Source organism: Mercurialis annua, linkage group LG8, assembly GCF_937616625.2.
Source record: "Mercurialis annua linkage group LG8, ddMerAnnu1.2, whole genome shotgun sequence".
Classification (NCBI taxonomy): domain Eukaryota; kingdom Viridiplantae; phylum Streptophyta; class Magnoliopsida; order Malpighiales; family Euphorbiaceae; genus Mercurialis; species Mercurialis annua.
Window position 1 is genome coordinate 9,724,482 of NC_065577.1, and position 72,089 is coordinate 9,796,570.

At 29.9% G+C, this 72,089-nt stretch overlaps 5 protein-coding genes and 2 long non-coding RNA genes across 8 annotated transcripts; 4 read left to right on the forward strand and 3 right to left on the reverse strand.

The window, feature by feature from the left end:
- Window positions 1-4,651: 4,651 nt before the first annotated feature.
- Window positions 4,652-10,776, reverse strand: LOC130014890 (peptidyl-prolyl cis-trans isomerase FKBP42-like). 2 transcript variants are annotated; one of them, XM_056103887.1, is made up of 6 exons: window positions 10,656-10,776; window positions 10,303-10,371; window positions 9,009-9,191; window positions 6,931-7,020; window positions 6,164-6,248; window positions 4,652-4,932 (listed from the first exon to the last, which is right to left on the reverse strand). In XM_056103887.1, exons 2-6 carry the CDS (start codon window positions 10,340-10,342, stop codon window positions 4,917-4,919), a joined length of 414 nt encoding a protein of 137 aa, XP_055959862.1. In that variant the 5' UTR covers window positions 10,343-10,371; window positions 10,656-10,776; the 3' UTR covers window positions 4,652-4,916. The 2 variants fall into 2 exon arrangements, with proteins under 2 accessions (XP_055959862.1, XP_055959861.1); XM_056103886.1 differs by having other exon boundaries at window positions 4,654-4,932; window positions 10,591-10,776.
- Window positions 10,777-11,766: 990 nt separating this feature from the next.
- On the forward strand, window positions 11,767-13,005 carry LOC130014955 (uncharacterized). Its single transcript, XM_056104113.1, has 5 exons — window positions 11,767-11,978; window positions 12,067-12,236; window positions 12,348-12,606; window positions 12,685-12,851; window positions 12,944-13,005. The coding sequence occupies exons 1-5, from the start codon at window positions 11,767-11,769 to the stop codon at window positions 13,003-13,005; spliced, it is 870 nt and encodes a 289-aa protein (XP_055960088.1).
- Window positions 13,006-23,885: 10,880 nt separating this feature from the next.
- Window positions 23,886-25,514, forward strand: LOC126660218 (uncharacterized). The gene is made up of 5 exons (XM_050353587.2): window positions 23,886-24,097; window positions 24,181-24,350; window positions 24,448-24,733; window positions 24,808-24,974; window positions 25,175-25,514. Exons 1-5 carry the CDS (start codon window positions 23,886-23,888, stop codon window positions 25,336-25,338), a joined length of 999 nt encoding a protein of 332 aa, XP_050209544.1. The 3' UTR covers window positions 25,339-25,514.
- A 6,899-nt stretch (window positions 25,515-32,413) lies between these two features.
- Window positions 32,414-34,151, forward strand: LOC126661579 (ubiquitin C-terminal hydrolase 12-like). The gene is made up of 4 exons (XM_050355433.1): window positions 32,414-32,441; window positions 32,518-32,647; window positions 33,613-33,782; window positions 33,856-34,151. The coding sequence occupies exons 1-4, from the start codon at window positions 32,414-32,416 to the stop codon at window positions 34,149-34,151; spliced, it is 624 nt and encodes a 207-aa protein (XP_050211390.1).
- Window positions 34,152-42,626: 8,475 nt separating this feature from the next.
- LOC130014988 (uncharacterized) lies at window positions 42,627-44,678 on the reverse strand. The gene is made up of 2 exons (XR_008789766.1): window positions 44,509-44,678; window positions 42,627-42,873 (listed from the first exon to the last, which is right to left on the reverse strand). It is a non-coding gene; the product is annotated as an uncharacterized LOC130014988 (long non-coding RNA).
- A 12,206-nt stretch (window positions 44,679-56,884) lies between these two features.
- On the reverse strand, window positions 56,885-61,012 carry LOC126660220 (uncharacterized). Its single transcript, XR_007635273.2, has 4 exons — window positions 60,616-61,012; window positions 60,285-60,526; window positions 59,276-59,360; window positions 56,885-58,044 (listed from the first exon to the last, which is right to left on the reverse strand). It is a non-coding gene; the product is annotated as an uncharacterized LOC126660220 (long non-coding RNA).
- A 1,999-nt stretch (window positions 61,013-63,011) lies between these two features.
- Window positions 63,012-64,875, forward strand: LOC126661377 (uncharacterized). Its single transcript, XM_050355209.2, has 6 exons — window positions 63,012-63,143; window positions 63,226-63,355; window positions 63,441-63,610; window positions 63,687-63,972; window positions 64,059-64,216; window positions 64,629-64,875. Exons 1-6 carry the CDS (start codon window positions 63,083-63,085, stop codon window positions 64,781-64,783), a joined length of 960 nt encoding a protein of 319 aa, XP_050211166.1. The 5' UTR covers window positions 63,012-63,082; the 3' UTR covers window positions 64,784-64,875.
- The last annotated feature ends 7,214 nt before the right edge of the window (window positions 64,876-72,089 follow it).

Below are 72,089 nucleotides of genomic sequence, written 5' to 3' on the forward strand. Positions count from 1 at the left end.
ATCGAGACTGTGTACACCGGTAAGTACTCTGGGATCGGCAGACTAATGTCTTACTTACGCTGGTATATGACGAGGATATGTTCCCGTCCACTCTGGGTTTATCAGTATGCTATGTCATACTTACGCTGTGATTATTTCAATACTGTTTTCCATAATCATATTATATTAGTATAAAATGTTTTGATTTAAGGGTTTTAAACTTAATAAATGTAAATAGTATTACCAACTCATCTCAGTATATTTGACCCGTTGTTTTCCCAAATTTTCCAGGTTTATGATTTGAAAGCTGGTCCACTCTAATTCTTTTGATTCTTCGGAGGTTTTTATGTTATTTGAACTAGTTACTGTTTTCAAACTCTTAAACCGCAGTAGAACTAGTTATTATATATTACATTTGATATTACACTTTGGGATTATCGATTTGATCGATTATTTATTATTGGCATGTTTTCTCTGGATTACATTATTGTTATATATAAGGCATGCTGTTTAGCATTTCAGATATTTAAGCTATTTATATTAGACCTGTAATATAAATTGCTAGACCTAGGTTGGAGTCTCGGTTACCCCCAAGCAGTTTTCTACAGGTTTAAATGTTTAATTGTTTTCCGCAAGGCTTGCTACTGGTTTTGCTACAACCATACCCACACCCTAGCGCCGGTCGCGATCCATGAAATTGGGTAGTGACAGGGCTTGAGAGTAAAAAATGGTGTTCAAGCTCGGCCATAAGAGTACGGCTCTGGGCGGACGGCCGGATACCCAAGCCTATGAACATGTCTAATTGTTGTTAACAATTTATAAAAATATTATTAAAATTAAAATAAATTTATTTTTTAAAATTTATATGTGATCGTACATAAAGTAATTTATATGCTTCTAATCATTCATACTAGACATAAAATGGGTGAAATTAAATAATTGTATTTTCGAGAAGGTTAAATGGATAAAAATTAAAAATTTTAAGGTACAGAAGGAAAATAAAATAAGTTCAGGGATCTAATAGAACAAAATAGTGTAGTTCAGGTGTTAAATAGAACAATTTATACATTTTAATTATCATTCACGCGCTTCAAATCGTTTGAAAACACGCGCTTTTGCCACGTTGGATGAAAAAGGTCAAAAAAATTGCAATTGAAAGATTAAATAGAAAAAAAAGGTTAAAAGTTCAATAGAAAAAAAAAATGTTAAGAGGTTCAATAAAATGTAAAATTAGTTTAATAGTCTTAGAGAATAAAAATGTATAGTTTAGGGGCCAATAATGTGTTAAGCCTTATTTTTATTAATATTCATTTTCTTCATATCGCTTCTGTAATTTTTTTTTTTTTAAATTTACATTTTATTTTTATATTACTAATTTTAAATTTAGATTTTTTAGTATTTTTTTTGCTGCATTACTTTATTTTGTGCATCACATATCCAATTAGGTGCATAAGATTTATGACATTAAAAGTCCAAATGCTTTTTATGAAATCAATAACAATCTACTCAAATTGTGAGATTTGAGGAAAATTATTTTAAAGGTTAATTATATAAAGTATTTATCGAATCAATATATTACTGACTAGGAACAATATGATTAATATTGGGTTTTTTATAACAAGTATCTATATTGTAGTAAAATATTTTCAAAAATACTAGTTATACTTTCAAAATTGAAAAATACAATATCCATTTTTTTTTGTAAAATTATACTTTAGTAATTATAAAAATACAATAACTATTATATAAGGAATGTAGTTAGATAAAATTAAAACTCTCCTACAAATAAGATCTTTCCAAATAAGTTAAAATCTTTTCAATTAAGATCTTTCCAAATGAAAGTAATTAATATCTTTTCAAAATAAAATTAATTAATTTTTTTTTCAAATGAAATCAATTAATTTTTTTTTTCAAAATCAAATTTAAATAAAATCAAGGATAATATTTGGTAAATGTTTATCTTGATATATAATTAAAGTTGATTAGATTCAATATTTGAAAAGATACAATTTGTTTAACCAACGACATACTAACATGTTACTAACGGTAGACTTAAAACAAATTTTATTTAAAATGCACAATTCATGTTTATTAAAAAATGATTAATGATATACTAAATATTACTTAACTATAGGTTTGTCAATGGTTTGGTCACGGTACACTAAAAATAAATTTATTAATTTTTTTAAAAGTAGATTTTATTTAAAATACACAATTCAAATTTATTAACGATTTATTCAAAATAAATTTTATTACAAGTTTGCCAACGGTTAACCCAACGTTTACTAACAGTGTACTAAAAATAATATTATTAGTATACCATTAGTAAACCATTGGTTAACCAACAAACCATTACAGATACATAAATGAAAAAAAATTACATCAGAAAATCAAGAATATCAATGGTGGACAGCTACCGGTTTACCAAAGGTTAACCGCAACACCAGTTTACTAACGATATATTAATGATATAATCAAAATAAAATTGATTACAAGTTAACCTACGGGTTACACAATTTTAATCATTGGTTAACCGACACCCAAAATAATATTACAGATAAGCATTTTTTTTAAACACCAGTAGTGAAGTGGTGCCGCTGCTGATGGTGGATGAAGGTCGCGGGAAGAACGGCGGCGTTTCCACTTCTAAGGAGCGACGAAGTTGGAAAGAAGGATGGGTTTTCATCGTGGAACCCAATCCCACCACTTCGGCCTCCACCATCCCAACCTCTACGTCCACCGCCGGATCTGTTGCTGAAGAATTTGCACAAAACATAAACCAAACCTGCAGATCTAATCCCTTCAAGACTCACAACGGTTGGAAATCCCTCAAATCAATAGCTATCCTACGATGAAGCGTTTTCCAACGGCTCTAATTCATCATTGGAAGAGCAAGTTAACAATTTATCAAAAAGGAGGAAGACGAGGATCGAGCCGTCGCTTGCTCCGTTGAGATTGTTAATGCTGAAAACAGACAAATGATCGGCGGCGGAATTTTTTCTCTTGTGCATCAAAAATTATAAATGGGAAGGTTATATTGATGGATTAAATGGTTAAAGATAGTGGAGAGTTTAACGGCAATAATCTCGCATGAATCTTAAATTACCAAATCTGAAAGATATGCAAAATTGTTGCCCCTCTTAATGAAGTTAAATTAGCAAATAAGAAAGGTTATTAATTTAAAAATAAACTTGGAAATGGTAGAGAAATTGTAATCCGTATGTTTGAGAATAAGTTGGCCCACGCAGTATATGGTCTAATTTTTTCTTAATATTGGGTGTGATGCTTCCAACAGGTAATGTACTTGTCTATAGAAAAAGAAATTGTGGCAAATTTTTAATTATAATCAATTCTTCTAACAATATACTATAATTGGTCATAATTATTCTATAAATGTGAAAAGGATAAGTAAAATACGATATTGTATTTTATAAAGAGTATTATTATATGAAAAAATAAAGCAAATAAGAGGTTAATAATTTAATAAAGGTTAATTTTTTTTATTGATATAAATACTCTTAATCAAATACTATATTTTATAAATTTGGTGATAAATTTATTTGATAATTATTGAAGTTGAAAAGTCTTGGTATCCATTAAAAAATTAATACTTTATTAATTAAATATGAATAAAAAAACACAATCATAATTAAATATAAACAATAATATATTATTAAAACAAAAAACATCTAAATATATAATTACAAGTAACAGGTCATATTAATATTGTTCACGTGCATAGCACGTTGGAAAAAATTAATACTATATATAAAAGCACGAAGGGACATTTACGTTAATGTACTTTCCACTTATATAATTTAATTATTATTATTAATTAAAAACTATTAAAATAATTATTAAAATTAGAGTACTAACTAAAATAAACTACTATGTTAAAATAAGTTAGAGTACTAACTAAAATAAACTACAAGTTTTTTTGTTTTGATAATTGGGGGAGAAGGAGCGCTTGTGTGAGGAATTGAACCCACGACCTTAGCAGTTTTCTGCTGAGCGCTTATACCATTTGAGCTATAGCTCGTTGGTTAATAAACTACAATGTTGAGACAATTGTTAGAGTACTAGTTAAAATAGACTACTTTAACTATATAATGATTACTATTTTAATTATTTTTTAATCGTATAAATTCTAAATATGAACTATTTCAATGAACAACTATTTAAATTTTTTACTTTATATCTTTTATTAAAATTCTCTATAATTGTAAAATTTGAGTACCAATTAATTTTTTAAGTATTTAGTAAGATAACCGATTCCAAATTAACTATTAATTTAAATTATATTTAATAATTTGACGAGTCACACTACGAGTCACACTACGAGTCACGTGTGAAACATATAAAGCGACATTAGTTTTTTTTTAAACTTAACATATAAACACTTATATATGGTGCATGCATATATATTCATACTTAACTACTCCAGTTTTATATTGGATCCAATAGTCAAAGTCCTAAATTATACCTCTATTTAAATTTATTTTTATAAGTTTTTAATTGCACAAATGATTATTTATACAATTTGTCTTTAATTTCAGTTTAAGAAGAGTTGTTTAGGCTTAAACTGAAAATTATATACCTAAAAGTAGGTTTAAGACTTGAGAATTGAATATATTTATACCAGTATTGTCACGACCCAAATTTATGAGCCGCGACCGGCGCTAGGGAATGGGAGTGGTAGCTCCAAATCCCGTAGCAAGCCTAAAAACCTGTGTAAATTTTTCGCAAATCAAAACATATTTCATATATTAAAATACATGTGACCCCATTTACAAATAATATCAGAGTTAAAAACGCGTTATACAAAATTCTAGTTAAAATATCTAGACTACTGCGGACTGCTAGAATTAAAAACCTTCTTTTTCTTCTTATACAAATGACTTCCAAGAATTAAAACTTCGGAAGCTTAACTCTTCAAATCATATCATACCATCCCTGAAAAATGGGAGGAGCAACGGGGTCAGTATAAAACTGAGTGAGTTCACCAAATTACACGCAATATCACATAAAGGGTTAAAACATTTGAAAACCCATTTTATATATAGAAAATACTCTTTTGAAATCATATTGCATACTCTATTTACTTTCATTCATAACTCTTTGTTTATTTCATAAACTTATAGTTTATACGTATCTGACATCTTTGATTTCTTATTATGGTATTGATATTTTTCTTTCCCGTTTTGTTGTAATAGTTTTCGATCGGATCTTAAATCTTAGGTTATATCATCATGATTCTAAATCGAATTAAATCATTGGCAAGTCTCTTGTGACTTGATCCTTATGGTTGGGTCCCGAGATAGTTCAACCGAGTTACCCATAACCATATGGTACAGTCCCGAGATAATTCAACCGAGTTACTTGTACCATTTCTCAATCCCAAACGATCGATAGGAGTCCCGAGATAATTCAACCGAGTTACTCCTTAGACACGGGTCCCGAGATAGTTCAACCGAGTTACCTTCGTGTCTGCATTCGGACTCTGCACCCTGCAGGTCTTTTGAACATAACTGTCGATTCATATAATTTCTATTAACATTTAATAGGAGTGTTTGTTCACATTGTGTCTCGATCTTGTTTCGTATTAATTCTTGATGTATCGCACTTACTTTTATTTCGTATGAGTTCCGAAGACTATCATCGAGAATGGATGAAATACAGGTCCCGGGATAATTCTACCGAGTTCAACCTTGTATCTCAGTTCTTATTATTGGGTGTACCATAGTACAATTCTCATTTTACGTTTACTAGTTGATTTTGTATTTTTCGTTCTGTTATATTGATCCTTTATGGACCATGGCATGCACATTACAATCTACAAGCATACATCTATAACACACGCACGTACGAGTATTTATTATGTTTGATAGTACATATCGGAATGTACTATATTTCCTTATTCATATTTGATTCGATACTTGTAATCTATTCGATGTTCGATTTCATATTGTATAGCTTTACCCTTCCCCGGTATTTAAATAAGTATATTCTCTTTATTTATTTATGTTATTATGAAAATAACATAATACGATAAACATGTATTTCAAAACATATATACGTAGTACATTTGCAAACATACATTTCAAATATATAAATATTCATATAGCCTTTCGTATGAAAATACGCGGCTTTATGAATATTGACGAGTAATTTAAAGTGTACTCACCATTTGCTATCCAAATCCTTCAAATAAGCTTGAAGATATCTCGATCCGTTCGCCTCGAGCCTTATCGATAGTCGCTTCTTCGAGTCTATGCAAATTCGATAACGCTACGAATTAATAAAATTTCTAAGTATAACTAATTTATCAAAAAGGTATTTTTCTAGTCTACTTCGGCTGACAAAAATCTTATCTAAAAATAGTCCGACCCCAAAACAAAATTGACATTCTTAAAGTTCGGAATGTCGCCTACAACTTTCGTTTAGGTCTCGAAATATAATTCGCACCCGAAGGTGTCGGAATCTAGCACATAAGGTTTTTACATAGGGCTGTCCTAAAACTGCAGACCTGCTCTGAATAATAAAATGTTCTGCTCAATTTGATCATCTTAGAGGCAGAATTAGAGAAAACTTAAAGCTAGACAATTGTAGTTAACATCTCAAAGTTTCCATACTAGCGAAAGGCTTAATATTTTCATTAACTAAACACATTCGAATTGACTCTAGAGGAATGCAAGTATTGACGGTTCATAGTTTGAACAATTGAACTCATTCACCGATATTGTCCGTTCACAAAGTAGTAGGAAACATAATATTGTTTTTAAATATCATAATATGCTGAATGCATGTGCAGTACAAAATGAGAATTAAAATCAGAAGCAAATATATAGATCAGTCTGAATGCAATGTTTCGGATGAAAGCAGCAGCAGAAACATAAAATATAGAGAGAAAAAGAAAAAACATAACCCAAAATAGAATGAGGACGACCATACCTTTTCCTATAACCATTTCAGTGGGCCGTTGCTCGAGCCATGTATCATCGAACTTGTGCTGGGTGCTTTCAGTCCATGCTCTGTAGTGCACTATTGAGAAAAAGCAGTATATACAGATTTTTAGTTCTATAATTCATAAAAGACTCCACATTGCATAAGATCCGACCAGAACTAGAATGCCCATACATGCAACATGCCCATTCATGCAACAGACACAAGAACACATACTGTTGAAGATAAAAATAATTCGCACACTGATTAATTAACAAAAAATTAACTGATCTGGAAGTGGACGTTAATAGTACTCAGTATAAGTCAACTGATTTTGTTAAAGACGTCTTCCAATTTCATTTACCGTCACTTGGGCCCCACTCTAAGAGTCCATAAAGTCTCTATAAGATATCAAAGTATCAAATGACTTAATTGTTGGATGATTTTAAACTTGTGTTTGAAAACTAGAGTTAGACTAGCAGAAAAGACCAACACATTAATGCTATTGTCAAATAACCAATTTATCCAAAAGTTCAACATGTTAGGTGTAAGATTCTAATAATATATTATTTCCAACAACACCCCTGCATGCAAATACTTATTAGGTTTGAAGCGTTAATAAGTACAGTCCCGAATGCGAATATTCATTAGAATCTCACCTAACAGGTTAAACTTTTGAATGAATTGATTATTCGACAATATTATCTCCAACAACCCTGCATGCGAATGCTCATCAGGCTTAAAGCATCAACAAGTACAAGCTCATTTTACCTTTTTTATTAAATAAATCAACTGAAGGTAGTCAAAGATCGAAAGCTAAACCTTTAGATTATAGAGGCTCTAATACTATATCAAATAACTAGTTCACCCTGACACTCAAACTGTCAGATGACCCTCCTCTAACAATAGTATATCTCTAATATATATCTTAGACCTTGAGAAGAACAGACTAAGAAATGGTAAGGATGCAAGAGTTACCATCCATATCAATCAAGTGAGAACTAGTCCACATACGATTGCATTTGAGAGAGAATTGAACATATGAAAAAGTCCTCACGCCTAAATGCATTTGAGAGAGTGTCGAAGATACAGATAAATCTTACACCGAATAATTAAAGAAAGGGTAAGTAACTTATAAGTGAATGTTAATGAAACCAAGTACAAGCTAATTGATTTTATGCAAGATGGGCACAGCTCTACTTTTTGACATTTGACCCACCACTCTAAGGTACATACCGATAGCAAATATATGGATTCAACCATAAAGTTAGCTGGACACAATCTGAGATAAGAAAACAGATCCGGTGGACCACACAAGCCTAGAACCAACATAACTTCACATGTTTTTGAGTAACATATAAGAGTAAGACAGAGAGGGTAAGCCACAAAGAATTCCCTTCCAATCTCACTATTTTAACACTCAGTAACTAGAATCACACTAAAACCCCTTACACAGTTTTTTCAACAACAGGATCCTACACCTAATGGTAATCATGTCCTGCAGTTATAATAGATAGGGGATGGTGATGTGATGCACACTTCTAAAAATTTGTAAATGTTGCAACATCAGGAGAACCATGCATTCATATCAAGCAACAATAGAACACACCAAACCAGGCCAACCAACATCAACATTCTAAATAAGATGGTTTTTATGCCAACGTAATGACTTTCTCGATGAATTTCATACAAAAGTTTACTCTACGTAAAAGAAATGTGAGTGTCCTCTTAAATTTATACATGCAGAAAATAGAAAGGGAGTCTCTTGACATTTTTAGAAGCTCTAGTTCGTAAGATTAGGACCGCCTCTTCATAGGTCAGTTTTTTGTTAAAAAGTGAATCTAGTTCAAGTTCTAAGAAGAGTTTGATATCATGTTTTCGAAGGTAAAATCTTAATCAGCAAGACATAACAGTGTCTCCCTTAAAACTGACATATAGATGAAAAAGTTTTCAAACAACCTAAAGCAAAGCTATGATATGATTTTACAATCTAGCATAATTGCCAAAGTCATGGACACAGAATATGAATACAAAAGGAAATAATGATATTCTTAGAAGCATCAATGACTATCTACCATGGTACTTACAGAAGCAAGTTGAATATTTTGATGGTTTCTGATCATGTCCGTCCTTGATAATTTGTTTCGTGACTTTCTCATGGAGGACTTCCACCTCAGAATCGACTTTTGGGGGACCATCACCGTTTTGAGGAGGATCACCATGAACAAAAGCAGCACTTTCAGCAACTATTTCATTTTCATCATCCTCACCTGAGAATAAGGCAGCATATGAGCCAGATTGAGTTTGACTTTGTAAACATAAAATTAGAGCTTCTATCAACTAAAAGGGGTAAAATCTATAACCCCACAATGACAAAAGACTAAGGGAAACAGCATAAACAAGTGATGCAAAAATCTCATTACACTCTCAATGGAAGTATTTATTTATATCATTCATAAGCAACCGTATTTGCAGAGACCAAAGCCGAGACATTTAATTTCCAATATAGGTAAAAAGGTAAATTTGCTAGACAGTCGACCAGCGAAACAAAATTTACAGAAAATGCAGCAAACAGATACGTCAGAGAAATATTATGTGCACAGGTGAATCAATTATTAGTTTCCTTAATTAAGGCCACTGTTTACTTTACTATTAAAACTCAACATGTCTTGAGCAACATCTCCATTTTCTGTTTCTTTGTTAGAAAGTGAGAGATTGTGATAGAAATGGAAACAGCCAGTGTAGTGAGTCGAAAGATGTTGAGCTTTTGCTTGTGAAAATGGAAATGAGCAGAAGCAAAGTCAACCGCATGCGTTTTTTTTCTGAATAATTTTATCGGATTCTAATCCTCTGTGCTCTGTCTACGTTACTGTTCATGGCATAACTAACTTTCGGTCCATGCATTTTAATTAGTTTGACATTTCATCCATACACTTTAGTCTTTATTAAAATCAGGTTCTTCTGATAAGCCGAAAGCTTAAGTTAAACCCTAATTATATTTCCACCTAGTTTCACATCTGCTAATTCAGCATCTGTATCAACTGATCACTACAATCTAGAGGTATGCTTTTCAAGAGACCCATTTTAAATTCTCTTATAAACCCTAATTTCACCTCCGAAATCAAACTTGTCTCATCTCTAAAAGTTGTGTGGCGGAAAGATCCAAAGCTAGACTTAGCCATAGAGAAATATAAGCTAGATTTTCTAATTGAGCAATTTTTTCTAGAAAACAGCGTAACGAATCCACTTCAACTAAATCTAATAACTCTATTTCGTACCAATGGCCATTGCATAATAAATTACTAATCTAAACGCGCATATGCATATAGCTAAACATTTACAAGCTCATAACTATGAATAATGATGATAAAAACAAATTACCAATCGGTTGACTTTGCTTCTGCTCTTCAGAATCCTCCATTACTCAATTAGAAATTGAAGATCACAATTCTGCACAAAAGAAGTCACAAAGGAGTTAAATTCCAAAAACAAAACTTCAATTTTCAGTATAATTAATCAATCGAAACCTGAATTTAACTAAACATGCTAAATGCAGATAAAGACATGAACAACCCAAAGTAGCACATTGATTAAGTTTTGTTTGGTTACCGAGAAAAAAAATTCAGCAAGAATTAAACAAATAGGGGAATGATTAAAGCAATTACTTACAAAGTTGATCGATTATCACTCTTTTCAAAAGCAGCCAAAAGTTAGACGCAGGAAAGTTTCCTTACTGAAAGATTCTATTTCGTTTTGAAAAGAAAAGAAAAGAAAATTTTCTCGGGAAACAAACAGTATAGAGTTCGTGTTTGTAAATATCAAAGAAGATTCCAGAACAAAACCGGCTAATATAGAAATTTTAGTTGCTGTTAGTATCATCTACATAGAAAGTAGGGATGGCAATGGGGAGGGGATTCCCCGTTCCCCGTGGGGACCCGCCCCCTAATGGGACGGGGAATCCCCACCAATTACCCCCATGGGTACGGGGATGGGGGAAAATCATTCTCCAACCACGGAGATGGGGAGGGGACGGAAAGTATAGTTCCCACCCCATGAGGATCCCCATTCCCGTCCCCATGGGGATCCGATTTATATTTATGTATATTTATATTATATTATAAGTTTTAGTATGTTATTTATAATTTTAAATAATTTAACATAATTTTTTTTATTAGTTTCTATTTAGTTATAAATATATAATATTATAAAAGGTAATAGTATTTTCTATAATGATTTTTTTTTCAAATATCTTATGAAAATAATAAAATTATTCATAAATTATATTTAATTGTACGGGGAACGGGGATCCCCATGGGGAATGGGGAATCCATGGGGATGGGGACGGGGATGATTTTATCTCCATTAATTAAATGGGGACGGGGATGGGGATTCCCCATAGACGCGGGGATGGGGATGGGAATGGCTTCCCCGTCCCCACCCCGCCCCATTGCCATCTCTAATAGAAAAAAGGAAAAAGGCACAAATATGCCCCTAATGTTTATAGTGAGGAGCAAATATGCCCCTAATGTTTATAGTGAGGAGCAAATATGCCCTTATGTCTGAAAAGGCGCAAACAAGCACCCAAGGCCTGTAAAGAATTTTTATAAATCTTAACAAAAAAAATTATTTAATTATTTTTTATTTTAATAATATATACTAATATATTATATAAATATATCTACTATTAAGTATAATTTTTTTAGTTAATTTTATTAATAGACGTAAGATGGACTTATTGTTTTAATCTAGTTATTGAGTTCAACACAAAGAGTTTTGACTTAAGATCTTTTAGACTTTTATATTACATAAACAAACACCGAATTAAATAAACAAAAATCTGTGACAATGGCAGGTCAAAGGAAGATCATAACTCAGGCAAAAACAACAATTTTCATCTTTTTTCTTCTTATTAATATTGTTTCATCAGAAATAAATTGGAAGCTAAGAAGCCTTCCACCTGCACATTACATCTTTAACATTCAAAACTTCTCTTTGCTTTCCGATGCGAAAGCCGAGTCCTTCCACTCTGCTGAATTTGAAGTTGGCGGCTATAAATGGTTTGTACTTCGTTAATTTAGCGCGATTAATCCGAAAGCTGAATATATTCGAAACAGTTCAATATGCATTTATAAATTTGTGGTGCAGGAAGTTGTCTGTGTATCCCGGAGGAAACAAGAAAAAAAATGGGGATGGATACGTATCCTTATATCTAGTACTGTCCGAATCCAACAAACTCACTTTTAATCAAGAGGTTAACGTATATTTCAAGCTCTTCGTTTATGATCATATTCGCGGCAATTACTGGATTATTCAAGGTGTGTTGTCTATTCATTTATACCATTCAACTATATTACTAGTTTAAAAGATTTGTTAATTTGCAATGCATAATTTTGTAGATACTGACGAGAAAGTAAGGTGATTTCAAGGAATTAAAAGAGAGTGGGGATTCGACAAACTTGTTTCTGTCACTGATTTTAAGAATGAATCCAATGGATACTTAACGGATGACTGTTGCATTTTTGGTGCTGAGATTTTAGTTGTAGAAAATGCTAATAAAGGTGAGTGTTTGTCCATGGTGAAGAAGCCTGCCAACAATAAGTATACATGGACAATTCACAGATTTTCAGAATTGAATTCATTATATAGTACTGATTCCGAAAAGTTTGCCATCGGTGACACTAAATGGTATGCATGCTTTGATGCTTCTTAACATATATGTTGGTTGAATCGATTATCTTTCTACTAATTTCCGACATTGTTTAGGGGGCTACGGGTTTATCCAAAAGGGGGTGAAGAAGAGGAAGGCAAAAGCTTATCCATTTACTTATTGCTAAACGATAATGCAAGTTCCGAGCCTGGAAGAAAGTTGTATGCGGAATACCTGTTACGAGTACGAAACCAATTTGAGGAAAAACATCGTGAAGAGGAAGGTAAATGTTTCAATTCTCAAGCTTTCGCTGGTTTTCAATCTTCTTTTGTTCATATCGGGTAGGGAAATGGTAAGACTCTTAACATTTTGCAGCTCATGATGAGTTCGAATCCAAGAATGGATGGGGTTATCCAGATTTAAATGTCTCTCAATGATCTTAATGACAAATCAAAGGGCTTTCTACATAATAATATTTTGATTGTCGAAGTAGAAATTCAAGCCATGACCGTGATTAAAGAGTTGTCCTGAATTAATTAAGTAATGGAGTTTTCAACTTTAATAGTTTCTATGAATTTCAGTAATCTTTGGTATAGCTAGTAATTATGGTACCATGAATTAGCATAATTATTTTCACTTGACATTCGCCCTTCCGTGTTTATGTTTCTTATTGGGGTAAATGATCGAGGATATTCAAACTATCGCTTTATTTCATTTTGATATTAATCAATGATTTCATTCTAACAAAGATTTTTTCGATATGCATAATTTTATTTTAACGAGTAGTGTGTAGGTAAAATTACAAAGTTTCAAGTAAAAAGGAGTAAATACAGGAATGCATGACATATGCTGAGTATCCGTATCAGCTGGGAAATTTGCTTGACCTAATTCAGGAAAATATGTAAAGTCGTATCAGCTAACTTAAATTACTTTTAATACAATTAAAATACTCACTTATATTATTGAATTGTTTAGCATATCTACTAGTACAAATTTTACGGTTTGAATATTCTCAAGCAACTCAACCTTCCAATTTCTCCTCTTCTATAAATTTCTCGAGCTTGACAGTTTTGGCGGTCTAATCTGCTCTTAAGGCTAAATCAGGCACTAAATATGATGATGTGCTTTTTTATCTTGAAAATTATTATCTGTGTCGTTACCCTAGAAAAGCCGCAATTCAATCAGCTGTAGGTGGATTACTAAAACTCAAATTATCAAAATGAAAAGACGTAAATTATCAAAATATTGCCAATTTATAAAAGCTAAATTACTAAAATCTTCCTGTGCTTTTATGAAATACACTAACTCACCTTCTGATTTTTATAAATCCATTATGACACCACTCATATTTAGATATATTATACTCCCTCCGTCCCGTTTAAGAAGGGACAAATGAATTTTGCACAAATATTAATAAAATAAGACAATATTTTATTTTATCATGTCTACCCTTATTAATTAGTATAGTTTCTCCTAATAATAGAATAAATGTATTGTAAATTGAGTTGTTTTTAATGCATATTGAAATAACTAAAGGGATAAAAGTGGAAGTTCAATATAAATTGGCACAGAAAACACGATATGACCTTCTTAGATGGGACAAATAAAAATGGGATATGTCCCTTCTTAAACGGGACGGAGGGAGTACTATTATACCCATTTAGTAACTTTTCCATTTGTTAATTTGATTAAAGGGTTAGATTTGACCCTTAAAATTTATTTATATCCCGTTTTTTCATGTATATTCATATTCAATAAGATTTATAAACAATCGCATTTTTATAATTTAGTATATGAAATGTCATTAGATTTTTTTTAGAAATTTTACTAAAATTTATAAATAAATTTTTATTAAAATATTACATCATATTTTAATTACTTTTATCAAATTCATTGTTATTTTAAAAAAATAAAAAAAATAATTTTAATTATTTTTGATAATTTTCGAATGAAACTGGACAAAAATTAATTTTAAGGGTCAAATCTAACTCTTTTACCGAATTGACTAATGAAAAGATTACCAGATGGCTATAATATACAATATATCTAAATATGAGGGGTGCCATAGTGAATTTGTAAAAATCAGAGGGTGAGTTAGTATATTTTACTAAAACACAGGGTTTTTTTTAGTAATTTATCCTTTATAAATTGGCAATATCTTGATAATTTACGTCCTTTTTTTTCCAATTCTTTCTAAGATTAGGTTTGAGCCGTGTTTTTTAAGGTTCTATTGGTTTAATGGATAGCTTTTTTCGGCTTTCGAGAATGTTATTATTTATTTTGATTATTATTTATATAAATTTATTTCGGAATATAATTTCCGATTATTATTTATAAAAACTTATAATTTGAAAGTTAAAGTTAATTAGATGGTATTAAAGTCCGATAAATATTAAAATTTTATTATGTTAAATGATTATTTATAAATTAAAGATTTTTATTATAATATCAAATCAAATATAAAATATTAATAAATTTATAATTAAGGAATAAGAATTTTATAAATATTTAAATAATAAAGTTCCAACAGAATCAAATATGAATAAAATAAATGAATAATAATTAAACATGACGAGTACTAGAATCTCGGGATTTGAAATAATAATAATAATAATAATAAGATAAAATAACGGAATTAGAATATAAAGAGTCTGATTAAGAAGTGTTTAACAACGGAATTAGAATATTAGACACTTATTAGTATACGAGTTTCGACTAATTTGAAAGTCTAGCTCTAGTTAATCCTTGTTTTACAAATATTAATACAACCATCTCTTACATATATAAAGTGCAAACTAATTAAATTTTATAAATTCTATGATTGTAAATTTGAAGAAATTTAGTATATCAATAATTTTAATATTTAATCATTAAACTTAAATTGTATTATATTAATTATAATACATAATTTTAAGTTAATATAAGTTGTAGAAATAAAGTAATTTTAAAAATAAACCAATAAAGATTATTTAATTTTATAATATTTAATTACTTTAAATAAATTTAATTAAAAACTTTTCATCTTTTATGAACTATTTCAAAATTGAATAAGGCTTAAAAGAGAATATTTAAAATAATACTTAATAAATTGAAATTGTTAAATTTAGAAAATTATTATAATAATATAAAAATTATTTAACTTCACCCATGTAAAGCACGAACATAGACCTAGTTGTAATAAATAAACAAATGAAAATTAATAATTTATGCAATAAATACTCAATATATAATAATTAATTAATTTAATAGAAATTTGAAAAAGAAAAGTTAGGTGACTTTTGAAATAACTGAAAATTAAGTGCTGAAAATTAAGTGCTGAATTTTAAGTGCTGAAAATAATAATTGCTGATTTTTTAAGTGCTGAATTAAATAAGTCTGTTTGATAACCGCAAGTCTACAATTACTGAATACTATTGAAATTATTATATTTACATATGAAACCTTTTCAAGATTAACTATTTTAAAAATAAATTACTAAATACAAATAATTTTTAAAATATAAATAAATAATATTAAAAAAATATTATGAATATTACACATATTGTAAATAAAAATCATAAATTTTAAGGCTATGAACAAAGCAATACTATCCAAAATTGCTTGGGATATGATTAGTTCTGATACTTTTCCTCTTAACATTCTTAAATCTCGTTTTCTCACAGTTTCGGGGGTTCCAAAAAAACTTCCAATTGGTTCTTCTTTTTGGAGTTCAATAAGGGAAGTTTATGCTTCGAATAAGGGGTTAAAGATTCTGGGGGTCACTGAACTTTCCAAAAGTTACAAAACGGTCACCAAACTTCAAAACGTAACAAAATGGTCACCGTACTCTTACTTATTGAACCTCCGATGGTCTGTAAATGAATTCCGGCCAAAAAAAGCTTATGTGGCAACCGGTTGCTGACTCACCTCCACACCTTATTTTACATGTCATTTACCTTTAATTATTTTACACCTCACCAATACACATCATTTCCCTCCCTTTCTTTCACTTATAACGATTTCTTTTCCCACGCATTCATTTTTTTGCACTTCATCGTTTCAGTTTCTCAAACCCTTTCCACCATTTCAGTTTCTCTCAAACTCAGGCGTACTGATCGTTATCTTGCAATGGCTATGGCTCAGTGGGTCGTACGATTTGACCATGAAGATGGTCCTTTATTCGGTAAGTCAATCTTGTCTGTGATATCTTTTTATGTTTTTGATTATTTTCGAAATAGTGTTGTGTATGAAGTTAAGGGTATTCTGAATTAGGGTTTTGTCTGAAATTAGGGTAATTTTAAAATTAGGGTTATGAAGATGTTAAGGTTATGTTTGAAACTAGGGTTATGTTTTGAAATTAGGGTGTTATTTTGAAATTGGGGTTGCATTTTGCAATTAGCGATGTGTTCTTACTGGTAGCATTTATGGTGTTGTGATTGCAGCTCCCCAGTCTGAATATTTTACAATTCGATATTTCAAAGTCACTATGGACACTGCCGGTGAGACAACACAAAGAGTATTAGGATACATTGACTGGTGTTGTGCAGATCACCTGTCAAGAATTGAAATTATAAGTATGGGACAAGCTTTAGGAGTAGGAGATGGTGATTTCAAGTATTTCTGGATGCTTCCTGGTGATAATCCCTTGAGGGAATTGGTGACTGACAATGATGTGCTGAGAATGGCTGAATCTGTTGGTCCTTCTAGGATTGTAATTGTTGAGGCTAGGCTCCAAACCCCGGTACCAGTTGTGAATTTGGATGGACCACAAATTGTGGATATCAGCAATAGTGATCTCTATGATTCTGATTATTCATTCAATGATGACGAGGATATAGAGGACATTGTGTCACTGGACTCTGAATCTTTCAATGGAGAAGAATCTGAAAATGCTCCACAGAATGATGCTTTTGCAGGTAGCAACTTACCTGAGTGTGTTGCCAATGAGAGTGTTGCCAATGAGGGAGTTGCAGAAGAACATGTACTGGATTGTCCTTCATCTGAATATGCACTTTCAGAGCAGTTGGTGTCATGCTCTGATAGTGACAACGAAGGTCTGTCCAGGCCAAGGTTTGCAGATTTTATGGAAGAGAATATGAGTGATCCTAAGTTGGAAGTGGGGATGATGTTCAGCAGCTTTCAACAATTTAAAGAGGCTTGCAAAAACTATGGAATTAGGAATAGATATGTCATTAATTTCAAGCCAAATAACAAGCAGAGATGCAAGGCAAAGTGCAAGAAAACATGTCCATTCTACCTGTGGGCTTCTGTCATAAGTGCAGACAATCCAACTGTGCAGATCAAAACAGGAATTCTGACCCATACATGTGCTAGGGATCACAACATCAGACATGTAAATACAAAGTGGCTGTCCAAGGAGTACCTTGAGCAATTTAGGGCAGACCCAACATGGAAGCTAGAAGGGATTATGCAGGCAGTTAGGGAAAATCAGAAATGTGAAATCTCAAAGGTTGTTGCTTACAGAGCAAAGAAGGCAGCTCTGGAATTTATCAATGGGGATGAGACAGAGCAAATTAGTTTGCTTTATGACTACAGGCTTGAGCTTATGAGGACACACCCTACATCAACAATCATGTTCAAGCAAGACAATGCTGTGTTTAGGGGAATGTATGTTTGCTTGGCACCCTTGAGAGATGGATTTAAAGATGGGTGTAGAAATGTGATTTCTGTTGATGGATGCTGGCTGAAGGGTCTTTTTGGTATACAACTCTTAACTGCTGTTGGGATAGATGCAAATGACTGCATCTATCCAGTTGCATGGGCAATTGTTGAAAGTGAAACCAAAGAAAGCTGGATGTGGTTCCTGGGATTGCTCGCAGATGATCTGGACATCAATCATAGCAGAGATTGGGCATTTATGAGCGACAGACAGAAGGTATGTCCATATAAGATTTTTAGTTTAAATGTTATTGTGCTTTGATTGCTTGTGTTATTTTTTTGGTTTGTGACTTGGCTTATTTTTTTGGTTTGTGACTTGTCTTAGTTGTTGTTTGGTGACTTGTGTTATTTTATTTTGGTTTGTGACTTGTGAAATTAGGGACTGATTCCTGCAGTTGAAGCCCTTTTTCCAAATGCTGAACACAGATTTTGTGTGAGGCACATCCTAACTAACTATAGATAGAGGTTTAAGGGAAAGGCCCTAAAAGATGATTTGTGGAGATGTGCTAGGTCTAGTTATGAGGTTAAGTTTAATGAGGAGATGAAACTGTTAGGTGAAATGTCTGTTGGTGCATCTACTTATCTAGGAAAAATTACTAATGGTAAGTGGGCTAGGTATCAGTTTGATGAAAGATTTAAGTGTGACATGCTATTAAACAATCTGTGTGAGTGTTTTAATAGTTTCATTCTAGATGCTAGGACAAAATGGTTCATAACTATGAATGAAATTATTAGGACTTTGCTAATGAAAAGAATCCAAAAGAAAAGGAGTGTGATGCTGAGATCAGTGGAGGAATTTTGTCCTAAAATTTTAAAGAAATTGGAGAAAGCTAAGCAGATTAGCTGGTACTATAGGGCAGATTGGTCTGGTGGGGACAAATACCAAGTTATAGGGAGTGATGGGCAGTTTATTGTGGACAAGAAAGAGCAAACATGCTCCTGCAGAAGATGGCAATTGACTGGTATACCTTGCCACCATGCCATTTCTGCCATGAACCTAAATAATGAGAAAAGCCCTGAAAGGTATCTTCATGACTGCTACAAGGTATCAACTTACTTAAGGATTTACAGCCATTTCCTCAATCCTACAAATGGAAAGCAAATGTGGCCTAAGAGCAATTTGCCAAGTATCATAGCTCCAGAACCAGTTAACTTGAAAAGAGGAAGGAAAGCATTATTACGAAAGAGGGAAGCTGATGAAATTCAACGTGGAGGACATGGCCCTAGAGTAGAAGGAGAGGCCTTGGAACCTGTAAGAATTACAAGAAAGGGTCGTATCATGAGGTGCACAAACTGTGGAGGAAGAGGCCATAATAAGAGAAGCTGCACAGGTCAGACTATGGCATAATCAAGAGTACCTAGAAGGCAAAATGGTGGAGTTGCAAGAGGACCAACAACTCAGACTGCTGGGGTTGCAAGAGGATCTGCAAGTCAGAATCTTGGCCCACCTTTGACAGTCCAGTGGATGCCTGATGTAAGATACAAACATGCTTATGATTTGTTATTTATTATTTGTGACTTGTGTCCATATAATGTAATGTATATTTGTGCTATTTGTAGGGTTCAAGTAGGTATCCTAATGCACAACCACCACCTGCACCTGAAGCACCTCCTGTACCTGAAGCACCTGCACCTGAAGCACCTCCTGCACCTCCTGCACCCGAAGAACAAATTCCTGATGTTATAACACAGGAAATCCCTCTATCACAGGTAGGCATATTTGACAATCAAATTTTAACACATTCCATTACATACTTGTAAAAATGATTGGTAATTTCTTGAGTTTTAGATGCAGGGCTTAACACCAGAGGAGGATCCCTTGTTAGGGAAATGGAAGAATTTGACTGAAATTGTAGATCTGGCACATGGTGTGGTTATAGGGACTGAGGCAGATCCAAATAGAATAAGCACTAAGCTAACAGCAAGGAGGTTGTTTGCAAATGATAAGCTCAAGGGAAAGGGGCCAATACCTGTATCAAATGCATTGAAGACAAAGGAGGCAGCAGCTGAGCTCAAAGGGAAGGATGTACCACCAGCAGCAACAGCACCAAAGGCAGCGAAGGCAAAGGCAGCATCTGCAGCAAAGCTCAAAGGAAAGGAGGTACAACAGAAATATGATATGGCATCACTCAGAGCTCCCCTGTCTACTTTCAAGAAGGATAGAGAGGAGAAGAAAAGGAAGATCTGGATACCAACAGGAAAATGAAGACTTTATATTGTTCTTTTGCTGCATTTACTCATACATATGTTGGTAGAGGCCACTAGTAATGTTGGGGACCATCTTGACTGTCTTGCCAGCCTTGTGTGCTGTGCTATTTTGTTGGTTGTGCTGTTTTATTGCTAGTATGAGTAAATGTAGGGCCAACTCTTTTGAATACTTTAGATTTTCTCCCTGTATGGTGCAAGTGGAGAGAACATGATGTTTATGTACACTTATTTTTATAATATTAACTTATATTTTCCTTATTTCAAGGTGTAAGTGTTTGGTGAATGTTAATACTAATTACAGTTGATCTTAAAGTAACAATACACATGACAGCACAGATAACAGAACCGTTTTCATTATATTAAATTCCATTACATCCAACATAAAGTCACCATTGTACACACAAACATACATTTTTTTCTTATTCTAAGCTAATGCAGAGCATAGTCAATTTCCATTACAACCAGATGCAGAGCTTAGTCTGCCAACAACAACACCAATTAGCATCACAAACAGCAGCTGAATCCATGACAGCTTCTTAGTCTTCTGTTCCTTGCACTTGTGCTCATAACATGTATCTTCTTTGTGCAGCAGCCCCACAATTTTATATGGCATTGGAGGATCAAACCACTGAAAGAAATCACATCCTCCTCCAATCTAACATCAAAATTGAACAAAATGAAAAACGATAAAGATTGAAAAATCACTTACAACAAAATGAAAAATCTCAGACCCTCATCAATTATACCATGATTCGACACAAAATTGAACAAAATTCAAATATACCCAATAATAATTTACCTCGTATCTGTTACAACCAAAAAATCTTCGACCTGGGTTTGCTTCAGTCCAAGACGTTCGCAGAATTGACAACTCGCCACATCTACACTTGGGAAGATAGAATCTGTCAGCCATCAGTAAGGGACTAGCGATTACAGTTGCAGATTTTGTTGAGTTGATAATGGTCGGGGTAAGGATTTTGTTGAGTTGATAATGGTCGAGGTAGGAATTACAGTTAGGGGTTTTGCTGGGTTTCTTTTGCGATTTAGGGTTAGGGATTATGGGATTGGGGATTTTTTTGTAAGTGATTTAAAGAGAGAATGGTGATGTGTATTGGTGAGGTGTAAAATAATTAAAGGTAAATGACATGTAAAATAAGGTGTGGAGGTGAGTCAGCAACCGGTTGCCACATATGCTTTTTTTGGCCGGAATTCATTTACAGACCATCGGAGGTTCAATAAGTAAGAGTACGGTGACCATTTTGTTACGTTTTGAAGTTTGGTGACCGTTTTGTAACTTTTGGAAAGTTCAGTGACCCCCAGAATCTTTAACCCTTCGAATAAGATAGCTTGTAGATGGATAATCGGTGACAATTCAAGGCTCAATTTTTGGACTGATGACTGGATTGTTCCAACAGTTGCGGAGAGAATGAATTTGTCCTATTCAGTTAAGTCTAAGAAAACTGATTTAGTTACATATTTTTTTATTAATGAAAGTTGGATTTTGCTGAGCTTTATTAGTTCAGATATTGGAAATGCAATCAGATCTATTAAATTAATACAAATGGGTCTCTTCATTCTCTGATTATGGATGCTTCTAATGAAAAATTCAGCCCTCAAGTGTTTTTTGTTTGGAATGTGGCAGTGGTTACCACAATTTGGTCGATTTGGAAACATAGAAACATGATTATTTTTGATGGTCAACTCTCTAATATTCATGGTGTGATTAGAAAAATTCTTTGTTGTTTAAAGGAATGCGACTTTCTTAGTCTTCGACATTGTAATAATTCGATCAATGACATGATAACTCTTAAACTTCTTCGTATTAAAAGTGTACCAAGAAAACCTCAAAGAGTTATTTCAGTGGTTTGGCGTTCGCCGATAGGATGGATAGAGGTGAATACTGATGGATCAGCTTTGGGTGCTCCGGGTCCTGCAGGAGGAGGTGGTATTTTCAGAAATACTAGAGGCTTCTGTCAAGGATGTTTTGCTCTACATTTAGGGTGCTCTTTCGCTTTCATGGCGGAGATAGAGGCTGCCATATATGCAGTTCTTAAAGCTTCGAGATGGGTTTTCAGTTTGTTTGGCTCGAATGTGATTCTATTTATGTGGTTAATTTATTCAAGAGAAGAGATATGCAGATTCCTTGGAAACTCAGATTACGATGGATTGCTTGTTTAAAGTACATCAATAGCATTCAATTTGTTGTTTCACATATTTTTTGAGAAGGAAATGCTGTAGCAGATGATCTTGCTCGTCACGGGGCGTTGAATAATGGTGTATTCTGGTGGAATCAGTCTCCGGACTTTTGCAATGATTCTTTTTATCACGACTTCTCGAGGAAGGAGAGGTGGAGAATTGGCTAGATTCTGGTTCCATTTGGGTTTCAGAGTGGTGTGCACATTGAAAATTTTACATTCAAGCTTCTGCTCATTGTTTTGGTGCAGTATTGTTCTTTGAGATGTGGTCTCAATTGTCATTCTCACTTATTATGGTCGTGCATCATCTCCTTGCTCCTGGCTTAATGAGTGGATTGCTTATCAAATTTCTTTTTGCCAAAATAGTCCTCAGCTTAGGAAATTCTATCTCTTAGGCTAAGTTCTCGTTTTAGTTGACATTTTTTCATTGAACTTCTTTAGTTCCTTGAGTTTTAGCTTTAGGCGTTTTAAGCTTTGTTTCCCTTTTCTGGGTTTACCCATGTGGGTTTGTAACTGAATTTTAGTTTTTATATATTTTATGGATTGGTAGCGAGAAAAATGATGCATACGTTAAGAGGGTGTCAACCTAGTTGAGATGTTCAGGTGCGTTTCCTGATTTCTCGACTCCAAATTTTTACTAAAACAAAATGTTGATAATTAGTCCTTAAAGATATAATGATGCATCCATTTAACTTGAAAATTAGTTCTTAAAATAAAATACTAGTTTTTAAACCTCTAAAAAAACGTTTAAATTTGATAATCAATGTTATGTGTTACAAACGGAAGTCCAAATAATATTGAAGAGCGAATATATTAAATAAATGACATATAGATTATAAAAATAAAAGTAAAAATAGAATATTAAATATACATAATAAAAAATATAGTAATTTGCAATTTTAAGTGTCGATTTAAGTATAATACGCTCACTATGATATAATACGCTTACTATGATTTGCAATTATATCTATTAAGTGTAACATTTTTAGTTAATTTTGCTATTAGTTTGCTTTATGATATCTTTAAATTATAAAATATACTACTATTGTAATAAATTAAAAGAGGAGAATTAATAAGTTATGCAATAAATAATCAATATATCATACTAATCAGTTAATAGTAATAATTTATAAAAGAGAAGTAAGATAGAGTTGTTGTTTTAATCTAGTGATTGAGTTCAACACAAAGAGTGTTGACTTAAGATCTTTTATATCACATAAACAAACACCGAAGTAAATAAACAAAAATCTGTAACAATGGCAGGTCAAAGGAAGATCATAATTCAGGCAAAAACAACAATTTTCATCTTCTTTCTTCTTATTAATATCGTTTCATCAGAAATAAATTGGAAGCTGAGAAGCCTTCCACCTGCACATTACATCTTTAACATTCAAAACTTCTCTTTGCTTTCCGATGCGAAAGCCGAGTCCTTCCACTCTGCTGATTTTGAAGTTGGCGGCTATAAATGGTTTGTAAGTCTTCTCGTTCTTCATGCAACACCTGAATATATTCATGACTGTTCAATATGCATTAATAAATTTGTGGGTGCAGGAAGTTGTCCTTGTATCCTGGAGGAAACAAGAAAAAAAATGGGGATGGATACGTATCTTTATATCTAGTACTATCGGAATCCAATGAACTCACTTTTAATAAAGAGGTTAACGTATATTTCAAGCTCTTCGTTTATGATCATATTCGCGACAATTACTGGATTATTCAAGGTGTGTTGTTGTGTTGTCCATTCATTTATATTATACCACTCAACTAAATTACTACTGAACATAAAAAAAATTTAATTTGCATTGCATGATTTTGTAGATACTGATGAGAAAGTAAGAAGATTTCAAGGAATTAAAAGAGAATGGGGATTTGACAAACTTGTTTCCGTCACTGATTTCAAGGATGACTCCAATGGATACTTAACGGATGACTGTTGCATTTTTGGTGCCGAGATTTCAGTTATAGAAAATGCTAATAAAGGCGAGTGCTTGTCCATGGTGAAGAAGCCTGCGAACAATAAGTATACATGGACAATTCCCAAATTTTCAGAATTTAATTCATTATATACTCATTCCGAAAAGTTTGCCATCGGTGGCACTAATTGGTATGCATGCTTTGATTCTTCTGAACATGTTTGTTGAATTGATTATCTTTCTACTAATTTCCAACAATTTTTAGGACAATAAAGATTTATCCAAAAGGGGATGAAGAAGCGGAAGGCAAAAGCTTATCCATTTACTTAGTCCTAAAGGATGATGCAACTTTTAAGCATGGAAGAAAGTTGTATGCAGAATACATGTTGCGAGTAAGAAACCAATTTGAGGGAGAACATCTTGAGTTTGAAGGTAAATGTTACATTTCTCAAGCTTTCACTTCCTTTTATGATATCAGGTAGGGAAATGGTAAGAAAAAATTGTTTACTGACCTTTCTGTAATTTGAAGAGGAAGGGAAATTGTAAGAAAAAATTATTTACTGACCTTTCTGTAATTTGAGAAACATTTAGTGATCTGCAGAGTTTAATATCCGACATTTAACATTTTGTAGGTCATTCTGAGTTCGAATCCTGGACAGGATGGGGTTATTCAGATATTATGTCCCTCAGTGATCTAAATGACACATCAAAGGGCTTTATACATAAAAATACTTTGATTGTCGAAGTAGAAATTCAAGCCATGACTGTTATTAAAGGGTTATCCTCAATTAATTAAGTAATGAAGATTTCCAACTTTTATAGTGTCTTTGAATTTCAGTAATCTTCGGTATAGCTAGTTATTATGGTACCATGAATAAGCATAATTATTCACTTGATATTCACCCTTGTTCTGTGTTTATGTTTCTTATTGGGATATTTGATCGAGGGCAATCAAACTACCGTTTTGTTACATTTCGGTATTAATTTCTGAATTCATATTAACAGAGGTTTTTCGATCGAAACGCCGAATTTTTCCATGTAAAGTTCTTTTCTTTTGTTTGTATTTTCCTAAAGGTTTATCACATTATAATTTTATTTCAACGAAAAGTGTTTAGGTTAAAATTATGCATCTATGGCAAAATTTCAGGTAAAAAAGAGTAAATACGGTTGTCACGTTTGCACTTTTCTGCCGAAAACCTCTCGTTGATCACAAAATTAAGTTTAGTAATAAAATCTAATAACTAAATTGAAACAAACCAAAATTTAATATCTAAAATAGTAAAAGAAGCGATGATACACTCATAATCAATTTTCTTATTGAGGATGATTAAATTCAAAATGTTTAGATACGGAAATAAAGTACTTAGAATTTCGTATTGATTTATTAAACAGAAAAATTAAAAGCTACTTCTACTGATTTATCAATTCCAATTCCAATTTGTAACAAGAAAGATTTAGAATGAAATTATCTTCTCACCAACATCTGAAACTCCTTTTCAATTCTATTATGACGTTGAAAACTGGTAAATTTTACCTTATTTTATATTTTTTCGTTTCAATTATACTCAATTTTTTAGTTTTTTACATTTTTTTTACTTGAAGGATAAAATCATTCAATTAACCAAGTCTAATGATAAAATTATATATTTTTCCACTCAAAAAAATACAAATAGATCCTTCATCTTTAAAAACTAACAAAAAAACCATAATCTAATTTAAACTAATTTAAATTTTAGTTAATTTAACTAAATCTAAATTAATTTAATATATACATAATTTATTTTTTAAATTAAAAAAACGTCAAACTCATCCCGACCACCTTGAAACCAAGAACCACCTTTGCGACTTCCGGCCAAAAAAAAATTTCCGACCAAAAATTAAATAAAAAAACAAAAAAGTTATTTAAAAAACAAACTATTGGGAAGGTTTTTTATTGAGAGCAAATGGTTGGATGTTAATTAGGTTAGTTAGGTTAATTAGGGTTAGGTTTTAAATAAGTAGAGTTAATTAGGGCTAGATTTTAATTAAGATTAATTAAGTGTCTCACTTTTTTTAGGGGTAAAACCAATACAGTTTAGCAAAGGTTCGGGTATTATTTTATCGATTTTTATAGAATTCACTTTTTTGATAATCAATGCCAACTTGAGGGGGTGAATTGATCCTTTGTTCAAGCAAATATATAGGTTTCATTTTCCATATAAAAGGGTGACTTTAGGGTTTCCGAGTTCACAAAACAAACACGAAATCAAATAAAGAAAAATCTCTATCAACAGAGCATGATAGTAAGCAAACAAGCCAGTGAAGATGATTCTAATGGCAGGTCAAAGGAAGATGATAATAATTTCTTTTTCCTGTTAGTTCATATATTTTTTTATTCATCTTCTTGTAATTGTTTGAACAGAAATAAGTTAGAAACTAAGAAGACTTCCACCTGCACACTACACTTTTAAGATTGAACATTTCTCTTTGCTTTCCAATGCAAGAGCTGAGAATTTCCAATCTGCTGATTTTGAAGCTGGCGGCTATAAATGGTTAGTGCTTTTTTTGTGATTAAAGGAAATTCTTTTTGTAATAATATGCGTGTGTTTATAAACTTTTGAGTGCAGGAAGTTATCTGTGTATCCGGGAGGAAACGAGAAAAAGAAAGGGGATGGGTACATATCTTTATATCTAGTGCTCTCCAAATCCAACACAATCCCTTTCAATCAAGAGGTTAACGTAAATTTCAAGCTCTTCGTTTATGATTATATTCGCGACAAGTACTTGACGTTCAAGGTATATACGATGTGTATACATCTATGTATGCTCAACTAGGCTAGTTGAATGGATTATTAATTTGCAATGCATGGTTTTGTAGATGAAAATGTAAGGCGGTTTTGTGGAATTAGAAGCGAATGGGGATTTGATAAACTAGTTTCTCTCACTGATTTCAAAGATGAATCCAATGAATACTTAATGGATGACTGCTGCATTTTTGGAGCTGAGATTTTTGTCATAGAAAATGGCAGTAAAGGTGAGTGCTTGTCCATGGTGAAGACGCCTGCAAACAATACGTTTTCATGGACAATTCATAATTTTTCAGAGTTTAAATTATCTACCAAATCCAAAGTGTTTGCCATCGGTGGCAGTAATTGGTATGCACAAATTTTATTTGAATATGATGCATAATTATATGTACTGTTAAAGTCTGAGCCAAATTATTTTTTAGGACCATACATGTTTATGGGAAAGGCCAAAACTTAGGCATATTTTTAGAGCTAGAGGATCATGCAACTTTTCAGCATGGAAAAAAGTTGTATGCGGAATTCGTGTTTCGAGTAAGGAATCAACTTTTGGAAAAGTATGACGAACTGTTCATTACTAGAGTTTTAGTCTCTTTCTTTATTTTATAAAGGAGAATATTGACAAACTCAAAATTTAGTTCAGACACTATAATGTATTTTCCTTATTAGACTAAAAGGTGCATAATTCTTTTTCTTTTTTATTATATTTAATCCAAACACGCATACACACTTATATATATATGTAATGAACTAAAAATGGATTATAATATTGTCAAGTTGATTGAACATTAACTATTATGTGCAATGAATCATTTTATATTCGTTATACAATGAATGGTTTGGAATGAAAGAGTTTAGATAAAATTAAAACTACAATCAGCATTACTGTTTCATTACATTCTTATAATCAAATTACATTTTGCAGGTCTTAATCATCAGTTTGATTCTAGTAAGAAGATATGGAGTGTTCCAGGTTCTATGTCCAACATTGATATGCATGATGATACTTTGATGGTCGAAGTAGAAATTCAAGTCATGGCAGTGATTAAAGGATTGTGAAGTTATGGAGATTCTGACTTTTATGTTGCCTTTGAATTTAATATTCCGACTAAATTACTAGATCGATACAATTTATAATAAACTTTTATTTGTATATGCAATGCAATTTCCTTATTTTGATATGCTATGTCACTATAGTCTATACATATATAAGCAGCGTTAGAACTAGGATTTTACTGAAAAGAGATAAAATCGAAAATAAAAACAAATTTATCTATCTAGCTATAGCTATCTTATATGTGGGAAGGAGAGGATAGACAAAATTACAATATTAGTCTTTAACAATTAAAAATTTACGGAATTAAGTACAGATCAAATGTTAATAAAAGTTAACTAGAAATTGATTACAATTATTTACAAATTTAATTCTATTAAGCACAAATTAAAGAAGCTTAATCTCATTAAAGAGTTTTACTTTAATAAGAGTTCAATATGAATCGGAATTGATCTTTTAAAATTTAAATGAGAAGGTTAGTACTAAATAAGTTCAACAACCTATCCACCGATGTCTTAGTCTACTAATTAATAGGATATGCATATGTAATGCATACATGTAACTAAGTAACTAAGTATATGTCGGTGTACTTTTGTATACTAGTTTCGCATTACGTGCATATGCTCGTAACGTAACTCATCAATGAATATATTAGTAAATTTTTTATAATTATATTAATTTTTTATTTATAATTAATATTAAATTAGTTACAATTTTTTATAAAAATAAATATAATATATTCGATTATTAAATTTTTTTCTATACTAAATTTATTCTTCTTTTGATTTTATAGTAACTATAATTAAATAATTAACTTAATTTTATTAATATTATCTTTAAAAATAATAAGATAGAAATTTAAATAATATTATATTGACCAAATACAGTATTTTAATTTTATAGTTCAATCAAACTAAAAGATAGGTATTCCTACTAGTTTGGAGACAATTTAGTTATTTTTTACATATTAAAAATTAAAGTGGAGATAATTTAGCTACCTATTCTAATTAGGATTTTAATTACAATAGTGATTAATTAAATAACTAATTAGTTAATGATTATAAAACCTTTATTTAGTAGTAAACTGAAAAGGATTATTTAGTAAATTTGTTTGTCTCCCCCATCCGTGCTTTTATATACCACGTGAGCGATATTTATATGACCCGTTAAAAAATCATACCTTTCTTCTTTGTATATTAAAGTGGCATATTGATCTACATCACAAAATTTTCCTTATGCATTTTCATAGCCAAGTATGTCTTCAATCTGAATCAATGACTTTTGGCATTTCAAACTAGTAGCTTTTCTATCTCCAAATCATCTCCTCTGTGTCAAGAAATTTCACCTTTGAATTGTGAAATTCTCCACATAATATTTTTGCCATAATAATCAGGATCCATATTAAATCTGAAAAACAAAATGGCTCTGATATCAATTGTTGTAATATCGATACCAATTGTTGAAGATTGATACCAATTTTTGTGACCGGTTCATGACCAGATTAATATGTGCAGCGGAATCGGTGGTTTGTGTATTTAAATATGTATTATTTTCTTACAGGGTTTTCCTGAAAAATGTGTGATAATTCTATTTTAGGGGAAGTGCTGTCGGATTTTCAATATAATTAAAAACTGATAAAAACTCTAAATTGTATTTAATAATTTTTATATTATTACAAACCGGTCAAAAATTCCTACCTTTTTAATATACACAAGTTTGTCTCCGTTAACACTTGTCTCTACTAATAGCCGCTCACGTCTCCGCTCCCCTCCACTGCCCTCCGCTTATGGCCGTCTCTTCAACCAGTGTTATTGTTTATAGTACTTATTTTAGTTTAAAAAATAATTAGATTAATATTTAAAATATATATAAATATTTTATTCAAATTGAATAAAATATTTATTAATCGTAGAAAACCCGTCTTGTGTCTTCAAAAGAAGGCTTATCCCCTTAAAAACCCCTCACCTTTTACCCCCAATTCATTTGCACCCTCACGTTGCAAAACCACCAAATATACCCAAATTACGACCTTTCACTTTCAATTGCACCCTCAAGCATTAAATTGATCTCTTTTCACTTGAAAAAATAGGTTTATTTTTGTTTTAAATAAAATATTAAGTCCTATTTTAAAATATATGCTAAAATTTAAAGTATTGATTTGAACATTTTTCAAGTGAAAAGAGGTCAATTTGATGCTTGAGGGTACAATTGAAAGTGAAAGGTCGTAATTTGGGTATATTTGGTGGTTTTACAACGTGAGGGTGCAAACGAATTGGGGGTAAAAGGTGGGGGGTTTTTAAGGGGATAAGCCTCAAAAGAATAAATGACACAAGATTGTCTATGTGGACAGTTTGCAAAAGTGATAGCTTTGTATGTTGATCACGCATAACATATATTCATACATATGGTAGAAGAATATTTGGTAACTTATTGATGTATGCAGTGTTTTAAAAACCGGTTGAACCGGAAACCGGTGGCCTCACCGGTTCGGCCACCGGTTCAGTTTTTAAAACACTGGATGTATGTTCTCTGAGAGCTTATTTAATATACGCTTCGTAACACTTTCTTTTCGATTAATTAATATTATTCAATATATTATATAATGCATTTGGAAAACTACGCTGAAAGGCTGCCAAATATTTTTCTCTGTGTTATGCATATACAGTGATTGAGTGATATGTGCCAGTTTTGTAAATGAGGTACTGTCCTACCTTTCAGTAGCCAATTTGATCGACTTGAAGATCATCAAGCATTTAAACCATATATATTATATGTTGTACTGAAATGCAGTTAGAATGAAATTGGATGTATAATGAGATAATAAGGAATGAGCTGTTAAGTATTGCGTTTGAATATCATGTTGAGGAGTTTGTAAACGTTGCTTTACAACATTTTGAATGTATTGGTGAGGGACAAATAAAATGTCCATCAAGATGTCAAAATATGAGTTTTTAAGATGTTAACCTAGTGAAATTCCATCTCTCAAAGCATGGATTTGTGTGAGGTTATTATGATTAGATTCAACATGGTGAGGAGAATAGGGTGAATAATTAATGTGTAGAAAACTTATTATGTTTTCAAGGATAGAGATGAAAGGGAGGGTTTTAGTTATGTTCACAGAATGTCGCCGGTCTATAAATCCTCATGAATGAGCCTCCGAATGAAGAAGCTCAATTTTTTTTATGATATTTGTTTAATTTTATTCAGCATTTGGTAATAATTAATGGTAAGCAATTTTAATAACTAATTAAATTAAAATGGCAAATTTTCAATATTTAAATCAAATCAGTTGTTTAGTTTTAAGTTGATTAGAGTCATATTTAATTCCTATATGAAACTGAGCCATGTGATTTTGAAAACATGCATATTTAAATTTTACTTGCTTAATTAAAACTTAAAAAAATGTGATATATATTTGGATTTTATTTAGTATTTATTAACAAATCATAATAAATGATTTTAATTAATTTTTAAAGTGGTAAGTTTTCAATATATAAATTAAATATGTTATTTGTTTCCATGTTGATTAGAATTAAATTTAATTCATATATGAGATTCATATTTTTAAAATTTTATTTAAGAAATGAGAATATATTAGGAGTTTAAAATGGTAAGTTAAAAAATTATAAAATCTTATAAACACAATATCTCTTTAATCTGTTTCGATCCTCCTGGATTTTTTTTTAAATAATTTTATTTATCCGGAAACCGGTGGCTATACGGTTCGGCCATATAGCCCGATTTTTAAAAAACTGAACTGAATAATAACCTTATTTGTAATCATGACTTGAATTCTTAACCATTTCTCAGGCTCTTCGAGACTTTCACAATCACACACATCATTTACTTTAAATTCTTGGATAAAATAAAAACAGCAATTACCAATAAAACTATCTTGAAAAACCAAAGGCCGTTACACTTGCAATTATTCATATTGGTTTCAACTTTCATATAAATATGTGACCTAAGGATTACCAAGAACACCAAATCAAATAAAGAAAAAAACACGATAGGAAGGAAACTAGCTATGGAAGATGAATCTACTGACAGATGATAATTCAGGTATATTAATTGATTTATGTACTTGTTCAGATTAGTCCGTATTCATCTTTTTTTCTTTCTTGATATTGTTGAACAGAAATACGTTGGAAACTAAGAAGTCTTCCACCTTCACACTACATTTTCAAGATCCAAGACTTCTCTTTGCTGTCCGATTCAAAAGCTGAGTGCTTCGAGTCTGCTGATTTTCAAGTTGGTGCCTATAAATGGTTAGTACCTTATTTCTTGTTCTTCATGCAAGCCTTGTGTTTAAAAGTTCAATATATATTAATTCATAAGTGCGCCACGCCACGTTTTGTGTTGTTGGTTTTGCCATTTTTATGGCTTTTATTAGATATTAAACATCCTGGGTTATTGGAGTTATCGGTAGTTACAACAGAAAGGTTACTATGTTTTATTTTGTTACAAAAAAGTCATGATATACATTTTGTTACAACGGAAGGTCATTGCAGCAAATTCAATTCAATTATGTTATAAAAAGATAACTAAATTTATCGTGAATTACAAAAAAATTGCTGAGTTATATCTTTTTTTGTATTTATGACTTGCCATGGAAGTGAAAACGGTACGTTTAAATGTGAAAACGGGGATATTATACTCTTTAGGTCACTAGATTTTTCTCAAATTACAGAAATATCACTAAACGAACTTTTCTTACAAAATAGTCACTGAACTATACATTTTGTTATAAAAATGTTTCCGTTATTACAAAAAGAACATTAAGGTTTTTGTGAATTACAAAAAAGTCATTAGGTTATACCTTTTGTTACAAAAAGGTTACTGAAGTATGTCCTTTTTTGTAATTCGGCTTGACACGTAAGCAAAAATGTTGCATTTTTATGTGAAAACGGTACGTTTTACATGGGTGAACCCTTTTGTAACAAAGGGTATAGTTCAATGACCATTTTGTAATAAAAGTTGATTTAGTGACCTTTCTGTAATTTGAGAAAAATCTTGTGACCTACAGAGTTTAATATCCGTGAAAACGGTGAGTTTTATACGGGCTCCTGCTTTAACAAAATACTAAGTTCAATGACTTTTTAATAACAAAATAAAATATAGTGATCTTTTTGTGACTATCAGTAAACCTAGTGACATAGGGTGTTTAATATTTGGTTTTTATATACATATTAATTCGTGAAAAGAATATGTATTTATAAATTTGTGAGTGCAGGAAGTTATCTGTGTACCTTGGCGGAAATAAGAAAAAGAAAGGCGATGGATACATATCTTTATATCTACTTCTGTCTGAATCCAACGAACTTATTTTCACTCAAGAGATTAACGTAAATTTCAAGCTCTTTGTTTATGACTATATTCATGACAAGTACTGGACTATTCAAGGTAATAAACAGTGACATTGTGTGTCGTTTGTAAGTTGAAGGGACTATTAATTTGTTAATGCATCATTTTGTAGATGACAAAGAAAGGCGGTTTCAAGGAGTGAAAAGAGAATGGGGATTTGACAAACTCATTTCAGTTGCTGATTTCGAAGATGAATCCAATGGATACTTATTGGACGACTGTTGCATTTTTGGCGCTGAAATTTTCATTATAGAAACTACCAGTAAAGGCGGATGCTTGTCAATGTTGAAGAAGCGTGCAAACAATAAGTATAGATGGACTATTGAAAATTTTTTGGAACTGGATCTACCGTTTGAGGATTCAAAAGTGTTTGCCCTCCGTGGCATTAATTGGTATGCACAAACTTGATTTAAATCTTTTGTTTCTTAACATGTATAATCATCCTACTAATTTATATCATCTTTTAGGTTCGTTAAGATTTATCGAAACGGGGATTCAACAAAGGAAGGCAAAAGCAGCTTATCCCTATTTTTTAGTCCACTGGATGATGCACCTTTTGCGAATGGAAGAAAGTTATATGTGGACTACACCTTACGAATAAGGAACCAGCTTGCAGGACATCATATCGAAGAGAGAGGTGAATGTTTCAGTATGCAAGCTTCACTCATTTCGAATCTCTTCCTTTCTCTCTTATCGATTCAAAATTTTGCTGGAATCCTAAATAATACGAAAGTTAGAATTAATATTTTGATCCTACACTCTAAGACTCAACATAGACAGTTATTAATGTCATTAAGTAACATTTTGCAGATCATGATGTGACCGTTTCTAAAAGCGGATGGCGATATTCAGATTTTGTGTCCCTAACTGATCTGAATGACAAATCGAAGGGCTTCATATATAATAATACTCTGATTGTTGAAGTAGAGATTCATGCCATGACCGTTATTGAAGATTTGTTCTGAAGTCATGCGATTTCCAACTTTACTTATTTTGGTGGGGTTAAATAGTATTTAGGTCATCGAACTATAGTGTTTATACTAAATGGTTACTGACTTATAAAAAGCTATAAAATAGTTACTGAATTATAGTTGTTTACAAAACAGTTGCCACACTATAAAAAGTGAGAAAATAGTAACCGGAGTATTTTTTTTTATAAATGGATTACCATCTCGATGAGGTGGACAAAAAAAATATGTATGGTAAAATAATTGTTTTGTAAAAAAAATAAAATAGTACGATAATTAAATGTTTTGTAAAAATAATTATAGTTCGGTTATCTTTTGTAATTTTATAACTCGGTAACCGTTTTATAATAATACTATAATCCGGTGACCTAAATATATTTTAACCCTATTTTGTTGCTATTTCCGAAGTCATGCCATGACAGTTGTCTTTCGAATGAATAATCTTTGTTTTGGATACTTATTTGGGTGCTCCAATATGGATACATTAGTAACGCTTCACTAATGAATCCTATGCATTTTTCTTGTTTTGATATGCTATGCTAATTGTTTTTTCATAGGCCTAATTATTAAGAAAAATTTACTTTTAATCTCTTTTGTAATTTTACCTTAACATAGGAAAATTTTCATTTTACCTTAATCCTCAATCGTACCCTTTTTTATACTAATATTACATTTCGTGCTATGCATGTGGCTCGTAACGTAAGTCGTCAATGAAAATATTAGTAAATTTATTATAATTATATCAATTTCTTTATTTTTAATTAATATTGAATTAGTTAAAAAAATTGTAAAAGTAAATATAATATATTCGGTTATTAAATTTTTTTACATACTGAATTTATTCTTCTTTTTGTTTTATAATAACCATAATTAAATAATTAGCTTAATTTTATTAATAATATCTTTAAAAATAATAAGATAAAAATTTAAATAATATTATATTGACCAAATACAGTATTTTAGTTTGGTACTTCAATCAAACTAAAAGATAGGTATTCCTACTAATTTAGAGACAATTTAGTTATTGTTTACATACTAAAAACTAAATTGGAGATAATTTAGTTACCTATTCTAATTAAAACTTGAATTACAATAGTGATTAATTAAATAACTAATTAGTTAATCACTATAAAACCTTTAATTTAGTAGTAAATTGAAAAGAATTATTCAGTAAATTTACCTGTTCTCCCCCCCCCATCCGTGCTTTTATATATAAAACTAGCGTTTCGCCACGTGTTACGCACGTGAGCGGCTTTCATATGACCCGTTATTTATATTAAATATTTTTTAAATTATTAGATATAATATTTTATTTTATAATAAATTATTGGAATTTTTTATTCAAATTAAAACTACAGTACACGTTATATTTATATGACCCGTTATATAAATTAAATATTTATTATAAACGTAATAATTAATTTTAAATAGATTATTATAAATTATTTTTTATTTTAATTAAAATTATAGCATGTACACGTGAGTGATATTTATATAATCCAATAAATATAATAAATAATAATTGAATTATTAAAATAAAGGTAGTTATAACATCTTTTAGTCATTTTTATATACTATAAATATGTTATAATTTGTATATAAAGGAACCACTTAATTCTATTACATACTAATAGCATAAATACACGTATGATACAAACCATAGCCACGGTCAGAAATCTCTCCCAATACATTATAAATTATAGAGAAAATAACAAAATCACCATAAAAACAATTGGTTTTACACTAAATATCATTTCACTAAAAAATTTTACACCAGTACCAAAAAAACCAATTTTCTTTTCATCTATGCCATCTTATGTATGTGTCAGCGCGCGTCAGCCTTGTTGGTTGACTGACGCGCGTCATAGGAGATTCTTACCCACCTAAACTTCTATTCTCAGAGTACACCTTCACTCATGCACCTTGCCCATCAATTTTATTTGTATATTTATTTACTATTTAAATTTATATTTATATTTAAAATGTCAATATTAATTTTAATTTTAAAAATCTAAACGTATTAAATTTTAATAATATAAAAATATAAAAATAATGTAATTTTAATAAATTTAATTTTATGAACTACAGATACATTATTGATACATAACGAATACGTTTAAATTATATATCATAAATATATCTATTAACTACATTTAAAATATATATCATTTATCATGTATAAATTACGTATCATTGATGTATCTGTTACGTACATTTAAAAATTTATATTTTAAAAAAATAAAAATACATCTTTAATACATATTATATATAATTCAAAAAATAAAATATATCTATCATGTATAAATTATGTAGTAAAAAGAACATAACTATCATGTATAAACTGTATATCGAAGATGTATCAAGTATATATTAGAAATGTATCAAATATGTCTAATAAAACTACAAAAAAGACGTATAAAAGAACAAGAAAAAGGGTTCGAACGGTCAAATTGTATCGAAAATGTATCATATATGTATCGCAGATGTATCAAAAAGGTATCAAAAATATATCTATTATTTATCTACGATGTATCGGAGATGTATCTATCGTGTATAAAATATGTATCGGAGATGTATCGACGATTGTCTTTTAAATATATTTTTTCATATTTTTTATCACAATTTCTTCATTTTTTTTACCTAAATTTAAAAAAAATTCAAAAAAAATTATTGTAAAAGCTATACAAAACTGTGTTGATTCGATTATAACCCATTAGTTTAATATCACATTACTCCACAAAAATTTCTATTAGAAATTCTTTCCTTTTTATTTTAATTTGGTTCAAATTTCATTTGTATTTGGTCTCCTTATCTTCTCAATTAAAAAAAAACAATAAACCCTCACTATATCTCTTTCTTATCTTCTCCAATTCATGTACTTGCTATCAGTATTCACTTTCTGTTTTCTGCAAAAAATCAAAATATTTATTTTCTACTTTATTTTCAATCAAAAAAAAATTCTCTTTACTTCAGTGAGTCCATTTTCACCAGATTCAGTCATGCCATGTCATTTTTTTCTTCTTCTTGCCAAGCCATAAAATGTCGCCAAATATAGCTTAAAACCAACACAGTCGTATAATTAATAAATAAAGATGTAAAATAAAAACCTAGTTCAAAGAGTAAAGGAAGTATTGAAGGATCTTTTTGTTTTTCATAGAGTAAGAAAATGAATGTGAAAAATACGATAGACATTGCACAATCCTTCTATCATAAAGAAACACCACCGGAACAACCTTTTAAGGATAGGCTTCACGTAATAACTCATTTGAATATGCTAATGAACACAAACAGCTATCTATCATGTGTTTTATTCTTGGACACATGTCAACTTGAGAAAGATGACAGTAAATGAAAACTAAATAGGTTTTGTGTTATTAATTGAAATAATAACGGTAATAAAGAAATAACTCTACCTAAGATGACAATTGGTGAAAAGCAATTGTGATTTATGACTTTTTTTGTTATTTTCTCTAAATTATATACTACACTAGTCGTAAACCCGCGCATTTGCGTGGAATCAAATTACAATTTAATTTGAATAATAATTTGATTACAAAGGTTATGTGAAAAAAAAATATTAGTACAGTTTTTACATTTTTTCATATAGTTTTAATATCAATATCTGATTTTTTTCTTTCATTTTTATATTCTCAAAAATTTACATAAAGTTGCGTATTCTAATGAACTATGGACCAGATAATATGATTTTTAGTACTTTATACTCCCTCCGTCCCGTTTAAGAAGTCTCATATTCTATTTTGGGATGTCCCATTTAAAAAGTCCCATTACTATTTTTAGAGTATTTTTCCATTAAATACCATATTTTACCCTTATTTTAGTCATCTTAAAAGAGTTCTATGGAAAATTTCACTATCATTAATAGGGGCAAAACATGAAAAAACATGAAAAGACAAGAATAATTAATATTTTCTTAATCTGTGTGTAAAGTCAAATGGGACTTTTAAAGTGGGACGGAGGGAGTAATATTTATCAAATTTTCTTGTACGATTTGATAATTTTATAGTTCTTAATAAAATTTATGTTTTTGTTTATTATAAAGCATGAATTCGATAACTGTATAAATACAATTTGCTACATGTTTAGTCTTTATAACACTGCTTTAAATTTTAAAAATATTATAATATCTGGAAAAAACATATTAATAAGTTACAATGATTAGAGCATATTTACTCTTAGCTTTTTTATATTTTAGTAGTATATCAGTATTAGTTATTTTTAAATATGTATATCAAAACTAATTGAGATTCAAATTCTTTTTATAATTTGAATTATGTGTTGCAACGTAAAATTTAAATTACCTACAAAAATAAAGTGGATTAGATTATATTTTATTTGCATCTATTAATAATTTATTAATAATATATTTATATTAATTTAAAATTTTATAAATCACTTTTATAGCTGTTTATTTGTAGAATTTTCAAAGATAATGTTGGATTTTTTTTATAATTTTAAATTAATAAGTTGTGTTTTATCTATCAAAATAATAATAAATACGATAACCAAACAGTATAATTGAAATAAAATTTGTCATAATGTCTATCTAAAAAAACATTTGTTTATAAAAAAGTTAATGTATAATTTGATATTTAAACTATTTTTCCAACTCAATATATAACCATCAATATATAACCAATATATGCTTTCATTAGAAAAAAAAATATTTTAATGAAAAAAATATTTAATTAATATTTTTAAATTTTACAAAAGTAAATTTTAAACAGTTTGGTTAAATTTTGTTTGAATTTTAAGTGATTGAGATAACTGAATAATTACTTATCGATAAATAAATTGAATAATTCTATATTTTTTAATAATTCTCTTCTACCAATTGAAAAATATAACCATATGGCATTCAGCAATAACTTTGGAATTAAACCCATTGAGTCATGTAAACCTGCAAATATTTGTTAAAACCTAAAAATGTGTTTTTCCCATCAATGTGGACACGCTTTCATTTTTAGACCAACACCTCATATAAACCTCATTTTTTTTTATTTTCAATGGACTCGTATAACTGTAAACTTCAAAATTTTTTATAACCTCAAACTTTTATGGATAAATTTTCTCTTTTAGAAGGTAGCCTAAAAAAATGGAGATAATATAGTTAGTATTTAGAGCAGTGGCGGAACCAGAATTTATTTTCAGCCCGGGCTAATTAATATATAAAAAGTTGATATTTTTAACGTAAATGTGCACATACATATAATTTAAAATAATTTCAATATAAAATATTTCGCTCCTCCAATTAGAATAAAAAAATAAAAAAGTTCAAATTCGTAATTTTTAGAAAAAGAGTAATACTCATGGCTTGTTAATTTTGGATGGTTTTAAACTAATAATTTTTTATTTAGTTTTTTTATTTATCTTAAATTAAGGGGGCTAGGTGAAATTTTATTGATTTTTTTTATAACTGCAAAAAATAAAAAGTAAAAGTGATTAAGTTAGTAGCTTTTAGTAAAACAATTGAAAAATAAAAATGATATAACAAACATGGAATCGAACCATGCCTTATAAGAAAGAAAATGAACTATTGAACCACTGAGCCAAGGTACTTCCTCCTACGTATCACTACATAATATGTATATATATATTTATTTCAGCCCGGGCTAAAGCACACCCAAACCTGAACGTGGTTCCGCCACTGATTTAGAGTCTATATCTTGTCGATAATGAAGAATAGTTAAAAAATTAATTTTATTTTAAAAATTTAAAAATTGAATAGTCTATATAGATTAAAAAAAACTCATTAAAATAAAAATAAATAAATAAATAGTTTAAAAAAATAGGAACTCGTTATAATGTATTATTTGATGATAACTAATGAGAAAATTTTGTTGGTTTTCTTCTATTGCATTAGAAAATAATTTTTTTTACCAATATGAATCATATGCAATAAAGAGCATGTAGATCAATCTTGTAAACACATATTAATCATGAATTTATCATATTGTCATCCAAGCGATGTATGTTAACTCACCAAATAATCAGTGTTTGGCTCAACATTTAAAAAGATTCTAATCGCTTATAAATTTTAAATCATTATCAATTCTAAAATTTTAGCACTCCTGTAACTACAAACCAAAAATAAATAAATATTAGTTAAATTATAATGATATTATGAGATATCCATTAATTATTAGTTAAACCAATTATATATATATATATATATATACATAATCTAGACAAATAGTAAAGTTTTTATGCCTTGATAAGCAATGCTCCTAATACTTAATGCTATTATTAATAAGCAATATATATCAATCGTATTTTCTAAAAAGAAAAAAAAAATTAATAAAAAAGAGAGTTTTTGATGAATAATATTAGCCTAGTACAAAATCAATAATCTACAATAGATTTGAGAAAAACACTTTCTAATGCCAACAACAAACGTTCATTCACTTAGATTTTAAAAATTAAATCAATATATATGAAAATGTAAATAATAAGCTATTAAGGAATAATAATAATAATAATAATAAGCTATTAGTAAAAAGAACACAAATTATGATGCAAGAAAAGACAAACAGGTATATAAGAAATAACAATGCTTATAATAAAAAGGTTATGACATATTTAGTAAACAACAATACATGAAATAGCCTTTTACAATCATCTTCGCCCTCGGTCCTTTCTCGATAATGTTTGATTTCTTTTAAATCACCGTTTGTTATTCAGATTTTGTGTTTTTCTTAGGTTAATGAGTTGGACTTAAATTAAAAAACTTAAGTGATTATTAAATATACATTTAAATTAATTAAAGTAAAATTGGTAGTTTAAAAAAATTGGAGACTACCAGAGTGCTCTATTTTGTGAGAATCAATGAGAGGGCTCCGTTGATCCTCTCAATTATATAATACTAGTCGTACGCCCGCGCATTTGCGCGGAATCTATATTTCATTTAATATAAATAATAATTTTGTTGAGAAATTTTAATACAAAGAATGCCAAAAAAAGTAAAATTGAATAATATGTAAATAAATAAAATAAAAAATATTTATTAATTTTAGTTATACTTCTTTTTTAAATATAGAATATCTATTATATATATTTGTTGGAATTTTGTGCATAATGCTACTTTTCGTAGTAAAATATAAATCAAATATCATGGTTCTCAGTAGTTTACAATATTCATGAAAGTGGTTTGTGCGATTTTGATTCTTTTACAATTGACTACCATAACATTTTCATTTATTTATGCGTTAATTCATCACATATGCAATAGTAATATAGTTTGTGATATCTTTGAACTATTTTTCCTGCAAACAATAATAACAGTAAATTTTAATAACAAAATATTAGATATAAATTTAAAAAAAATTAAATATTCATAGCTATTTTTCGAATGATTTTTAAAAATAATATTTGATTTTTTTCACTATTTAATTAAGGTATCTTAGTATTACGTCTCTATGATAATAAGTAATCCGGCGTAACTATTTTTTTAAAAAATAAAAACAAATCAATGCATAAACATGGTGACTATAATACATCAAATTACTAATTTTATTTAGTTCGATCTTTCACATATCCCTTTAGTAAGAATTTTATTCTTTTAAATTGTGGAATTATCCGTTGTGGAATTCTTCCGTATGAAAATTTTCTTATTTTTCAATAATGGGATTAACTAATGTAAAAGTGGTTCATCTTATTTTTTTTTTCTAATTTAGTATATTTTCATTGAAATAATGTCTAATTTTTTTCTTTCATATTCCGTTTTCCTTAAATACAAGGAAAATTTTTTCAGGATATAAAAAAAGAAACAAACTTTAGAAGACCAAGCAGGCAAAGGACATAGCAAAACAAAAGAAGTTTACAGATTAAATTAAAAATCAATGAAAAAAGAACTTCGAACACGATCACCGTAGCGCTATTTGTGAAGAAAATCACAAAATTGTGAGAGATAAATAATAAAGGAAGATAAGATTAATGGTACATAGAGATTACCTGTACCAGCACTATTTTGAATATGTCCATTTACATGTATGCTCTAGCAAGGAACTTAGATCCAATTATAATATGTACATACACACACGGGCTTTCCATTCTATCAAGTACTTCAGTGACCTTAGATGTGTATGTATAGCACATGAATGTGAACAAAACAATATTAGTATATTCATTACCTGTATCAAATTATGCTGCAAAAAGAAAAATTCTTATTAGTTTCACCAGTAGAATATAGGGTTAATTATATATAAAATCACCACCTTTACACGAAATTGCAAAAATAACACGACCTTTAAAACGTGGCAATTCAGGGCACCACCTTTCATTTCTTTTCAAAAACAACATGAACACATTTTTAATGGCGTTTTTGCTGACGTGGCATGACACGTGGCGCTCCTATTGGCTGTCCAAGTCAGCAAAATTTTATCTAAAAACGTGCCCATGTTGTTTTTAAAAAAAAATGAAAGGTGATGCCCTGAATTAACACGTTTTAAAGGTCGTGTTATTTTTGAGAATTCGTGTAAAGGTGGTGATTTTATATGTAATTAACCCTAGAATATAATAGTTATTATGATAGAGAAGAATTGCTATTCATCAAAAAGTGAATCGGTAGAGTTTATAAAGACTAAAATTAAAATTAAACAAATTGTGTTTAAATAAAACTTGTGAACTTCATAACAACTCAACTGTTAAATACTTATCTAATAAATAGATTAAGATATAAATATAAATTAAAATCTGATAACAATTTAAATTAAAATAATTATATTATAAAATAAGTAGTTTGAAAAAGGTAGAGTTATAAGCTTAAACAAATACTAATATAAGTTGAAATTGTAAATTAAAAAAATTATAAAATTTAATTAAAATAAGTAGTTTGAAAAAGGTGGGAACTAACAGAAATTCTCTATTTGGTGAGAATGAATGAGAGGGCTCATTAAACGAAATAAGGAAAAGATAAGAAACAAAGGGTGTTCTGGATAATTTTTTGAGTTTAAGCTATATTATTGTTGCATTACATATTAATTATAGAAATATGAGGATCTCATTAGCTTTTTCATTTTAGTATTGCATCGTTATCTTTGTGAGGTTACATTTTGATATAGTAAATGAGTAAATGCCTTTTCTACAGAAACTTAACAGATTAAATGAGCAAAAGAAAGAGAAAAAAGCATATGAAAATACTATACCAAATAAGAAGAGGCGGTGTTTATCAAACTGTAATGTAACTTCTGCTTTTGTTTGTCATTATGAAAATTTACTTAAGATGAAGGCTTATTCAGCCAACGGTGATGGTGAATCCAATAGCTATATGTCTTTTTATTTTCAAAATATAAAACCAAATTAACATAACTACATCTTCAAATCATTCTAAAAATTCTCTTTTTGAATATCAAAATCAAATTATCTCAATTTATAATGTAACTGAAACAAACTCTTTAATTCAAAAGACAACTGTAATTTTTGTTCTTTCAATTTGAGATTAAAAGAGATGAATTGTAAGAAAAGTTTAAAATAGTTTGATGATTTAATAAATTTCAATATTTCAAATCTTAATTATATTACATGGGCACTAAATGATTTGTAATTTGTTGAAATTTCCTTTTTATATAGTCATGTTTTTTTGTTCACTTTTGTTGTATATTTTTCATGTCTTGAAAATTCCTAATGCATTTTTTTTCTCAAACTTTCTTTGACAATAGTCTTGTACCGGAAGAAGAAATCCGACAATATATTTATGCTACGAAAAAGTTAAATAAATCTGAACTGCTAATGAGAGAACATGTGAATATATGACATATTTTCACTATATAAACCTTATTTACCTCCATGCCTATTCCTGAATTAAATCTGCTTGAACCCAATAGTATATACTTGCTTGCTTCCATTGTAGCAATAGCTCCACTTTGTCTCTCATCCCCTTCCTTTTCTCCTTCAGTAAATATGAGAAGTTCATAAGTTACTAAACTTGAAACACATTCATAAGAGAAGAACCGTGAGAATATAAAAATATGCAAAGTCCATGAATTAACTCTTAAGAGAGTTTATATAGAAATAGACTTATGTGTTTAGGATGAACACAATCTCTGTTCTATTAGATTAACTATCTATTAAATTAAAAATTAATGATAATTATCTAATAATCTATTAAATTAATAATTAATGATAACTATCTAATAATAAAAGTTAAGTAGTTTAAAAAAATTGGAGACTATGAGAATGCTCTATTTGGTGAGAATCAATGAGAGCGCTCTATTTTGTAGGAATCAATGAGAAGGCTCGGTTGGTCCTCTCAATTATATCTATATACTTATATAATTGAGAGGACCAACAGAGTTCTTTCATTGATTCTCAGCAAATAGAGTATTCTTACGAGTTCCCAATTTAATTAAACTATTTGTTTATTTATTTTATTTTATTTTTTATTAATAGATAATTTTATCAATAGATAATCTCTACGTTTAACAAATTATAGATTATTTTTATCTCAAACACTTAAACATATTTAAAAATTTAGAGATTATATTTATTTATTTCATATATAATTGAGAGGACCAACGGAACTCTCTCATTGATTCTCAGTAAATAGAGTATTCTTATGAGTTCCCCATTTAATTAAACTACTTATTTATTTATTTTATTTTATTTTTTATTAATAGATAATCTCTACGTTTAACAAATTAGAGATTATTTTTATCTCAAACACTTAAACACATTTAAAAATTTAGAGATTATACTTATCTCAAACACTTAAACCTATTATTATGTAAACTCTTATTTCTACTTATATATGGATTTTACTTGAGGTTTTCGAAAATATGTCGTATAAATAAACAATGAATTGTTGTATTGAAGAGACACATATATAGATGGATGTGTTTGAGGTTTTCGGCAATATATTTATTAGCTAAAGAGACACAAATGGATGTGTTTGAGGTTTTCTGAGGTGAACATTTTTTACTCTTTTTTTTATGAATCCAATTTTTACTTTTGATAATCGTTTATTTTAAGAGTTCCACTTTGTATTGTTTATAGAATAAAATTACTTCTAATTTTAAAGATCAATTGGTGAAATTACTTTATACTTCTTTATTTGCATTACTGTTTATTTAACATGTTATACAATCACTTCTTCATTTTATATATAACTCTGATGTCACCAAAAAATAGCAAAAGACTTCAACTTTTTTGATGGTTTGTGTAGAATTTGAACAGATATCAAAGGCAAATAGATACAAGTAGAATGTCAAAAGACTTGTAAGTTGATTTTCGAACAAACCGGAATTGAGCATTCAAGAAGGTTGATACGCCAAATATTTTCACAAATAGCCTAATAATTTAAAGGTTTAATGGCAGAAAAAACCCAAACCTTTATGATTTGTTGCAATTATATCCAAACCTTCTAATTTTTGCAATAATATTCAAATTTCATTATTTTCTTGCAATAATATCCAAATTGCACTTTTTATGCGAATTTTTTTAAAATTTTTTATCATTTTCTGGAACTTTTACTGTATCATTATACATCAAAACATAATAATAGCCTAATATCTTAATTGAAAACAACAAGTTTAACCATCAATTTGACTACTATTGCTACAAAAAATGCAATTTGGATATTATTGCAACAAAAAATGCAATTTGGATATTATTGCAAAAATTAAAAGGTTTGGATATAATTGCAACAAATCGTAAAGGTTTGGGTTTTATTTACCATTAGGCCTAATTTAAAATGTTATAAGATTTTGTTATTTTATTATTTTTCGTTGTGATAGATAGAACACAATTTATCAACATTATAAAAATCTAACATTACCTTTGAAATTGCTTCTAAAAGCAGTTATAAAATTGGTAAAGTCAAACATAATTGATTTACATAATTTTCAATTAATATAAATATGAAATTAATAAAATGTTTACAATTATTTATAGATGACATTGGTAAAGTCAAACATGTTTATATTTTTTATAGATAATTTGGATTTTTTTTATAAATTCAAGTGTAATATTAAGAAAAGCTAATATGATATGCTACTGAAATATTAATGAGCTAAAAATAAATATATTATATTCATAATTAGAATTTATCAATATTTTTTTATAGAAAAATAGCATAAATACTTTGTAATACATATTTTATAAAAGAAAAAAATAATTATTGTCATCATCTTTTTTCCTATTTTTTTTAAAAAAATTCATTAAACATCAGAAATGATAAAAATTCTATTGAACGCCAATTTTTTCAATGCAATCAATTTTTACAAAATACATAAATTTCTCCAATAAACATAAAACAAAAATCTAACATAATTTTTTTAATATTTCAAGCCAAGTTCGTGGGATGAATTGACCATTTGTTCAATGTTTTTTCTATTAATGCAAAATACAAATTGAAGTAATCGATTATGCATTAAGAACAATGTTTGTTATCTTTGAGAACAAGGCCAAAAAAACTGTTAAAATTGACTGCTAAAAAAAGTCTGACAAATAAAAAAAAGATTTTTAAATTTTAGAATATGAAAATATTTTTGACCGAAGAAGAAAATTAAGAATAGGAACAACAACAAATAATTCAGATAAACAATTTATTATTTTGCATAGTATACTTCAATTACAATTATTTATATTATATGTTTATAATATTTTATATGTTCTATAGCTTTCTTCAAAAATAAAACATAGCATTAAAAAAAAGAACAATAACAAGTTCATCAGAAACCGACAAAGAATCAAATTAAAAAGTCAAATTGAAGAGAATTTAGAAGATAAATTAAACAATAAAATAAATACCGACCAAGAAATATATAATTCATCAGATAATAAAAAAAGTTGTAAAGCAGATTAAGAATTTTCACAAAAAATAAGACTTGAAAAAAGAAACATGACAATTGGTAAGTAAAAATAATATTGATTATCATACATTAAATAATATATAAATTTGATTCCGCGCAATTATATAAGTATATAGATATATAGATATAGATGATATATTACCTAAATAAAAACATGTTTCTATATTTACAAATGATACAATTGAAATAATATGACGGTTTATCTTTGTAAGAGTCCTATACATGGTGAATTTCTGATTGAAGCATCTCTTATATTTAAATTTCTAATTCTGTGTTATTTTGTTTTAAGAGTCTTTTTTTATACTAACCTAAACGTACAACAACTCTCACTACAAGAAAAGTGAGTTTTAGCAACGGTCTATTATAACGACCATTAAAATCGTGACAATACATATACCTATTATGACGATTATTTTAATGTCGTTTCTAAATATAATTATTTTACAACGCCTAATAAAATCGTTATTAAAAGTTATACTTTTAGCAACGACTTAATTTATATCGTTTTTAAAGATAAATTTTTTACAACGACTAATCATGTCATTGTAAATTATTTGCTTTACCAACGATTTAATATTTGTCGTTTTTAAATATTATCATTTCACAACGACAAATAATTTCGTTGCTAAAAGAAAGAAGGAATAGTGAAAATCCCACATTGAAAATAAGTGAAATGAGAATGATGCATAAAACAAACCCACCCTTCACTTAAAAAATAATTTTTATTTTTGTTGTAATATATCAATCAAAAAGTAAAAAATATTAAATTTTAATAATAATTGTATTTTAAATTATAAAAATAAAAAAATTCTAAAATTATATAACATATTTAAATAATAATTAATATTATAATGTTTTGACAACGACTTTTTATAGTTACTAATAACTTTTAACAACAAATCTTATAGATTTTGTAAAACCTATAGCAACGACTATTATTTAAAAAAGTCGTTATAAAAAAACATTACATTACGCCAACACGCACAACCACATTTGTCGTTGTTAAAAACTTTTAACAACCATATTTTAGGTTTTCACAACGACAACTCACGTTTCCAAAAATCAAGTTTCTTGTAGTGTCTATAATAATTTATATTAACCTAAACATACAACAACTCTTTTTAATTTTTAATTTTTATTTTTATACCCATAATGAAGTCTATTTCCGTAATTTTGCATGGACAATTCACAAATTTTCAGAATTGAATTCATTACATACTCATTCCGAAAAGTTTGCCATCGGTGGCAGTAATTGGTATGCATGCTTTGATGCTTCTTAACATGTTGGTCGAATCGATTATCTTTCTACTAATTTCCAACAATTTTCAGGACAATACAGGTTTATCCAAAAGGGGTTGAAGGAGCGAAAGGCAAAAGCATATCCATATATTTACGACTAGAGGATGACGAGAATGGAAGATAGTTGTACGCGGAATTCATGTTACGAGTAAGAAACCAATTTGAGGGAAAACATTGTGAATTGGAAGGTAAATGTTTCAATACTCATGTTTTCACTTGTTTTCAATCTTTTCTTTTTCCACATCGGGTAGGGAAATGGTAAGACTCTTAATTAACATTTTGCAGGTCATTCTGAGTTCGAATCCAAGACTGGGTGGGGTTTTCCAAAATTTATGTCTCTCAATAATCTTAATGACAAATCAAAGGGCTTTCTCTGTAATAATACTTTGATTGTCGAAGTAGAAATTCAAGCCATGACCGTGATTAAAGGGCTGTCCTGAATTAAGTTTTATGATGTGTTTGAATTTCAATAACCTTTAGTATAGCTAGTATTCTGGTACCATAAATAAGCATAATTGTTTTCACTTTTCTTGACATTCACCCTTGTTTCGTGTTCATATTTATTTCTTATTGGAGTAATTGATTTTAGAGCATTCAAACTGTTACTTTACTGTATTTTGATGCTTAATTATGAATACTAAACTTAAATTTCATTTTAACATATGTTTTCGATCAAAATACAAAAACATTTCATGTAAAATTCATTTTTGCTTGTATTTTCTTGAAAAGTTATCATGTATATATATAATTTTATTATAACATAATTTTTTTAGGTTAAGGCATATATTTGGTGAAAATTTTAAGATAAAAAAGGATAAAATACGACTGCCACGTATGTACTTTTTCTGAAAAACCTCATGTTCAAATAAAATTAAAATAAATTAATATATAATAATGAAATTGAAATAAATTAAAATTTTGGTTTCTAATTACAAAAAAAGAAGAAGATAATTTAGATACCTTTATGATCACTTATCCTTTCTTACTGAGGGTGACTAAATACAAGATGTTCAGATGCGGAAATATGTAATTACAATTTTGTACATCTGAAAAATTTAAAACTCACTTTTAAATTATGGTAATTCTTATTGATGGTTAATCAATTCCAATTCCAAATTTCCAATTCGTATCAAGAAAGATTTATAATGAAATTCTCGTACCAACATATTCGTTCCCACCAACATCTGAAGCTCCGGGAATGCATGACATATGCCGAGCTATGATACCTGAACTTTTCATTTTTTCCTGTCATACCTATGTCAGACATGACATGAAACCGACATGACACATGATATGAATCCAACTCTTTAACTAATAGATGAACACTTCAAAAAATTAAATGTAGAATTAAGTCCCTTTCAACTTGTAAGTAATGGACATTTAACATATAAATTAATTTTGTGTTATATTAGTACACGAATTTGTGTGTTAATTACACATTGCTTATAAATTGAAGGGAAAAATTGTCACTTAAGTCATTAAATTTATATAGATATCATATCATATGGCAAAAAGACTATATCGTATATATGTCGGTTTTGATGTTATGTTATGATTCTTAAGAGCTATATTTATTGTTATAAACTTTTATTTAGTTATCTATCTATTTATATAGATATCATATCATATGGCAAAAAGACTATATAAGTGTAATTTATTAAATTTGTTTGTATGTTATTATTTTATTATCATGGAAAGTGTTTCTTCGGGTTAATAATATACTAAGTAATTTTTCTATTTCTTCGTGTAGCTTCCAGAGAGATTTCATAAAAAGAAAACGTTAATTTTTTTTTATGGATTTTTGAAAAGAAGATCAAGGAGGCTCCAAATTAATATTTATATTATTTGTATGCTTAATATATCATTTGACTTCTAAATTATATCATTTTATTCTCTGCGACCTCTAAACTAATTTCTTGTTCTATTGGACCTCTTAACTCTTTTTTTGTTCTATTTAACCCCTCATTTGAAACGTGCACACCACGCGCAATGACATGGATAAAATTGGTGACATGGCTTTGCTAACATGAGGTTAAATAGAAAACAAAAATAGTTAAGAAGTCCAATAGAACAATTAAATAGTTTAGAGGTCATAGGGAACAAAAGGGTAAAGTTTAGGGGTCAAATATTATATTAAGCCTAAATATTTTTTTTAATTTAAAATAAAAAGTAATATACTTTACCTATTATTTGAAAAAATCAGTTAAGGCTTACGTACTTTAAAAATCATGAAATTTAGCTTGTTTTTCGATTTTAACACAAATTTTTAAAATTCATAATTAATTTGAAAAGTTTGAAATTGCAAAAAATTAAAAGCTGATAAATTAAAAGCTGGTATTTTAACACTAAAAATTATAATTTTTTAAACAATTAAGTCTTTAATTAATATTATCACATTATATTACATTTATATATTTTATAATATCATTAAAAATAGACAAACTCCCTATTTCATTATTGAAATGTAAACAAATATTTACATGTATAAGAAGTTATATTATATAACTATTTGAATAAATTTCAATATCTTTGATTTCTTTATATTTTTTATTTCTAATTATCGTTAGACCTGTTCATGAGCCGGGCTTGGACGGGATCAGGACGGGTTTAGGCGGGCTTAACTTTTTTAAAGGCAAGCTCCAGCTCGCCCAAGCCCGGTTCGGGCTTTAAATATACTTCAAGCCCGGCCCTAATGCATTATTTTTACGGGCCATTGTTGGTTTAAATTCATGAGGTTGGCAATAATGGGTTTGGCCATTGTTGGTTATTCTTATTTTGGTTCATCATGGGTTCATATTTCTTGCTGTTATTGTTTCATTTTTAAGCTGAATTTTTGGCCATGTTTAATGGTTGGCGGGAATGTCCTTAATTCAATATTATATGAGCTTTGTGTTGAGTGCTGCATTTGGTTCCTTTTTCTCTTAATAATTAGGTGTTTAGAATTTCTTATTGGCTATTTGGTTCTTAATTCTTATTGGTTGTTTTTATGATTTATAAATATTATTGATTTGTTAAGATGCCGATTTGAACACGGACTTTTAATTAACTTTTTGATTTCTAAATTACTTATTATTATTATTATTATTAGGGTTAATTCCTAAAAAAATCACGAACTTTACACGAAGTTTCATTTTAATCATGAATGGTTTATTAAAGAATTTGAAACCACGACTTATAATTTGGGTCTTTCATTAATGGTTTATTGAAGAATTTAGTCAACAAAAATACACTGAAATGATAGATTTGAAACCAAAATGAAAGTTAGTGCCTTTAAATGGCAACTTTTAAAGGTCATGATTAAAATGAAACTTCGTGTAAAATTCGTGATTTTTTTAGGAATTAACCCTTATTATTATTATTATTATTTTAAATTTAAAAAATAATATTAGTACCGACTATAATATAAATTGTCTTTGTTTATCATTTATTGAAAACGATGATTATTTTATAAAATAATTTAATATAATTATTTGGGTAATTATATGTCATTTTGGTTAAATTACAATTTAGCCTTTGAACGTTTTTAAAACTTATTTGATTAAGTTTTTGGTTGTAACTTGGGTTACTTGAAGTTAAAGCTATTGGGTTCCGTTTTAAATATTTATTTATTATTTTATCAAGTTGATTCTATAATTATAAAATATGGTTTATAATTGTATATGATCATATTTATTTTATTAAAGTAAATTTTGAGAATTATAAACTCTGATCTATATTTTGTTAAAATATTTGGATCGGGTTAGACTTGAGTCACCCGACATGTGAGGTAACTTCGTAGTTATTGGTAACTCGGCTAACCCAATATTTGAGGAAATGAATTTAAGTTATTATTTACTTATTATTTAAGTAATATTTTTAAGAACGGATTTTAAAACGAAAACCCAATAGACTTGACTTATTTATTTTTGTATTGCATTACTCGATGTGGTTCGTTTTTGACTCGGGTCATTATGTAATAATTAATTGCTCTTTTTGTTGTGGCTATGCTTTGTGCGAGACTTGGTATGATGCTAGTCTTATGTAGTGTCTAGTATTCTTAGAGTTAGGGGTTGAATGGGTTTTAACTTATATATTGTTTTAGACCCGTCGACTGCTCGTGCTTCGGACTCTACGCAGGGTAAGCTGTTTGCCAGGATTCACGTGGATAAGCAAGCAGTGAGTTTGTAGTGTTATTTACCGCTTTATTAAGTACACAATTTATGTTAGTATTATAAATGCTTTTGAACTGTTTTAAGCGATTATGGATCTGGATTGAAACGAGCTACTCGATAGGCTTGTATCGAGACTGTGTACACCGGTAAGTACTCTGGGATCGGCAGACTAATGTCTTACTTACGCTGGTATATGACGAGGATATGTTCCCGTCCACTCTGGGTTTATCAGTATGCTATGTCATACTTACGCTGTGATTATTTCAATACTGTTTTCCATAATCATATTATATTAGTATAAAATGTTTTGATTTAAGGGTTTTAAACTTAATAAATGTAAATAGTATTACCAACTCATCTCAGTATATTTGACCCGTTGTTTTCCCAAATTTTCCAGGTTTATGATTTGAAAGCTGGTCCACTCTAATTCTTTTGATTCTTCGGAGGTTTTTATGTTATTTGAACTAGTTACTGTTTTCAAACTCTTAAACCGCAGTAGAACTAGTTATTATATATTACATTTGATATTACACTTTGGGATTATCGATTTGATCGATTATTTATTATTGGCATGTTTACTCTGGATTACATTATTGTTATATATAAGGCATGCTGTTTAGCATTTCAGATATTTAAGCTATTTATATTAGACCTGTAATATAAATTGCTAGACCTAGGTTGGAGTCTCGGTTACCCCCAAGCAGTTTTCTACAGGTTTAAATGTTTAATTGTTTTCCGCAAGGCTTGCTACTGGTTTTGCTACAACCATACCCACACCCTAGCGCCGGTCGCGATCCATGAAATTGGGTAGTGACAGGGCTTGAGAGTAAAAAATGGTGTTCAAGCTCGGCCATAAGAGTACGGCTCTGGGCGGACGGCCGGATACCCAAGCCTATGAACATGTCTAATTGTTGTTAACAATTTATAAAAATATTATTAAAATTAAAATAAATTTATTTTTTAAAATTTATATGTGATCGTACATAAAGTAATTTATATGCTTCTAATCATTCATACTAGACATAAAATGGGTGAAATTAAATAATTGTATTTTCGAGAAGGTTAAATGGATAAAAATTAAAAATTTTAAGGTACAGAAGGAAAATAAAATAAGTTCAGGGATCTAATAGAACAAAATAGTGTAGTTCAGGTGTTAAATAGAACAATTTATACATTTTAATTATCATTCACGCGCTTCAAATCGTTTGAAAACACGCGCTTTTGCCACGTTGGATGAAAAAGGTCAAAAAAATTGCAATTGAAAGATTAAATAGAAAAAAAAGGTTAAAAGTTCAATAGAAAAAAAAAATGTTAAGAGGTTCAATAAAATGTAAAATTAGTTTAATAGTCTTAGAGAATAAAAATGTATAGTTTAGGGGCCAATAATGTGTTAAGCCTTATTTTTATTAATATTCATTTTCTTCATATCGCTTCTGTAATTTTTTTTTTTTTAAATTTACATTTTATTTTTATATTACTAATTTTAAATTTAGATTTTTTAGTATTTTTTTTGCTGCATTACTTTATTTTGTGCATCACATATCCAATTAGGTGCATAAGATTTATGACATTAAAAGTCCAAATGCTTTTTATGAAATCAATAACAATCTACTCAAATTGTGAGATTTGAGGAAAATTATTTTAAAGGTTAATTATATAAAGTATTTATCGAATCAATATATTACTGACTAGGAACAATATGATTAATATTGGGTTTTTTATAACAAGTATCTATATTGTAGTAAAATATTTTCAAAAATACTAGTTATACTTTCAAAATTGAAAAATACAATATCCATTTTTTTTTGTAAAATTATACTTTAGTAATTATAAAAATACAATAACTATTATATAAGGAATGTAGTTAGATAAAATTAAAACTCTCCTACAAATAAGATCTTTCCAAATAAGTTAAAATCTTTTCAATTAAGATCTTTCCAAATGAAAGTAATTAATATCTTTTCAAAATAAAATTAATTAATTTTTTTTTCAAATGAAATCAATTAATTTTTTTTTTCAAAATCAAATTTAAATAAAATCAAGGATAATATTTGGTAAATGTTTATCTTGATATATAATTAAAGTTGATTAGATTCAATATTTGAAAAGATACAATTTGTTTAACCAACGACATACTAACATGTTACTAACGGTAGACTTAAAACAAATTTTATTTAAAATGCACAATTCATGTTTATTAAAAAATGATTAATGATATACTAAATATTACTTAACTATAGGTTTGTCAATGGTTTGGTCACGGTACACTAAAAATAAATTTATTAATTTTTTTAAAAGTAGATTTTATTTAAAATACACAATTCAAATTTATTAACGATTTATTCAAAATAAATTTTATTACAAGTTTGCCAACGGTTAACCCAACGTTTACTAACAGTGTACTAAAAATAATATTATTAGTATACCATTAGTAAACCATTGGTTAACCAACAAACCATTACAGATACATAAATGAAAAAAAATTACATCAGAAAATCAAGAATATCAATGGTGGACAGCTACCGGTTTACCAAAGGTTAACCGCAACACCAGTTTACTAACGATATATTAATGATATAATCAAAATAAAATTGATTACAAGTTAACCTACGGGTTACACAATTTTAATCATTGGTTAACCGACACCCAAAATAATATTACAGATAAGCATTTTTTTTAAACACCAGTAGTGAAGTGGTGCCGCTGCTGATGGTGGATGAAGGTCGCGGGAAGAACGGCGGCGTTTCCACTTCTAAGGAGCGACGAAGTTGGAAAGAAGGATGGGTTTTCATCGTGGAACCCAATCCCACCACTTCGGCCTCCACCATCCCAACCTCTACGTCCACCGCCGGATCTGTTGCTGAAGAATTTGCACAAAACATAAACCAAACCTGCAGATCTAATCCCTTCAAGACTCACAACGGTTGGAAATCCCTCAAATCAATAGCTATCCTACGATGAAGCGTTTTCCAACGGCTCTAATTCATCATTGGAAGAGCAAGTTAACAATTTATCAAAAAGGAGGAAGACGAGGATCGAGCCGTCGCTTGCTCCGTTGAGATTGTTAATGCTGAAAACAGACAAATGATCGGCGGCGGAATTTTTTCTCTTGTGCATCAAAAATTATAAATGGGAAGGTTATATTGATGGATTAAATGGTTAAAGATAGTGGAGAGTTTAACGGCAATAATCTCGCATGAATCTTAAATTACCAAATCTGAAAGATATGCAAAATTGTTGCCCCTCTTAATGAAGTTAAATTAGCAAATAAGAAAGGTTATTAATTTAAAAATAAACTTGGAAATGGTAGAGAAATTGTAATCCGTATGTTTGAGAATAAGTTGGCCCACGCAGTATATGGTCTAATTTTTTCTTAATATTGGGTGTGATGCTTCCAACAGGTAATGTACTTGTCTATAGAAAAAGAAATTGTGGCAAATTTTTAATTATAATCAATTCTTCTAACAATATACTATAATTGGTCATAATTATTCTATAAATGTGAAAAGGATAAGTAAAATACGATATTGTATTTTATAAAGAGTATTATTATATGAAAAAATAAAGCAAATAAGAGGTTAATAATTTAATAAAGGTTAATTTTTTTTATTGATATAAATACTCTTAATCAAATACTATATTTTATAAATTTGGTGATAAATTTATTTGATAATTATTGAAGTTGAAAAGTCTTGGTATCCATTAAAAAATTAATACTTTATTAATTAAATATGAATAAAAAAACACAATCATAATTAAATATAAACAATAATATATTATTAAAACAAAAAACATCTAAATATATAATTACAAGTAACAGGTCATATTAATATTGTTCACGTGCATAGCACGTTGGAAAAAATTAATACTATATATAAAAGCACGAAGGGACATTTACGTTAATGTACTTTCCACTTATATAATTTAATTATTATTATTAATTAAAAACTATTAAAATAATTATTAAAATTAGAGTACTAACTAAAATAAACTACTATGTTAAAATAAGTTAGAGTACTAACTAAAATAAACTACAAGTTTTTTTGTTTTGATAATTGGGGGAGAAGGAGCGCTTGTGTGAGGAATTGAACCCACGACCTTAGCAGTTTTCTGCTGAGCGCTTATACCATTTGAGCTATAGCTCGTTGGTTAATAAACTACAATGTTGAGACAATTGTTAGAGTACTAGTTAAAATAGACTACTTTAACTATATAATGATTACTATTTTAATTATTTTTTAATCGTATAAATTCTAAATATGAACTATTTCAATGAACAACTATTTAAATTTTTTACTTTATATCTTTTATTAAAATTCTCTATAATTGTAAAATTTGAGTACCAATTAATTTTTTAAGTATTTAGTAAGATAACCGATTCCAAATTAACTATTAATTTAAATTATATTTAATAATTTGACGAGTCACACTACGAGTCACACTACGAGTCACGTGTGAAACATATAAAGCGACATTAGTTTTTTTTTAAACTTAACATATAAACACTTATATATGGTGCATGCATATATATTCATACTTAACTACTCCAGTTTTATATTGGATCCAATAGTCAAAGTCCTAAATTATACCTCTATTTAAATTTATTTTTATAAGTTTTTAATTGCACAAATGATTATTTATACAATTTGTCTTTAATTTCAGTTTAAGAAGAGTTGTTTAGGCTTAAACTGAAAATTATATACCTAAAAGTAGGTTTAAGACTTGAGAATTGAATATATTTATACCAGTATTGTCACGACCCAAATTTATGAGCCGCGACCGGCGCTAGGGAATGGGAGTGGTAGCTCCAAATCCCGTAGCAAGCCTAAAAACCTGTGTAAATTTTTCGCAAATCAAAACATATTTCATATATTAAAATACATGTGACCCCATTTACAAATAATATCAGAGTTAAAAACGCGTTATACAAAATTCTAGTTAAAATATCTAGACTACTGCGGACTGCTAGAATTAAAAACCTTCTTTTTCTTCTTATACAAATGACTTCCAAGAATTAAAACTTCGGAAGCTTAACTCTTCAAATCATATCATACCATCCCTGAAAAATGGGAGGAGCAACGGGGTCAGTATAAAACTGAGTGAGTTCACCAAATTACACGCAATATCACATAAAGGGTTAAAACATTTGAAAACCCATTTTATATATAGAAAATACTCTTTTGAAATCATATTGCATACTCTATTTACTTTCATTCATAACTCTTTGTTTATTTCATAAACTTATAGTTTATACGTATCTGACATCTTTGATTTCTTATTATGGTATTGATATTTTTCTTTCCCGTTTTGTTGTAATAGTTTTCGATCGGATCTTAAATCTTAGGTTATATCATCATGATTCTAAATCGAATTAAATCATTGGCAAGTCTCTTGTGACTTGATCCTTATGGTTGGGTCCCGAGATAGTTCAACCGAGTTACCCATAACCATATGGTACAGTCCCGAGATAATTCAACCGAGTTACTTGTACCATTTCTCAATCCCAAACGATCGATAGGAGTCCCGAGATAATTCAACCGAGTTACTCCTTAGACACGGGTCCCGAGATAGTTCAACCGAGTTACCTTCGTGTCTGCATTCGGACTCTGCACCCTGCAGGTCTTTTGAACATAACTGTCGATTCATATAATTTCTATTAACATTTAATAGGAGTGTTTGTTCACATTGTGTCTCGATCTTGTTTCGTATTAATTCTTGATGTATCGCACTTACTTTTATTTCGTATGAGTTCCGAAGACTATCATCGAGAATGGATGAAATACAGGTCCCGGGATAATTCTACCGAGTTCAACCTTGTATCTCAGTTCTTATTATTGGGTGTACCATAGTACAATTCTCATTTTACGTTTACTAGTTGATTTTGTATTTTTCGTTCTGTTATATTGATCCTTTATGGACCATGGCATGCACATTACAATCTACAAGCATACATCTATAACACACGCACGTACGAGTATTTATTATGTTTGATAGTACATATCGGAATGTACTATATTTCCTTATTCATATTTGATTCGATACTTGTAATCTATTCGATGTTCGATTTCATATTGTATAGCTTTACCCTTCCCCGGTATTTAAATAAGTATATTCTCTTTATTTATTTATGTTATTATGAAAATAACATAATACGATAAACATGTATTTCAAAACATATATACGTAGTACATTTGCAAACATACATTTCAAATATATAAATATTCATATAGCCTTTCGTATGAAAATACGCGGCTTTATGAATATTGACGAGTAATTTAAAGTGTACTCACCATTTGCTATCCAAATCCTTCAAATAAGCTTGAAGATATCTCGATCCGTTCGCCTCGAGCCTTATCGATAGTCGCTTCTTCGAGTCTATGCAAATTCGATAACGCTACGAATTAATAAAATTTCTAAGTATAACTAATTTATCAAAAAGGTATTTTTCTAGTCTACTTCGGCTGACAAAAATCTTATCTAAAAATAGTCCGACCCCAAAACAAAATTGACATTCTTAAAGTTCGGAATGTCGCCTACAACTTTCGTTTAGGTCTCGAAATATAATTCGCACCCGAAGGTGTCGGAATCTAGCACATAAGGTTTTTACATAGGGCTGTCCTAAAACTGCAGACCTGCTCTGAATAATAAAATGTTCTGCTCAATTTGATCATCTTAGAGGCAGAATTAGAGAAAACTTAAAGCTAGACAATTGTAGTTAACATCTCAAAGTTTCCGTACCAACAAACGGAACTTGATTTGGATTTATACAGCCCGAGATATTGCCTCTGCAATATTTCTTTTTTGCAGAAGAACATTTTTACAAAACGCCAACTAGTTTACGTAACTCTTAATCGTAATTTGCGATACCTATAATCTATCAAAACCATGCTTTATCAACAACACAATCCAGCCACCTTAAATATCAATGCCATGTACAATCCATCACTTAAACATATCAATTCCACTTAGTTATGAAACCCATCTAGGCCAAACCTATTCATCCATTTTCATTTCAAAGCTTTAACAATCATTCTTGACTCAAATGCAATCTATATTCAGCCATAACAACATGATCCAATGCCAATTATCATCATTTGAATTACATTCCTTTAACCCTCATCATGGCCAAATACTTAGCTCTATTCATTCTAAAATTTAATCAACCAAAACTTACGATTTTCTAACACAACACCATCAAACGTCAATCATTATAAACAACACATGATTGCCGAACCATAAGCTATAAAATTCATCAATATTTATCAATCAAATACTCATCAAACTTAGAAACTTGCTCACCTTGAACGATGCCTCTATGTCAAATGGTTCTAGTATGAACAATCACCATCAAATCCCTTTAATCAAGCTCAATTTCACCTTACAACACACAATCAAACAAAAACCCCAATTACACATCATAAACCCTAATCTTTACTATCATCAATCCATGAATACTATCCATGAAACCTAAAATTGATTATCTTACCTTGAAAACCTTAGCTTCATCATCATTTTGCATCCAATTCAAGCTTAAAAACTCACTACAATCAACAATTAATCATTAGCATCTTTATATCTAAAAATCCCGAAACTAACAGCTCAATATTCAACCAAATAAATCTATTTTTACCTCAAATTAATGCCACATATCTGTAGATAATCGTTTTCTCGTTCCGTGGCCGCAAGAATCGCTCAATTTCGTTGAGAAACGAAAAAGTTATGGACATGTGAAATTTGGAGAGAAATGGAGAAGGAGGGTTACGGATTTTGGCTGAAATTTCTGTTTTGAATGAATGAATATTCATTCTTAATTGATGATAATAAGTGGGAAAAGAGTCTCTTTTAGTCCTTGAAGTTGCCACCTCCTTTTGCTTCACTTTCTAATTTTTATTTTGTCCGATTTAGTCCATCAATCACTTAATCATTCGATTCTCGATAAATTCCGTATTATTTATTTCCAAATAAATTATTTTAATTCCATATCTTATAGCTTTACTTTCCAATAATTTATTTTGGCAATTTTGGCTAAAAACGCTCAAATTTTCATTTTGAGCTAACTTGCACTTTTTCTCACTTTTTCGTCCAATTCTCATATTAATGACTATTGATAACCACTTTATCGATATTATTTTCTTACCTTGAGAAAATAGAGTAAAACACAACTTCCTCCAGAAATTTGTGGTTAAAAGTCCACTTTAGTCCTTAAAGTGGTTAATTTACACTTTAGCCCTTATTCTTAATTAATCGTCAAACTTTCTCCTAAAACGATTGCGTATACTTACGAAACTTTGACGATCATTTATTAATAATATTTCACGGACCTGGGCGTGAATATTATTAGCTCTGGCTTTCCAACTTATTTTATTTTATTCTCTTTTTATCTTGATTACATCCCATTGCTTGTCCAATAATTTTCAATTAAAATTATTATTTTACGATAATTCCTATAAACCCGCTTCGGTCTAAATCCTTATTATCGAATCTTAATCCGATATTCTCGTTCTTAATCTTTACAATTATACCTCGTGGCACTACACGTAATACTTCAAAAATTTAGGTTATTACAAGTATGCTAAATTGACGGACCAAAATATCTAAAATATATTTTAGAGATATATTTGATGAAATGGTCAAAATTATAGATATTAAATAATTTTATCCTAAAAATACTAATAATTTATAATTTATTTTATTTTTTCAATTATATCTAGACTAGTTTGGACCAATAATATTAAAGTATTATTTGTTGTGTTATTGTAATTTGTTTTTTCAAATAATATAATATATTAATATTTTACGGCTAGGAAATAAAGTGTTATTTATAATGATAAAGTGTTATTTATAATGATATTTAAATTATAAATATCTAGACTAGTTTGTGCCAGTTTGCTAAATCGACGGACCAAAATATATAAATTATATTTTAGAGATATATTTGATAAAATGGTCAAAATTATAGATATTAAATGTATTTATCCTAAAAATACTAATAATTTATAATTTATTTTATTTTTTCATTTATATCTAGACTAGTTTGGACCAATAATATTAAAGTATTATTTGTTGTGTTTTTTAATTTTTTTTAATTTAATGCAGATAGGAAATAAAGTGTTATTTGTTGTATTGTTGTAATTTCTTTTTAAAAGTAGTATAACTTTGTAAAAATATCATTATAAATATATAATAGTAATTATTAATTGAGAGGGAAATTTACATTGATAGTAATTTATAATTAATAGTAATTCATAATATAATTATATGGCTTAATCAACAAAAAAAACCCTCACCTTTTAGCCCTTTTTCAGTTGCACCCTGACGTTGTAATTTTGTCAGTTGCACCCTAATTCGCACCTTTGGGTTTCAATTCCACCCTCAAAATCAAATTGGACTATTTTCATTCGGGAAAAATTCATAAAAACCCTTATAAAGTACTCGTTTGAACTCTTTTTCACATAAAAAGTTAAAAATGGATGACTTATTTTAACTTTTTTCAAATGAAAAAGAGATCAATTTAGTACTTAAGGGTGGAATTGAAAACCAAAAGTGCGAATTAGGGTGCAACTGACAAAATTATAACGTCAGGGTGCATTTGAAAAGGGGCTAAAAGGTGGGGTGCTTTTGGTGATTAAGCCTAATTATATTGATGTAGTAGTTTGATTTTTCAAGTAAAATAGTAGTTAGTTAGATAAATTAGCAGAGTAATTTTTTATTTAATAATTTATAATTTAAATATAAAATGAATTGCTTTATCTGAAAAAAGGACAATAAAATAGTAACATAATAATATTTTAGTTAAGAATTATTTCATAATAAATAAATTTATTGAAATATTATAGTAATTTACTTTATTTATATTATTTTGTATATATACAATATCATTCTTTGTAAAACAAAAATAAGATAGAGTTATTCTTTTAATCAAGTAACTAGTGATTGAGTTTAACAGAAACAGTCTTAACTCAAGAGCTCGTACTTTATTAATCTAATAATTAATATAGTTATTCAGAAACCTAATATAGTTAGGATTCTTTTCCTGTACGTATTCTATAATACAAATTATTCTCTGCCCAATACTTCACAATAAACAGATTGAAAGTATGACAGGATGCAAACAAGATATGGAAGATAATGGCAGGTCAAATGAAGATGATAATGCAGGTACGCATATTTTCAATGGCCGTCTCATTTTATTGTTCCGATTGCTACAGATTAAGAAAAACAAGAAAAATTGTTTGAACAGAAATACGTTGGAAACTAAGAAGCCTTCCGCCTGCACATTACATCTTCAAGATTGAAAACTTCTCTTTGCTTTCCGATGCAAATGTTGAGTGTTTTAAATCTGCTGATTTTGAAGTTGGTGGCTATAAATGGTTAGTGCTTAATTTATTGTTCTTCATGCAAAAGCTGAATATATGCAAATTCGTTTCATATGTATTTATAAATTTATGGGTGCAGGATGTTATCTGTGTATCCTCGAGGAAACGACGACAAAAATGGCGATGGATACATATCTTTATATCTAGTGCTCTCCGAATCCAACAAACTCGCTTTCAATCAAGAGGTTAACGTATATTTCAAGCTCTTCGTATATGATCATATTAGCGACAATTACTGGATTGTTCAAGGTATGTTCGCGGTTATAAACACAGATTAATTAAGTAAGCGAAATGGATTATTAATTTGCAATGCATGATTTTGTAGATGCAGATGAGAAAGTAAGGCGGTTTCGTGGAATTAAAAGAGAATGGGGGTTTGACAAACTCATTTCGGTTTCCGATTTCAAAGATGACTCCAATGGATATTTAAGGAATGACTCTTGCATTTTTGGTGCGGAGATTTTGGTCATAGAAAACGCCAATAAAGGTGAGTGCTTATCAATGGTGAAAACGCCTACAAATAATACGTATACATGGACAATTTCAGAATTTTCAAAATTGGGTTTAGATTATACCACATCCAAAGAGTTTTCCATCGGTGGCAGTAAATGGTATGCATAAACTTTATTTAAATTTGACGTTTCTTAACATGTTGTTGGCTGAATTGATGATGTTTGTACCACTTTCCAACATTCAGGAGCATAAGGGTTTATCCAAAGGGAGAACCAAAAGAAAAGGGCAAAAACTTATCCATATATTTGATGCGAGAGGACGATGGGAACGGAAGAAATGTGTATGCAGAATTTATCTTACGAGTAAGAAACCAATTAGAGGAAGAACATGGTGAATTTAAAGGTAAACTATTTCCTCTTCTTATCACAATAGTAGGACTATTCAAAATTTAATTGAACTCTGAGTAGGATTACAAAATATCTAATTATGTTGTGACGCATGGCAATAATAAATGTCATAACCAATCAATAAATATTGTTGAATTCACTTAACACCAATTAATTTTAACATGAAATCCAATATAATATCAGAACCTTGTCCATTCAAACAACTTGAAGTTGGCCCAGCCCACGTGAGTGTTGAAGTGGGAGTATCCCACTAATTATAACTAAAGTATAAACAATTAATGTGATTGGTTATAATATTTAATATTGCCACATATCACACGAAAAATGGGACGTGACGAACTAGATTCACGCAAAAAATTCTCACTAAACACAGACACTAATCAATGCCCTTAATTACCATTTTGCAGGTGAGTATGATTTTAAACCTAATCATGGACGGGGTTGGCCAAGTTTTATGTCTCTCGATGACCTCAATGTCAAATCGAAAGGCTTTATGCGTAATAATACTTTGATTGTCGAAGTAGAAATTCAAACCATGACTGTGATTAAAGAGTTGTCTTGAAGTTATGCATATTCCAACTTTATTTTGAATTCGAAAATCTTTGTTTTAGCTATTTATTGTGGCGCGGGACGTTTCATTCATGAATCAAATATAATTTTTTAGATCATGAATAAGCATAATAGTTTTCAGTTCCCTTCTCTTCACTCATAGAGACTATAACTTTTTTTGTTTACTAATTGACCATCATCCTCTGCTTTAATAATCGAATTAAACGTGAGAAGTAAATGATTTCCTCCCATCAACGATTTGAAATTGTATAGCATTCACCCTTGCGAATTGCGATAATGGATCTCAACATCCATGCCATATTTTCCGAATCAGTAATGAAAGGCTTAATTGCTACAGTTAGGTCCTGTTTTTCACCAGAAGATCCCCCAGAAGTCACCTCCGTATATGATCTTCTGTCTCTGAAAGAATGTGAACTGATTGTTGCAGGTAAGTTGATAATCTTCTTTGGCATAGGGTTAGTAATTCTCGGGAAACTTAAACACGAATACCCTAGATTTGAACTTTCTAATTGCTACCATAGTCAACTAACTTAATATATATCAGAATCTGGTCTGAAAAACCCAAAACTACAGTTCCTATTTATTTTCATTTCACTTCTTCTTAACAAACATTTTATATTTAAATGGTATTCTAATATATTTTTTTACACAGGTAATCTTTTTAGAAATAAAACGCTGTTGTTCCATACCTATTAAAACTACAATATATTTTCTGATAATAATTTTCCACATAAAGACCATGAATACATATATAGTTAAACGACTATTTAAATATAAAATATTTATTAAAAGTTAAGTGAAATAAAAGATAATAATATGAAGACTTTATGATGAACTTAAACTTGTACGTACATACTACTTCACATGAATTTAATTTATGCAAATAAAAAATGTCCATTTTCAAATTCACTCGAATTCATTAAACACCACTATCATCAATGGATATTTCAATTCAAAGTTGCATGCATGCATTTTGAATGAATAAATTAAAATTTTATAGTCAAAGGACAAGAACTGTATAGAGAGATAAAAATATTGTTTTTATTAGCTGAATATCTGTATTCGACAAAATCATCTAAAAGTACTTTTTGTTCATTTATTTATGACCATGGTGAATAGGATCCGGTCCTCCCGGCACTAGTCTGTTGAAGGGAGCGTTGAAGTTGCCATTGGCCATACCAAAAGCATTTCGTTGAGGATGCTCGAATTCGGCTACCCGTTGATCGGTTGCCTTAGTCGTAGAGTATTGATCCGTATATCGGCCGCCGGTGGTATCATGGACAAGAGCTACCACTATTAAGAACATAAGCAGCAGGTGAGACATTTTAGTTACCATGATTAGAGAGCTAGCTAATTGATTGGAATATTTAGTCAGTTTGGTTTTATTGCAAGGAAAATTGAAATCTATTTATAAGAGGAGATTACTAGTTTTTTAGCAGCCACATGGCGACATGCTGTATTACATATGAATAATGTATCTTCTTTTAAACATTTTTTATTCTTAACATATGTTTATTCATAAATTTATCTTTTTTTACAGTGCATGATTACATTCATATACATAAAATTAGTTACTAATTTTTTTTTTCTTTTTTATATATCAGTCATCAAGCTTTCTTTATTTTATACCAATATATGTTCGTGTCCTACCATATATATTCACGATTATTAAAAATAGGGTTCATAATATAATCAGTCGTCTATTTTAAAATAAAATGTTAATTTCAACTTAAATTTAAGAATTGTACTTTTAATATTTAAATTAAATTTTTGAACCAACCGAAAAAATAGAAAACAAGAATGAGCCGGTTCCTTTTTAAAAAAACTGTAAATCAACAATCTTAAACTAAAAATTATCAAAAAAAAAAAACAATCTTAAACTAAACTCGCTGGCTTTTTTTAACTGTAACCTACTTTAATTTGAGATATTACCGAATCTGACTTTAGATAACTTTTTGAAAATACTATGAAAGCTTCGTAACAAATTAATAATAGGTCATCTTTTAAAATATTTAAGATATTATCATATCCAAGTTTTAGAAAGCTTCTAAAAATATGTATCAAACTTTTGTTGCAGCCACATCTTGTGTATTAATTACAAAGAGGCTTTTTTAGTTTAAATATCGAGCCAGGTTCATTATATTAAGTTATTAGTGCTCTTTATTTTAAAGAGCATAATTATTAAAATAAAAAATATTTTTAATATAAAAAGTGATATATTTAAATTTATTCCAATATGCTCTTTAATATTTACTACAATAACATTTTTAATATAAAAAGTAATATTCCACTAGCTAAATTTGAAATGTGTAGAATCCATCAAAGTATTATATTCTTATTCGCCAAGGATATTCGCCCACACTCAAATTTTTGAATTTATAGATGGGTACCTTATAATACTGATGTTTTAACCGGTGCAATTCAAAATAACGTGATAGAAATTCAAATAATGTACCTGCTATTCGAGTGATGTAACCACTATTCTAATATTTATGAGTACTAGTTTCGCATTACGTGTTATGCACGTGGCTCGTAACGTAACTCATCAATGTACATATTAGTAAATTTATTATAATTATATTAATTTTTTATTTATAATTAATATTAAATTAGTTAAGAATTTTTGTAAAAGTAAATATAATATATTCTGTTATTAATTTTTTTTCCATACTGAATTTATTCTTCTTTTGATTTTATAGTAACCATAATTAATAATTAATTTTATTTTATTAATAATATCTTTAAAAATAATAAGATAGAAGTTTAAATAATAATATATTGACCAAATACAGTATTTTAGTTGTGTAGTTCACTCAAACTAAAAGATAGATATTCCTACTAATTTGGAGACAGTTTAGTTATTTTTTACATATTAAAAACTAAATTGGAGATAATTTAACTACCTATTCTAATTAGAACTTTAATTATAATAGTGATTAATTAAATAACTAATTAGTTAATGACTATAAAATCTTTATTTAGTAATAAACTGAAAATGATTATTCAGTAAATTTACCTGTCCCCCCCCCCCCACAAATCCGTACTTTTATATATGAGAAAATTACAGAAATATTACATTCACGCTCATTCATTTCTCTAATAGCCACTTTTTATTTTTCTTACATTTTCTAACCATTTATTATTTACTGTTGATGACTCAGTTTTATAATTTATTTCTTTTTCTAACCATCATTCTTCATCTTCTATGGCTACTTCAGTTCTCAATTCGATAAAAAATAAAATTCCATTCTCAATGAAAACTTAATCTGGTATAGACGGCGGAGATGGTAGAAGGACAGCGGAGATGGTAGAAGGACGGCGGAGATGGTAATCAGAATTATTATCACTGATCGGTGGTGGAAGCGGCGGCGGCAGCAGCGACGACGACGAAGATGATAATCAACTCATTTTTTAGTTGCTTTCCACCAGGTAGAAACAGAAGGTTGGGCTGTTTTAGGCTTAATAGAGGAAAGGGAAGTGATAGAATCATTCACAATTGCCCGCTGCGAGGGTTTGAAATTGCCGTACCAAATCAAATTGGTGGAGATTTTGCAGGTAAGAAGAAGGCCATTGTGGTATTTGAATAAAAGCGTTTGCTGGGTTTCATCAGCAAGTATTACTGATAGAAGTGAGAATTAGATTGTGGTATTTGAACAAAAGGGTTTGCTGGGTTTCTGTAATACCCCAAAATACTTAATTAGCTAACTGGACCACGTGTCCAGTTTTGATTCGCCAGAATGGTGATATCAGAAGAATTTCTGAAAAAGATAAAGTAAATAAGTTTCAAGTAGGTCGGTTTTGAGAAATTAACTATGAGAAAATTTAAGGTTATATTTCAATTCTAAATTTAGAATTGTAATTGAAAGGAAAAATGTCAAGAAAAGTCCAAAATAAAGTACAGGGACCAAAGTGGTAATTTAGCCACTTTGTGTCGGAAATGAAAATATTGGATTTTGACGGAAAGTGTTAATATCGAGTTTCGTATTATTTATTGGATATAAATAATACGTATAAGTCATAATAAAAGGATTTATCGATTTAGTTATGGACTAAATCGTATAAAAGAAAAGTTTAAAGGATAAATGATAGTAAACAAAAAGAACAAGGATCAAAGTGGCACTTTAGCCAAATTATATAAGAAATGAAATATGAAAGAAGATATCAGAAGAAGAGAAAGCTCCAGAACGTCGAAAACCCTCGACCACGATCGTTTCGCCGCCGTTTCTCCGTTCGACGTCCGATTCGAGTGATTTTCGCGGCAATCTCTTCAGAATCTCGTCCTCTATCAATCTCAAATTCTGTCTTAAGGTAATTCTTCAAGATTGGATGCTAAAATTGGGAAAAAGAGGGCTGTTTTATGTTTAAAAGTTAAGGATTAGGGATTTGATGTTTTTAGAATCGTTTTAGCGTTTTGGTGTAAACGGAAATATGGGATTGGCGTGTTTGAAGGTTTTTAGCATGTCGGGATGGTTGAAAAGCCCCGGAAAACGACTTTCCGGGGGCTGTCACGAGTGTGCGTTCGCACACATTGAGTGTGCGTTCGCACACTCCTTGAATTTTAGGGTGTGCGTTCGCACACTCACTGTGTGCGTTCGCACACTACCCTAAACTTGGCAGATTCAAAATCCCAACGGTCAGTTTATAGATTTGCCTCTTAGGAACGCGTCTGTCAAATTTCAGCTCGATCCGACGGTTCAATTGGGAGAGATCGTCGTTTTACTAAACCGTGTCAGTGTGCAGGCAGCACCTGCGCACTGTCCTGAAAACTCCTTAAAACTTCATTGAAATGAAACTAAACCCTAAAACTTAAAAGTATTATACGTATAGGAATACGAGATTAACGTCTAATCATTAAACGTTAATTATTTATCAGACGTGTCAGCGAGCAGAGAGGTCAGTAGATGTGGGACAGCGAGGGCGTATCATTGCATCGACCATATTTGTGATTGGATTGCGGTCACTGTGAGTTGCACTTTACTTTCGTGTATTATATATTAAAGTTATTTTATATAGATATATATACTGTTTATACGCATCGCATTACATATAATTGATTGAAATGTTATATGTTTACTTAATCTATATATACGAGAACTAGTATGCGATCCGAAGAAACTAGCTACCTATTGGGTGTCAATAGGCTGTGTGATCACCAGTATCGAGTCAGTCTAGTATGTTTGCATTGAGAAATGACTTGACACAGCTGGGAGCTGTTGATGAATATGATATTTACGATTGGGTTATGATTTCGATACGCAGAGTGAACTCGGCTACGGTGTAGCCTGGAAGTCCCCGTATCGAGTGGCTGGGCCACCAGCGAGTTGAACTCGCAATTGATATTTACGATTGGATTGAATGATATATGATTATTCGAGAGATGTGTCGCATGCTAGGATATTAGTTTCTCACGGATCAAATACATGTTTATATGTTTTGTATTATTGTTTTCTTGAGATGCGATGCTATGTTTTTAAATTAATACCGTTAGTAAAATGCAACCTCACTCAGTATTTTCCCAAATACTGACCCCTCACCTTTGATGTCTTTCAGGTGCTTAGTCTGTGGACTTAGCTAGAGGCCAATTTTGAAGTCCAGAAGTCAGTTGTATATGTTTAGTATCTGACTTCTGTGAATGCTGCAGTAGTGGTCCCGTGTTGACCGAGTCGTAGCCTAGACAGCAGTACATTTTGAGTGTACATATTACTTGCTGTCCTGTTTATATGTTTTTGTAGGCTACGTGTTTTATATGTTGTGCACGGCACTAGGTGCCAGTGATATGTTGGATACACTAACTGATATATATAGTACCGCGAGGCCAGTTCGTACGAGGTACGGTAACTAGAGCCCGCGAGGATAACAGAACAGTTAGTGTAAATGTTTGTGTATACATGTTATGTATACTTGCTTCTGTTGCTTTATGTTATTTGTTTATTATTTGCGAAAAATTAATTGTGATTTTAGGCTTGCTACGGGTTCCGGAGCTACCACTCCCGTTCCCTAGCGCCGGTTGCGGCTCAATAGTTTTGGGTCGTGACTAATGTGGTATCAGAGCAGTTGGTCCAGTTACCACTGCAAGTTTGTTTTGATGATTGTTTGAGAGCAGTTGGTCCAGTTACCACTGCTAGTTTGTTTTGGATGTCTGTCTGAATTGTGAAACTCTGTCAGTAAGTAAACCTAGGAACTACTGCAGCAAGAGAGTCAAACCTTAGTTGTTTGCATTCATTTGATCTGTGCATTAGTAGTATATGGCATAACGCGCGCGAACCAGGACTATTAAGCTAGCAAGTGACTAGTATCTCTTTATACGGATGACTAAGACAACTAAGTATTTGTTGCTTATGCTAAGAGATAGAAAATGGTTAAATGTTTGCAAATATGAGCGGCTAAGGCAACTAAGTGTTTATTACTTGTGCAAGGGGTATTCAGTGATTACGTATTTGCGAATTACATACAGATTGATTGAATGTTAAATGTTTATAGCACCTTATAAGTTTATATTGAAGTTAAGCGAGGAAAAAGGGGCTCAGATGGTCGGTGACATTAGATATTGTTTCTTTTCAGCATGTCTGGGCAAAATGGAGCTCAGCTACATGTTGTAGAGAAACAGGAGGAAGTGCCTCCTATATATCCAAATGGATTTCATAACGAAGTAGGCAGACCATCTGGAATCCACCAGAATGGATTCCACATAGATGTTGGGAGATCATCTGAGATATATCAGAATGGTTTCATGTCAGTATCAGAAATTGATAGTTCTTCTAGGGTTAGAGGTAGAACTCACTCGCTTGAAATGGAACACAGTGAGGAAAGTGAGGAAGATCCCGAGGAAAATCCAGAGGAGGATCTAGAGGAAGAATCAGAAGAAGTTCCTCAAGAGGAGGACTTTAAAGAAGAAGAGTTATCAGATGAGTCAGATGACAAGGAATATCGGAGTGAACATTTCTAATCCAATGTGCGGAGATACTGCAATTTGCGAGAGGATACAGAGATAGCTAAAGGTCAGGGACATGTGATTTTGAATCAGGTTAGGAGGCAGATGCGCTCCTTCTCTAGGGGAATGCTACCAGTGGAACTGTATTCCATTGACTGTTTATGTATGGTCGAAGTAATTCCAGATCTTGATGAAGATAATGAGACAGTCAACCGTAGTTATGTGAAGGGATTAGGACCAGAGTTTGATGAGCTATATGAGCATGTTCACGAGCATTTTGGGACGCTCACTATAATGGCTCGTAGGATCAAGGCTGACCGCGAGTGGGATGGCAATCCTGTTCAACCCTACTTTTTCAGACGTGCGC

Bases quoted from the DNA above. Each gene is read 5' to 3' on its own strand.
- LOC126660218 (XM_050353587.2), top strand. From the start codon at position 23,886: ATGGCAGGTCAAAGGAAGATCATAATTCAGGCAAAAACAACAATTTTC. The intron at 24,734-24,807 runs GTATGCATGCTT...AACAATTTTTAG, and splicing joins GCCATCGGTGGCACTAATTG to GACAATAAAGATTTATCCAA. The intron at 24,975-25,174 runs GTAAATGTTACA...AACATTTTGTAG, and splicing joins AGAACATCTTGAGTTTGAAG to GTCATTCTGAGTTCGAATCC.
- LOC126661377 (XM_050355209.2), top strand. From the start codon at position 63,083: ATGACAGGATGCAAACAAGATATGGAAGATAATGGCAGGTCAAATGAA. The intron at 63,144-63,225 runs GTACGCATATTT...TTGTTTGAACAG, and splicing joins AAATGAAGATGATAATGCAG to AAATACGTTGGAAACTAAGA. The intron at 64,217-64,628 runs GTAAACTATTTC...ACCATTTTGCAG, and splicing joins AGAACATGGTGAATTTAAAG to GTGAGTATGATTTTAAACCT.
- LOC130014955 (XM_056104113.1), top strand. From the start codon at position 11,767: ATGGCAGGTCAAAGGAAGATCATAACTCAGGCAAAAACAACAATTTTC. The intron at 11,979-12,066 runs GTTTGTACTTCG...TTTGTGGTGCAG, and splicing joins GAAGTTGGCGGCTATAAATG to GAAGTTGTCTGTGTATCCCG. The intron at 12,237-12,347 runs GTGTGTTGTCTA...GGTGATTTCAAG, and splicing joins CAATTACTGGATTATTCAAG to GAATTAAAAGAGAGTGGGGA.
- LOC130014890 (XM_056103887.1), bottom strand. From the start codon at position 10,342: ATGGAGGATTCTGAAGAGCAGAAGCAAAGTCAACCGATTG. The intron at 7,021-9,008 runs GTAAGTACCATG...TTTTCTCAATAG, and splicing joins AAAATATTCAACTTGCTTCT to TGCACTACAGAGCATGGACT. The intron at 6,249-6,930 runs GTATGGTCGTCC...GAATTTGCATAG, and splicing joins TGAAATGGTTATAGGAAAAG to ACTCGAAGAAGCGACTATCG.
- LOC126661579 (XM_050355433.1), top strand. From the start codon at position 32,414: ATGAATCTACTGACAGATGATAATTCAG. The intron at 32,442-32,517 runs GTATATTAATTG...ATTGTTGAACAG, and splicing joins ACTGACAGATGATAATTCAG to AAATACGTTGGAAACTAAGA. The intron at 32,648-33,612 runs GTTAGTACCTTA...TTGTGAGTGCAG, and splicing joins CAAGTTGGTGCCTATAAATG to GAAGTTATCTGTGTACCTTG.